The sequence below is a fragment of the Crinia signifera genome, chromosome 2 (assembly GCF_055691185.1).
Source record: "Crinia signifera chromosome 2, ASM5569118v1, whole genome shotgun sequence".
Classification (NCBI taxonomy): domain Eukaryota; kingdom Metazoa; phylum Chordata; class Amphibia; order Anura; family Myobatrachidae; genus Crinia; species Crinia signifera.
In genome coordinates this window covers 387,427,709-387,499,797 of record NC_139218.1, presented here as the reverse complement: position 1 = coordinate 387,499,797, position 72,089 = coordinate 387,427,709, and the positions used below count along the sequence as shown (strand labels likewise).

At 47.8% G+C, this 72,089-nt stretch overlaps 1 protein-coding gene across 1 annotated transcript; it reads left to right on the top strand.

Moving 5' to 3' along the window:
• Window positions 1-25,955: 25,955 nt before the first annotated feature.
• On the top strand, window positions 25,956-55,619 carry PRSS23 (serine protease 23). Its single transcript, XM_083170265.1, has 2 exons — window positions 25,956-26,211; window positions 51,917-55,619. Exon 2 carries the CDS (start codon window positions 51,925-51,927, stop codon window positions 53,053-53,055), a length of 1,131 nt encoding a protein of 376 aa, XP_083026391.1. The 5' UTR covers window positions 25,956-26,211; window positions 51,917-51,924; the 3' UTR covers window positions 53,056-55,619.
• Window positions 55,620-72,089: the final 16,470 nt, after the last annotated feature.

Sequence of the window (72,089 nt, the reverse complement as noted above, 5' to 3'; positions counted from 1 at the left end):
TGTACAGAAAAAAAGTCTGTTCTGACAACCTCTTTAATATTAGGCTCTCATTGACGCTTGCTCATATAATAAATGAGTGGGGTTAGTACACCTATAGCCTGGGGGTGGCGTTGGATATGGATCGGCACACACTGCAATAATTGGACAGTGTGTGTGTGACAGATCACGGTTAACTCCAATAAAGGAGGATCCTTTGAATGCCGAAACCCCCTTAGGATTAGTGTGCTGGGCCGGTGCAGCTTGCCCACAGCCGTCTGGTATGGGATGCCTTTGGTGCAGGGGTACACTATCAGGCGTGGAAACGCTCTGTAATTTGATAGTGCAGACTCCCAGTGGCAGAAATTGTATCGCTGCACCACCTAAGTGTCTGGTAGCACAAGTCCAGTGGAGCCGCCTCCGATTGGACTGACACATTCAAACGTGAGCGCCTTAAAAAAGGCTGTAGCGTCAGTTCACTGTCTAAGTACAGAATCAAAATACATCAATATGAAAAATAAAAAAGACTACAGACATCTCCCCACGCACCGCTAGCCGGCACGCGCTTCGCAGATACAGCTTCCTCAGGGCCCTGGTGCACCTACAAAGGACATCTCTTTTCTTCTTTTTGATTCTGCAAATCCCATATGTCTAATGGTAGCAAACCCCCATAAAAGTTATTCAGTATACTGAAATACAATAACCTACTCTAGGGGGTCCACCCAATTGTGTCTTGTGCGACCAACAAAACCTCTCTTGCCTCCTTTAAGTGCCTAACGTTCCAACCAAGGAGTGATTCTTGTTGGTTTGCAAAAGCAAACTCCTTCTTTAATGGACAATACCATGCTGCACTGAAGGTGGGGCAGATGTAACGGGTGCAGAGAGAGAGAGAGTTACATCTGGGTGTGGGTGTGTTCAAACTGAAATCTAAATTGCAGTGTAAGCTTGAAGCAGCCAGTATTTACCCGGCACAGAAACAAAATACCACCCAAATGTAACTCTCTCTGCACATGTTACATCAGCCCCACCTCCATTAAAGAAGGAGTTTGCTTTAAAAAAAAACAACCTGAATCACCCCCCTAGTGCTATGAGGCCTGGTAAAATGAACGGCTAGCTAAAAAATGTAGCTAAAAAATGATGTAACAAATTGTATTTCTATTTTGAGTCAGTTTTGATTTCTTATGCTCCCTGCATCTCTGTGCCTCTCCCTCCCAGCCCTGTAATGTTTATGTATGACTTGTACTCTATCAGTTCATACGCGCAGGAAAACATATTTAACATTTATTTTGACAGCAAGAAACACATCTCTATTAGGTTTGATGTAAATACAGAATCTGCTTGAGAACATCAATTTCAGCTTTCCGTCTTGTGCATGCAGGAAATAACAAGACCTTCTTTATAGAGTGCACCTACAAACCCTGATCAATCAGGAGCCTAATTATTATTTATTGCAGTATTTACCATTATTAAAGATTTCTTATCCCTGCAATTTGCTGTAATAAGGAATCTTTGATTGCCCGAATGTATAATTATTACAGAGATGCTGTATTTCTGAGACCCTGTCCCATCAATCAGTAAGAAGTAAGGTTACCGCACATGCAATCCCTTCACCCCCACCCCTCTGTGTCTGAATTTAGGACCGATTCAGACCTGTCTGCCCAGCGAGCAGATAAATGCGCCCTGCCGAACGCACAAATCCCCGCAGTAGCATGCAAGGGGATGTGTACGCTAGGAGGAAAATCATTCGATGGTCTCTCTCCTTCTAATTATGGAGAGCGACCAGGTGTGAATTGCCCCCTACCTGTACTGTACTGTGCCAATGGAGTGCATGCTGTACATTAATCGGTACCCTAAAAACCTAAAAACTCTTGACACTTCCATGTTTCCATCTTCATGTCGACCTTTTGCCTTTGTTGACATTTTCTCCATGATGACGTTTAGATATTATTTACTAAGATGGGATATTGCTATTATCTTCTAGAAGATGCTAAATAGATAAGAAATAGATTCTGATTGGTTGCTATCGGCAACATCACATCAATAGAACTCCCATCTTAGTAAATGAAGCCCCATTTATCTAAATGAGTATGTATATATAAAGAACCAAAAAGTACGGACGGTGTAATGGTTAGCATTACTGCCTCACAGCACTGAGGTCATGGGTTCTATCCCCACCATGTGTTATATATACAGGGCAGTACGGATGGTGTAATGGTTACATTACTGCCTCACAGCACTGAGGTCATGGGTTCTATCCCCACCATGTGTTATATATACGGGGCAGTACGGATGGTGTAATGGTTACATTACTGCCTCACAGCGCTGAGGTCATGGGTTCTATCCCCACCATGTGTTATATATACAGGGCAGTACGGATGGTGTAACGGTTACATTACTGTCTCACAGCACTGAGGTCATGGGTTCTATCCCCACCATGTGTTATATATACGGGACAGTACGGATGGTGTAATGGTTAGCATTACTGCCTCACAGCACTGAGGTCATGAGTTCTATCCCCACCATGTGTTATATAAACGGGGCAGTACAGATGGTGTAATGGTTAGCATTACTGCCTCACAGCACTGAGGTCATGGGTTCTATCCCCACCATGTGTTATATATACGGGGCAGTACGGACGGTGTAATGGTTACTTTACTGCCTCACAGCACTGAGGTCATGGGTTCTATCCCCACCATGTGTTATATATACAGGGCAGTACGGACGGTGTAATGGTTAGCATTACTGCCTCGCAGCGCTGAGGTCATGGGTTCTATCCCCACCATGTGTTATATATACAGGGCAGTACGGACGGTGTAATGGTTAGCATTACTGCCTCACAGCACTGAGGTCATGAGTTCTATCCCCACCATGTGTTATATATACGGGGCAGTACGGACGGTGTAATGGTTAGCATTACTGCCTCACAGCACTGAGGTCATGGGTTCTATCCCCACCATGTGTTATATATACAGGGCAGTACGGACGGTGTAATGGTTACATTACTGCCTCACAGCGCTGAGGTCATGGGTTCTATCCCCACCATGTGTTATAAATACACGGGGCAGTACGGACGGTGTAATGGTTAGCATTACTGCCTCACAGCACTGAGGTCATGGGTTCTATCCCCACCATGTGTTATATATACGGGGCAGTACGGATGGTGTAATGGTTACATTACTGCCTCACAGCACTGAGGTCATGGGTTCTATCCCCACCATGTGTTATATATACGGGGCAGTACGGATGGTGTAATGGTTAGCATTACTGCCTCACAGCACTGAGGTCATGGGTTCTATCCCCACCATGTGTTATATATACGGGGCAGCACGGACGGTGTAATGGTTACATTACTGCCTCACAGCGCTGAGTTCATGGGTTCTATCCCCACCATGTGTTATATATACGGGGCAGTACGGATGGTGTAATGGTTACATTACTGCCTCACAGCGCTGAGGTCATGGGTTCTATCCCCACCATGTGTTATATATACTGGGCAGTACGGATGGTGTAATGGTTAGCATTACTGCCTCACAGCACTGAGGTCATGGGTTCTATCCCAACCATGTGTTATATATACAGGGCAGTACGGATGGTGTAATGGTCAGCATTACTGCCTCACAGCACTGATGTCATGGGTTCTATCTACTGGGGCAGGGACTGATGTGAATGTTCATATATACTCTGTACAATGATGCGGAATATGTGTGCGCTATATAAGAAACTGTTAATAAATAAATAAATATACTAAAATAGCTCACATACTGTACATGTAGGTTTACGGATAGCAGCTTGTCAGCAAGAGATCAGTGCAGTCACACATCACCCTACCTAACATCCGCTGCTTGGAGCCGTATAGCCTCGCCAGGCCGTCAGCAGGGATGATGAATGGCGCACACCACATTGACGTCAATGCTGTTGCCACACCCAATGCGTTTCGCCACAGGGTTTGGACTTCGTCAGTGGGTGTCAATATATATACAGTACATGTAATTCTGAGATCCCGGGAATTTGCAGGAAAAAACCCTCTTTAACTGATACTGATAATCAGGAATAATCACCTCTATAACATAGGCAATTGCTTTAAGTGAGATGAGAACAGTATATTAACTAAGTATATATAAACTAGGTGATTCATCGCGCCCTACGGGCGCTCTTCACACCGGCGTAAGGGGCTACGCCCCTTAGATTGTGAACATTTGTATTGTGAGAAATATGGTTAGAATTGTATGAAAGATGCCCTGTATTGCAGCTTCTGGCAGTGGGTGAGGGTCCAGCGTGGCAGCACAGGAGTACCGGACGGTGGCCCTGAGTCAGTGTCTCCTCCTACTGGGTGGGAGTTAGGGTGCATGAGAGCAGGAGGCAGGGCTATGAGGCATGATAGGGGTATGTGGGCAACACAGCGTCAGCGACTCCCCAGTGGTGGAAGTTACGGTTCAGGAGAGCAGGAAGCTGGGTAGTGATAGGGGTGTGTGGGCATACGGGGGACTAAAGAGGGTGGTGGACACTGTGCAGCTTCTGCCAGTGGGTGAGGGTCCAGCGTGGCAGCACAGAAATACAGGAGTCAGTGTCTCCTCCGACTGGGTGGGAGTTAGGGTGCATGAGAGCAGGAGGCTGGGCGGTAAAGCATGATAGGGGAATGTGGGCAACACAGGGTGAGCGGGTCTCCACTGGCGGAAGTTACGGGGCAGGAGAACAGGAGGCAGGGCAGTGTCCTCCCACTTTGATGGCAAAAGTATTCAACATCGGCCATAAACCATCGATTATTTGAAAATCATTGATGGTCGATGGGCATCCCTAGAACTGGAGGAGGGTGGGGGACAGTATGCAGCTCCCGGCAGTGGGTGAGCGTCTCCTCCCACTGGGAGGGAGTGAGCGTGCATGAGAGCAGGAGGATGTATAATAGTGGTATGTGGGCAAGACATTGATAAAAGTTGTGGCGCTGGTGCAGAGGGCAGTGGGGAATCCTGCAGTGCGGCAGCCAGGGCCGGATTTCCCACCTAGGGGCGGTACCTGCTTGTGGTGGTACAGGATCCCCCATTGTCACGGGGGTACGTGAAATGCGGGAGCGGGGGCCGCGGTGGTCCGCTGGGGGGTGGAATTGCCGGAAGGGGGTCTGCAAATTGCGGGAGGGGGGGTGGTGTGTGGGGATCGGCGGTTAGCGGGAGGGGGCGGGGGTCCGCAAATCGTGGGCGGGGGCGCGGGGGGGCTTGAATCGTGGGAAGGGGGGTCCGCAAATTGCGGGAGGGGGGTTGTCGGGGTTAGTGAATTGCGGGAGGGGGGGTTGCGGAGGTCCGTGAATTGCGGGAGGGGCGCGTGGGGTGCCGTGAGTCAAGGGGGGGTGGTGCGGGGGGCCGTGAATCACGGGAGGGGTCATGAATCGCAGAAGGCGGGGGTCGTGGGGGGGCTGCAAATCGCAGGAGGGGGGGTGTGGGGGGTTGCCGTGAATTGCATGAGGGGGGCGTGAATCAAGGGAGGGTGGGCGCAGGGGGGTGGTGCGGGGGTCCGTGAATCGCGGGAGGGGGCATGAATCGCGGGAGGGGGGGTCGTGGGGGGTTCCGAATCGCAGGAAGGGGGTATGGGGGGTGCCGTGAATTGCGTGAGGGGGGCATGAATCGCGGGAAGGGGGGTCCCCGAATGTGTGAATTACGGGGCGGTCGCAAATCGCGAGAGGTGCCGAGGGGGCCCGCAAATCGCGGGAGGGGGGCGCTACGGGGGGTTTCGTGAATCGCGGGAGGGGGGGTCGTGGGGGGTTGCGAATCGCAGGAAGGGGGGTGTGGGGGGTGCCGTGAATTGCGTGAGGGGGGCATGAATCGCGGGAGGTGGGGTCCCCGAATGTGTGAATTAGGGGGCGGTCGCAAATCGCGAGAAGTGCCGAGGGGGCCCGCAAATCGCGGGAGGGGGGCGCTACGGGGGGTTCCGTGAATCGCGGGAGGGGGCGGCGCGAATTGCGGGAGGGGGGTCGCAAATCACAGTAGGGGGGGGGTGCCGTGAATCGCGGGAGGGGGGGTCGCGGGGGGCCCTTTTAATGCCGGGAGGGGGGGTCGCAGGGGTCCCGCGAATCGCGGGAGGGGAGGATGCAGGGGTCCTGCGAATCGCGGGAGGGGGCTCGCGGTATGGAGGGGTCGCTGGGGTCCCGCGATTTGCGGGAGGGTCGCGGGGGTCCCGCGTTTCGCGGGAGAGGGTGGTCGCGGAGGTCCAGCGAATCGCGGGAGGGGGTGGTCGGGTCTGGGACGGATATTAGACAGCACTTACATCGACAGCCATTACATCGACACCATTAGTTCGACAGCTCAATAGGTCGACATGGTTTTAGGTCGACATACCATTAGGTCGACATGTCATTATGTCGACAGCTCATTAGGTCGACATGTTTTTAGGTCGACACTGCCGTTAGGTCGACAGAGTCTATGTCGACAGTCAAAAGGTCGACATGGGTTTTTTCACAGTTTTTTGGCCGAAATGTCGACACAGTCGACATGGACACAGTTTGAAGTGTACCGCAGCCGCTCGCTATGCTTCGGGCACGGTGCCTCGCTGCGCTTGGCACACTATTTTATTCTCCCACCACGCCCTAGTGGATAGTAGGGCATGAAATACCGCCTGTCGGCACATGTCGGCTCAATAAACAGTGAAAAAAACCATGTCGACCTTTTGACTGTCGACATAGACACTGTCGACCTAATGGCAGTGTCGACCTAAAAACATGTCGACCTAATGAGCTGTCGACCTAATGAGCAGTCGACCTAATGAGCTGTCGACCTAATGAGCTGTCGACATAATGACATGTCGACCTAATGGTATGTCGACCTAAAACCATGTCGACCTATTGAGGTGTCGAACTAATGGTGTCGATGTAATGGCTGTCGATGTAAGTGCTGTCTAACAATAGTCCGGATACCAGGGTGGTCGCGGGGGTCCCGTGAATCGCGGGAGGGGGGTCGCAGGGGTCCCGCGAATCGCGGGAGGGGGGTCGCGGGGGTCCTGGCAGAGGGTAGGGATGTGCAGGAGTAATGGTGGATGGTGGCTGTGGAGTAATGGTGGATGGTGGGCGTGTACTGTAGCCCTGGCTGGGCGGGGGGAGGTGATGTCAAGGGGGTGGAACGTCAGACACATGAAAGTGAAACTGTTCTACACAGGAACGTTCTCCACAGGGGTTGAGTGACAGATCTGGCTAAATATATAAGAGATGAGACGATGCAACTGGGATTAATACAAGTCTCTATGTCTGGTCAGTGACACCAGAAGGGACACGAAAGCCCCCCCTATACACTAGTGCTTGTGTATTAACAGGGCGCCCAATTTGCATACGTACGGCACCGTAGGTAAATCGCATCGCATGCGATTGTTTGCGTGTGATGCGATTTACCCATGTAATTTATTCACAGCTCTTGGGCTGCGGGTGGTGCGATGCATGCAATTTTATAGGGTGCGATGCCATTGACTTTACTATACACTTCTATGACATGGAATGAAATTTAGGCACCCCCCCACTATCCACACCACCCCAAAGCGTGGCGAGCGCAGCGGAACGCTTCCTCCCGACCTTTTCATACCCCACTATCCACGTCGGCGTGGAGTTGATACTATATAGTGTGGCGAGCGCAGCGAGCCACCGAGACCGAAGCGTGGCGAGCGGACGCGGATTACGTTACATGTATTCTGCGTCCACTCGCCACGCTTCGGGCTCGGTATGAAAAGGTTGGGAGGATGCGTTCCGCTGCGCTCGCTATGCTTCGGGGTGGCTGGATAGTGGGGGGGTGCCACAATTTCATTGCATGTCATAGAACTGTATAGTAAAGTCAATGGCATCGCACCCTATAAAATCACATGCGATTGCATGCGATTTTTGCGTACGATGCGATCGAATTGCACCACCCGCGGCCAGAGAGCAGTGAATAAATTACATAGGAAAATTGTATCGCATCACATGCGATCGCATCGCATGCAATGTTATTTTTTTAAGCAGAATTGCCCACTAAGCAATTTGCTTAGCAGAAGCCGTACCTTTTTTAAAATTAATTCCAGTCATTAATTTGTATTTTAGGCGCCACGGGATTTGGTTGTATTTTTCTATTAATTTGGAGGCTGGCATGGCTCCATCCCGGTGGCTGGTCAACAGTCAAAAGAAGTGGCGTAACTACAAAGTCATCGGCCCCGCCCCCGCCGGAATCTCCCCCCTGGAATTTCGTTCCCCCATCCCTGCCTTACCCCTCCGCTTGCCACCACCGCCGCCGCTGGGACTATAGCCAGGACCCACAGATCTACTTGTCTGCGGTCCCGGCGCTCTTCCTGGACTGGCTCCTAATGAAAAATTATCTTCACAAAATTTTGTGAAGTTAATTTTTCATTAGAGTGCCGGGACCAGCGCAGACACCGGTGCCCTTACTTACTTAGCGCATCCCCACCACCGTGGGGTTTGCTGGGCTATTGTTACACCACTAGTCAATAGGTGGACATGGTCAAAAGGATGACACCCAAAAGGTAGACAGTCAAAAGGTCGACATGAAAAATGGTCGACATGCATTTTTAAGGTCTGCAAAGGTTGACGTGAGTTTTTCATGAATTTTTTTAAAACACCGACTTGTTCATATTGTACCATCCACATGGGCATAGAGTTAGATTATTATAGTGTATGTACACCAGTAGGCGCTCCCTAGGTCGACAATGTCTAGGACCACAGCCACTAGGTAGACCACTAATGGTTTTCAATGTCGACTTTTTGACTCTGACAACTTTCTGACCTATCGACCATGAGTTGTCGACCTTTTGATAGTAGATCTATACACTGTAGACTAACCCAAATAAACATGGGTAGAGGTAATCTAGGCCCCTCAGTGATCACATAACCCTAGTTTGCCTAGTGGATCATGTGGCTTATGTATACTCAGCTGTACGTGATAAGGAAACCTTCATTTGACCTGGCGTGGAGCACTCAAGGATCAGAGTTAAGAAAGCTAATTACTTTAAACCAGTGGTTCCCACACTGGGTCCTGTGGCACCCTGGGATACCACGGGACACTTGCAGGTGTGCCCTGGTTTGGTGGTGCATGACCAATTCAAATTATGGTTAATGAAACTGGCAAAACCAGTGCTTGTTGCCAGCAATCATAACATACAGTATGGGACAAACAGAAGCAAATTCTGTCCCTCACCACATAAATATACCTAAAATATGACATACAGTATAAACACGAGTTCATTATTTTATATATATATTTTGTTATAATTTCTCAATAAGAAACCTTTGGCCTGGGGATGCCGTCGATAAAATTCAGATACTATAGAGAACATTGATTCCAAAAAGTTTGGGAACCGCTGCTTTAAGGGTCTTACACACTAACTTGGAATGAATTATACATTGTGTTGCCTATTAGACTGGTGACAAACTTCATAGTCTATCATGAATTATGCATCTTAGAGATCCCAGATTGTATTGGCTGAGTGTATGAGGTGTGAGGTGCGTGTCTGACTTTCAGCAAAATGTGGTGTTTACATAAGATTCCACGGAAGCAGTTTGGGCAAATATTGACTCTGTGTCTGGAACAAAAACTTTCTATAAGGTGCGGAAATAGCACAATAAGCAGGTATTAGCCCTGAGTACTATTGATAGGTATTCACACTTTCCAGCATTTCTAGCTGTACACGGCCAGACGTCGGTAGGGCTCCTGTGTACCCAGCTGCCAGCCAGTGGGAGGAAATATTTATTATATTAAATATCGGTACTTCTTTACTTTCACGGCGCCAGCATGGCGCCGCGCGTCAGAGTCCCCTTGCGGGGCTTGCTTCGCTCGCCCACGCTGCGGGCTCGGTGGCTCGCTACGCTCGCCATGCTACGCTCGCCACGCTAATTAAAATCAACTCCATGCCAACATGGATAGTGGAGGTATGAACTATCCATGTTGGCATGGCGTTAACTTCGTTTATTTTACTTAGTTTGTGGCGAGCGTAACCCGGGAAGTAGCGCGGCGCCATGCTGGCGCCGTGAAAGTAAAGAAGTACCTAAATATCAAGTACAGCAGAAGAGCCAGTCTAAAGAACGATCATTATTCATAATTACCTCCCCTCCTGCATTCTGCAGGAGACTCCCTGCCATAGCAGCAATCTCCCTCTCTCCCTCATTAGTCTAGCAATCTCCCTCATATCACCTAGCCCACATTACACTGTTACATCATAGTTACCTCCCCTCCTGCATTCTGCATGAGACTCCCTGACATAGCAGCAATCTCCCTCTCTCTCTCTTATTAGTCTAGCAATCTCCCTCATGTCACCTAGCCCACATTACACTGTTACATCATAGTTACCTCCCATCCTGCATTCTGCAGGAGACTCCCTGCCATAGCAGCAATCTCCCTCTCTCTCTTATTAGTCTAGCAATCTCCCTCATGTCACCTAGCCCACATTACACTGTTACATCATAGTTACCTCTCCTCCTGCATTCTGCAGGAGACTCCCTGACATAGCAGCAATCTCCCTCTCTCCCTCATTAGTCTAGCAATCTCCCCCATGTCACCTAGCCCACATTACACTGTTACATCATAGTTACCTCCCCTCCTGTATTCTGCAGGAGACTCCCTGACATAGCAGCAATCTCCCTCTCTCCCTCATTAGTCTAGCAATCTCACTCATGTCACCTAGCCCACATTACACTGTAACATCATAGTTACCTCCCCTCCTGCATTCTGCAGGAGACTCCCTGACATAGCAGCAATCTCCCTCTCTCTGTCATTAGTCTAGCAATCTCCTTCATGCCACCTAGCCCACATTACACTGTTACATCATAGTTACCTCCCTTCCTGCATTCTACAGGAGACTCCCTGACATAGCAGCAATCTCCCTCTCTCCCTCATTAGTCTAGCAATCTCCCTCATGTCAGCTAGCCCACATTACACTGTTACACCATAGTTACCTCCCCTCCTGCATTCTGCAGGAGACTTCCTGACATAGCAGCAGTCTCCCTCTCTCCCTCATTAGTCTAGCAATCTCCCTCATGTCACCTAGCCCACATTACACTGTTACATCATAGTTACCTCCCCTCCTGCATTCTGCAGGAGACTCCCTGACATAGCAGCAGTCTCCCTCTCTCCCTCATTAGTCTACCAATCTCCTTCATGTCACCTAGCCCACATTACACTGTTACATCATAGTTACCTTCCATCCTGCAGGAGACTCCCTGACTTAGGAGCCATCTCCCTCTCTCCCTAATTGGTCTAGCAATCTCCCTCATGTGGTTACGTTTTTGGGGAAAAAAACCCCCGAGATATATACATTCAAATGAAATCATCGATACCATTTCCCTGCATTGGTTATTATAAGGCAAAATAATCCCTGTGGTTTCTCATGGTCACTTACATGTAAGACACAAGACATGAACAAGCCCTGACACATATCAGTGTAATTTATTCAACAAGTACAGTAGATCTTCCTAACTGCTTTGGGGCTCATCTACATGTGGATATAAGTCATTATATGACGCGTCTCTCAGATGTAGTAGTGCATGTCCGCGTTTCTTGGTGCCATCTTCGTGCCCAAGGGTTCACCAATTCTGGTGCCTCCTTTACAATGGGCGGTTTTGACCAGTATCCACAGCGATCAGCTCTGAATTAGGCCCTTATAGCTTAGTGCCCCGTGCCCAATACATAAAAGGTTTTATCTTTCTATTTCACCTCAAGCTGGAAATTGTGTTCACCCGAATCGTCCACCAGTCCTCTTTATCCGCAGGGCCTGCCAGGTCTGACTCCTGCGCTAATTCTGAAGGGTCATTCGAGGATTTACGAAATATTTGAGCTAGGATTATATATTTTTGAAATACTATAGATTTTCTTCAACCTTTTGTATAATTATTTTGCAAAATGTCAGCGTGGAATTAATGGGAACAGAGACGTTCTCGGAACACGGCGGTCGCAGATGCAGCGCAATTAGAATTAATTGTTGACCTTATATGACAGTATTTTGCAATTCCTTTCGTTACAGATGATTAGACAGAGAATAAATAATCGCTTCACACATTATAAACATTGTTCCACTTTCATTACATGTAGGGTACAAGGGTATCAATGACCCGGAATGATACTGTCTTACCTCCATTGTTCCACTTTCATTACATGTAGGGTACAAGGGTATCAATGACCCGGAATGATACTGTCTTACCTCCATTGTTCCACTTTCATTACATGTAGGGTACAAGGGTATCAATGACCCGGAATGATACTGTCTTACCTCCCAACTGTCCCAACTGCAATGAGTCCTGATTCCAAAGGGTATGGGTCATAGGGTCGACAAGGGGATGTTGACATGCATTGGTTCCACCACTGAAGGTCAACATGCATCAAGGTCGACACACCCGAAGGTCGACATGGGGTTAGGTCACCAGGGTCATTAGAACGACATATGCATTAGGACTACATGGGCTAGGTCGACAGTCAAAATGTTGACATGGGTTTTTTTTTGTTTTCTCGACATGGACACTAAAAAAGTGCTCCACGTCCCCTCGCATGGCTCGCTGCACTTGCCATGCTTCCGACACAGTGCCTCTCTATTTTCAGCACACTATTTTATTCTCCCACCTGAAATACCACCTGTTGGCTCAAAAAAAACGTCAACCTAGCCCATGTCGACCTGATGCATGTGTCGACCTAACGACCCTTTCGACGTAACCCCATGTTGACCTTCAGGTGTGTCGACCTTGATGCTTGTCAACCTAGTGATTGTATCCCATTCCCAAAGTGGACCCACCCAGATACAGATTAACAACCCGGCAAGTGGGGCGAGTGCCCATACACTGGTGGGGGGCACATATGGCTACATCGCCAATGTGGTAGCACTGTAGCTTATGTGAACTGGGGTTTATGTATTTTTATATGTTTGATACCTTTGTGGGGCTGGGATTATGGGCACATTATACTTTTAAATAACATTTTCAGAACATCATATTGACAATTTATTTTTAGTGGTCCCCACAAACCTTAATACAACCTTGGACCCACCCACGAGGATTCTTTTGAGGAAAGTTTCCTGAGGAGCGGCTATGCACTGTAGAGTTTTTTTTGTGTGATTGGCTGGTGTGTCACATGGGCTGGGGGCGGAGCTTATTTCAAACCAATTTTGCTTATTTCAATGTAGGAACGTCTGGACTTTTTGTGAACATATCACTGACAATTATATTATGCTGACAATGATTTGTGAGTGTGTACAAAAAAATTAAATTATTGTTCTCACAGATTTCCAGCGTGTGTTCTGGGTTATTTACATAGATCATTGATCAACTAGATTAATGGGGAAATTCACTTTATTCAAGAACTGTCTAATCTAGCATGTGGATGCGGTCTGGATGCTGGAATTCACTATATACCAGAACACCAGCATTGGAACTTCGAAAAGGATCAGTCGCGGTTTTTACCTATGGGCTGCTGGACTGCAGCTCCCTCAGGTAAGATCCACCACTGTCTTCTGCCTTCACTGTGACTGGCAGTGTCTTCCTATTGAAAGTCCAACTTGACAGTCACCTGCAGTAAGGCAGTCCTATTAGGAGGTGTTCCCTCCCTCCGGGACTGCCAGTCCAGGCTGCTATAGGCAGAGTGCTGGCTTCCTGTAGGAAGCCACTCCCTGCCATGCCATTCTTTCCAATTTAGGTTCAATGGGCTGCAGCAAGTGGTATGTACATGCACAGTGCTGTCACCAATACTGAACATGCGCCAGTCCTGGCGTCTGTCATATGCACTGTACAGGGGCCGGGATGAACGTGAGCAGCGGCGGTATGCGGCAGGGACATGATGATGTCGATGCCGATGGTGGAATACCGACAGCTGGCTTCTCGATCTTAAAATATGTGGGGCAGGCTATCGTGCATCTGGAAAAGGGTGGGATTCGGTTTAGGAACTAGTAGAGGGAGTTTAGGGTAAGGCTGCAGGGATAGGACTTAGTTAGGTTTGGACACTTACAAGGCGAGGGTGTGTTAGATTTAGGTGGCGGGGCACAGTGGTTAGACACTAGTGGGGTCATACACAATGGGGGGACTCTTACATCACCTAGGGGTCTATATGGTCTAGGGATTAATCCTTGGGGAGAGATAGTTTACCAACGACCTGCCCCATGCCATTTTTCAAACACAGCCTGTAACATGGCAGTTAGGAGCTGGCTGCTGGGTAATTTTCTCTATTCACTTTATCTCTCCCCAAGGATTAGCACATAGACCCCCTATGTTTGAAAAATGACAGGAGCTGATTGGCTGGCACTTTACCTCTATCCACTTTATATGTCTCTACGGCTTAGTACATAGACCCCAGGGTTTGGAAAGTGGCCGGCAGGGTCTGGTTGGCTGGTACCTTACCTCTGTCTACTTTATCTCTAACCAATGCTTAGTACATAGTATGGAGGCCGAAACACATCTGCAATTCGGATGAAAAATCGAATCAGTATCAATTTAATTGGGAATATTCATGATGGAGAATTCAATCATCTGCAGCCTTTAGTCTATAAAGATCCAGCGGGGCCCATTTATCATTTACTATTTGCATCTAAATGCCGAAAGTTAGCCGCACATATTAAGTATCACCCGAATGTATCAGGTGGGACCGCAGCAGGAATCTCCGATACCTGCTCCGATCCCTCCTGCACCGCTGGCAGCTGCATCGCCCATAGGTTTCTATGCGATGCTGTCTGATGTATCAATATATCAATATTGGGCTGCATCGCCCATTGGGGGGGGGGGGGGGGGAAGGGGGGCGGCAGCGCTAACCACTTGTATTTGGGGATGAGCAGCGAGGGAGCTTATGAGTGGTTGGCCCAGATGCAAAAATATAATTTGAGACCCCGTCATTTGCACCAATGGTAGTTCCATCTCTGGCACGGAGATACATCCCAGCGATCGGAGCGCATATTACTGAAACATTCCACCCAGATTGCATTGTATATGCGATCCTTCTGCGATCCTTCTTAAATGGGCCCCAGAATCTTCCAGCTAGGACTCTCCTTTTAAGATCTCCTCCTCCCACCTTTCCCGATGATACGGCCTTCTTCAGGCTCTTGAGGAATTAACTCCTTCGGACAACGTAACCTCTCCTGTTGACTTTGAACCTTGAAGCATTCCCTGAAAACTCTTCTCTTCGGGAATCTTATAAACTCCCCAAACGATCACCTTAATACCCCTATAGTAGGGTTATTCTACTCAATTACCACTCATAGTCAGCTCACACAGAACAAAAGTATTCCCTTTATTGACGCAACCAGGCGCCTGACCACAAAACAAACATTTGCTAAATGTGAATTGGTCCATATGTGTCATCCTCTTCCCCGAGACCTACAATCACCATAATGCTAAGCTAATACTAAAAACCCCCAGCTCCTCTTTTGTTTTTTTATGGCCATCAGAAGAATGCCAGTGTTCCTCAATACTGTACGAAGGCCTGTAGACACCTTTACTTAGGAGGATGGGTCAATACTGTTTATCTCCTTTATAATACTCCCTTTGGAACAGTTGGCTTTTTATTACATCCACTTGTACCTTGAGCAGCCTGTGGAACTTCTCAACACTGGTGCACATCTATTCTTCCTAGATTTACCTCTCCAAAGTGACTTGCAAACCACCTACCCCTCAGTCATTGGGAACGCATTGATGTATGAAACAGTGATAAGGGAGGAGAAGTGATACAGTGCCTGATACTTTATCACTTCTGTCCCTTTTTAAACCCAGCCTGTAACTTTACAGTCAGGATCTTATTGGCCGGTGATAAAGTATCAGGCACTTTATCACTTTTCCTCCCTTATCACTGCTTCATACATCTACCCCCAATGAGAAACATGTGTGCTATATCCCTCCATTCTGCCATGGCAAATACAGTTCAGCTGAAATAGTGGCATGATCCACAAGTGAACCTGTATGACATGACAGCTCTAGTGGTTGGCTTTAAGTATTTGTGGTGGATTAAGATGATCTACTGTAGGTCCGGGGAAGCCACTGGTGCAGGTTTCGTGTTGAGCTTGTGGAATCAGTCCCTCTTGTATTAGATGTTCCTCTGTTCCTCTTCCTCCTCTTTCTTTCTGCTGGGATGGACAGAGTGAAGGGTTGGGGGTGAGTGGGCCGGCTGAGAGGCACAGAGTGAAGGAGAGTGGGTGAGTGGGCCAGCTGAGAGGCACAGAGTGAAGGGGTGGGGGTGAGTGGGCCGGCTGAGAGGCACAGAGTGAAGGGGTGGGGGTGAGTGGGCCGGCTGAGAGGCACAGAGTGAAGGAGAGTGGGTGAGTGGGCCGGCTGAGAGGCACAGAGTGAAGGAGACTGGGTGAGTGGGCCGGCTGAGAGGCACAAAGTGAAGGGGTGGGGATGAGGGAGCAGGCTGAGAGGCACAGAGTAAAGGGGTGGGAGGGAAGGCGAAGAGGTACAGGGTGAAGGGATGGTGGTGAAGAGGGCAGGCTGAGAGGTACAGAGTGAAGTGGGGGCAGGCTGAGAGGCCCAGAGAGAACGGGAGGCAGGCTGTGAGTCACAGGCTAAAGGGGGCAGGATGAGAGGCACAGAGTGAAGTGGGGGAAGGCTGAGAGGCACAGAGTGAAGGGGGAAGACTGAGGGGAGCAGATTGAAGAGGGCAGGATGAGAGGTGTAAAGTGAAGTGGGGGCAGGCTGAGAGGCGCAGAGTGAAGAAGAGCAGGCTAAGAGGCATAGAGTAAATGGGGGCAGGATGAGAGGTACAGAGTGAAGTGGGGGAAGGCTGAGAGGCACAGAGTGAAGTGGGAAGACTGAGAGGAGCAGAGTGAAGAGGGCAGGATGAGAGGTATAAAGTGAAGTGGGGGCAGGCGGAGAGGCGCAGAGTGAAGAAGAGCAGGCTAAGAGGCATAGAGTAAATGGGGGCAGGATGAGAGGTACAGAGTGAAGTGGGGGAAGGCTGAGAGGCACAGAGTGAAGTGGGAAGACTGAGAGGAGCAGAGTGAAGAGGGCAGGATGAGAGGTATAAAGTGAAGTGGGGGCAGGCTGAGAGGCGCAGAGTGAAGGGGTGGGAGGGAAGGCTAAGAGGTACAGGGTGAAGGGATGGGGGTGAAGAGGGCAGGCTGAGAGGCACAGAGTGAAGGGGGGAAGGATGAGAGGCACAGAGTGAAGTGGGGCAGGCTGAGAGGTACAGAGTGAAGGGGGACAGGCTGAGAGGTACAGAGTGAAGGGGGGAGGCAGAGAGGCACAGAGTGAAGGGGGAAAGCTGAGAGTTACAGAGTGAATGGGGGGGGGGGGGCAGGCTGAGAGGCACAGACTGAAGAGAAGAGCAGGCTAAGAGGCACTGATGGTGGGGGAGATGGCTGAGAGGCACAGACTGAAGAGGAGCAGGCTGAGAGGCACTGATGGTAGGGGAGATGGCTGAGAGGCACTGATGGTTGGGAAGATGGCTGAGAGGCACAGAGTGAAGGGAGCAGGTGATAGGTGCTGTAGCTGCAGCTGGGCAGTAAGACCCTGCAAACATCCCAACATTGGCATGGCCTCCAAACAAGGGGAGTGTCCTACAGTATGTCCGTGGTGCTCCCTTGAGGCCACACCACCCATTGTTGCCGCTGTTGGGGGCATGGCCATTGCTGTGAAAACTTCTAGCTATGCCCCCATCCCCTCTCTGCAGTGAGTAGACAATGTGCGCATACGCACAATGTCTATTCCCCGCTGCTCTGCTAATCAGAGCACTGGGTAGCAGGGGGGACTCAAAACTGCCTCACCCCATTGGGACACGGGAGGTATGATAGCGCAGGTGATGAGTGCTTTAGCTACAGCTGGGCAGTAAGGCACCCTAGTGCAGGTGATGGGTGCTATAGCTGAGCAGTGAGACCTTAGTGCAGGTGATGGGTGCTATAGCAGAGCAGTGTGACCCTAGTGCAGGTGATGGTGCTGTAGCTGAGCAGTGAGATCCTAGTGCAGGTGATGGATGCTGTAGCTGGGCAGTGAGACCAATGTGCAGGTGATAGTGCTGTAGCTGGGCAGTGAGACCCTAGTGCAGGTGACGGGTGCTGTAGCTGAGCAGTGAGACCCTAATGCAGGTGACGGATGCTATATCTGAGCAGTGAGACCCTAGTGCAGGTGATGGTGCTGTAGCTGGCAGTGAGACCCTATTGCAGGTAACGGATGCTGTCGCTGGGCAGTGAGATACTAGTGCAGGTGATGGTGGCTGTAGCTGGGCAGTGAGATCCTAGTGCAGGTGATGGGGGCTGTAGCTGGGCAGTGAGATCCTAGTGCAGGTGATGGGGGCTGTAGCTGGGCAGTGAGATCCTAGTGCAGGTGATGGTGGCTGTAGCTGGGCAGTGAGATCCTAGTGCAGGTGATGGGGGCTGCAGCTGGGCAGTGAGACCCTAGTGCAGGTGATGGTACTGTAGCTGGGCAGTGAGACCCTAGTGCAGGTGATGAATGCTGAAGCTGGGCAGTGAGACCCTAGTGCAGGTGATGGATGATGTAGCTGGGCAGTGAGACCCTAGTGCAGGTGATGGTACTGTAGCTGGGCAGTGAGACCCTAGTGTAGGTGATGGTGGCTGTAGCTGGGCAGTGAGATCCTAGTGCAGGTGACGGGTGCTATATCTGAGCAGTGAGACCCTAGTGCAGGTGATGGTGCTGTAGCTGGCAGTGAGACCCTAGTGCAGGTGACGGATGCTGTTGCTGGGCAGTGAGATACTTGTGCAGGTGATGGGGGCTGCATCAGGGCAGTGAGACCGTAGTGCAGGTGATGGTGGCTGTAGCTGCGCAGTGAGATCCTAGTGCAGTTGATGGGGGCTGTAGCTGAGCAGTGACATCCTAGTGCAGGTGATGGTGCTATAGCTGGGCAGTGAGATCCTAGTGCAGGTGATGGGGGCTGCATCAGGGCAGTGAGACCCTAGTGCAGGTGATGGTGGCTGTAGCTGGGCAGTGAGATCCTAGTGCAGGTGATGGTGGCTGTAGCTGGGCAGTGAGATCCTAGTGCAGGTGATGGGGGCTGTAGCTGGACAGTGAGACCCTAGTGCAGGTGATGGATGCTGTAGCTGGGCAGTGAGACCCTTGTGCAGGTGATGGTGCTGTACAGTAGCTGGGCCGTAAGACTCTAGTGCAGGTGATGAATGCTGAAGCTGGCAGTGAGACCCTAGTGCAGGTGATGGATGCTGTAGCTGGGCAGTGAGACCCTAGTGCAGGTGATGGTACTGTAGCTGGGCAGTGAGATCCTAGTGCAGGTGATGGTGGCTGTAGCTGGGCAGTGAGATCCTAGTGCAGGTGATGGGGGCTGTAGCTGGGCAGTGAGATCCTAGTGCAGGTGATGGATGCTGTAGCTGGGCAGTGAGACCCTAGTTCAGGTGATGGTGCTGTAGCTGGGCAGTGAGACCCTTGTGCAGGTGATGGTGCTGAAGCTGGGCAGTGAGACCCTAGTGCAGGTGATGGATGCTGTAGCTGGGCAGTGAGACCCTAGTGCAGGTGATGGTGCTATAGCTGGGCAGTGATATCCTAGTGCAGGTGATGGTGGCTGTAGCTGGGCAGTGAGACCCTAGTGCAGGTGATGGATGCTGTAGCTGTGCAGTGAGACCCTAGTGCAGGTGATGGTGCGGTATCTGGGCAATGAGACCCTAGTGCAGGTGACGGTGCTGTAGCTGGGCAGTGAGACCCTAGTGCAGCTGATGGTGCTGTAGCTGAGCATTGTGACCCTAGTGCAGGTGATGGTGCTGTAGCTGGGCAGTGAGACCCTAGTGCAGGTGACAGATGCTGAAGCTGAGCAGTGTGACCCTAGTGCAGGTGATGGTGCTATAGCTGGGCAGTGAGACCCTAGTGCAGGTGATGGATGCTGAAGCTGAGCAGTGTGACCCTAGTGCAAGTGATGGATGCTGTAGCTGGGCAGTGAGACCCTAGTGTAGGTGATGGTGCTGTAGCTGGGCAGTGAGACTTTTGTGCAGGTGATGGATGCTGTAGCTGAGCAGTGAGACCCTTGTGCAGGTGATGGTGCTGTAGCTGGCAGTGAGACCCTAGTGCAGGTGACGGTACTGTAGCTGGGCAGTGAGACCCTAGTGTAGGTGATGGTGGCTGTAGCTGAGCAGTGAGATCCTAGTGCAGGTGACGGATGCTGTAGCTGGGCAGTGAGACCCTAGTGCAGGTGATGGTGCTGTAGCAGAGCAGTGTGACCCTAGTGCAGGTGATGGTGCTGTAACTGGGCAGTGAGACCCTAGTGCAGGTGATGGTGCTGTAGCTGGGCAGTGAGACCCTAGTGCAGGTGATGGTGCTGTAGCTGGGCAGTGAGACCCTAGTGCAGGTGAAAGATGCTGAAGCTGAGCAGTGTGACCCTAGTGCAGGTGATGGTGCTGTAGCTGGGCAGTGAGACCCTAGTGCAGGTGATGGATGCTGAAGCTGAGCAGTGTGACCCTAGTGCAGGTGACGGATGCTGTTGCTGGGCAGTGAGATACTTGTGCAGGTGATGGGGGCTGCAGCAGGGCAGTGAGATCGTAGTGCAGGTGATGGTGGCTGTAGCTGCGCAGTGTGACCCTAGTGCAGTTGATGGGGGCTGTAGCTGCGCAGTGAGATCCTAGTGCAGGTGATGATGCTATAGCTGGGCAGTGAGATCCTAGTGCAGGTGATGGGGGCTGCATCAGGGCAGTGAGACCCTAGTGCAGGTGATGGTGGCTGTAGCTGGGCAGTGAGATCCTAGTGCAGGTGATGGTGGCTGTAGCTGGGCAGTGAGATCCTAGTGCAGGTGATGGGGGCTGTAGCTGGACAGTGAGACCCTAGTGCAGGTGATGGATGCTGTAGCTGGGCAGTGAGACCCTTGTGCAGGTGATGGTGCTGTACAGTAGCTGGGCCGTAAGACTCTAGTGCAGGTGATGAATGCTGAAGCTGGCAGTGAGACCCTAGTGCAGGTGATGGATGCTTTAGCTGGGCAGTGAGACCCTAGTGCAGGTGATGGTACTGTAGCTGGGCAGTGAGACCCTAGTGCAGGTGATGGTACTGTAGCTGGGCAGTGAGATCCTAGTGCAGGTGATGGTGGCTGTAGCTGGGCAGTGAGATCCTAGTGCAGGTGATGGGGGCTGTAGCTGGGCAGTGAGATCCTAGTGCAGGTGATGGATGCTGTAGCTGGGCAGTGAGACCCTAGTTCAGGTGATGGTGCTGTAGCTGGGCAGTGAGACCCTTGTGCAGGTGATGGTGCTGAAGCTGGGCAGTGAGACCCTAGTGCAGGTGATGGATGCTGTAGCTGGGCAGTGAGACCCTAGTGCAGGTGATGGTGCTGTAGCTGGGCAGTGAGATCCTAGTGCAGGTGATGGTGGCTGTAGCTGGGCAGTGAGACCCTAGTGCAGGTGATGGATGCTGTAGCTGTGCAGTGAGACCCTAGTGCAGGTGATGGTGCGGTATCTGGGCAATGAGACCCTAGTGCAGGTGACGGTGCTGTAGCTGGGCAGTGAGACCCTAGTGCAGCTGATGGTGCTGTAGCTGAGCATTGTGACCCTAGTGCAGGTGATGGTGCTGTAGCTGGGCAGTGAGACCCTAGTGCAGGTGACAGATGCTGAAGCTGAGCAGTGTGACCCTAGTGCAGGTGATGGTGCTATAGCTGGGCAGTGAGACCCTAGTGCAGGTGATGGATGCTGAAGCTGAGCAGTGTGACCCTAGTGCAAGTGATGGGTGCTGTAGCTGGGCAGTGAGACCCTAGTGTAGGTGATGGTGCTGTAGCTGGGCAGTGAGACTTTTGTGCAGGTGATGGATGCTGTAGCTGAGCAGTGAGACCCTAGTGCAGGTGATGGATGCTGTAGCTGAGCAGTGAGACCCTTGTGCAGGTGATGGTGCTGTAGCTGGCAGTGAGACCCTAGTGCAGGTGACGGTACTGTAGCGGGGCAGTGAGACCCTAGTGTAGGTGATGGTGGCTGTAGCTGAGCAGTGAGATCCTAGTGCAGGTGACGGATGCTGTAGCTGGGCAGTGAGACCCTAGTGCAGGTGATGGTGCTGTAGCAGAGCAGTGTGACCCTAGTGCAGGTGATGGTGCTGTAACTGGGCAGTGAGACCCTAGTGCAGGTGATGGTGCTGTAGCTGGGCAGTGAGACCCTAGTGCAGGTGATGGTGCTGTAGCTGAGCATTGTGACCCTAGTGCAGGTGATGGTGCTGTAGCTGGGCAGTGAGACCCTAGTGCAGGTGAAAGATGCTGAAGCTGAGCAGTGTGACCCTAGTGCAGGTGATGGTGCTGTAGCTGGGCAGTGAGACCCTAGTGCAGGTGATGGATGCTGAAGCTGAGCAGTGTGACCCTAGTGCAGGTGATGGATGCTGTTGCTGGGCAGTGAGATACTTGTGCAGGTGATGGGGGCTGCAGCAGGGCAGTGAGATCGTAGTGCAGGTGATGGTGGCTGTAGCTGCGCAGTGTGACCCTAGTGCAGTTGATGGGGGCTGTAGCTGCGCAGTGAGATCCTAGTGCAGGTGATGGGGGCTGCATCAGGGCAGTGAGACCCTAGTGCAGGTGATGGTGGCTGTAGCTGGGCAGTGAGATCCTAGTGCAGGTGATGGTGGCTGTAGCTGGGCAGTGAGATCCTAGTGCAGGTGATGGGGGCTGTAGCTGGACATTGAGACCCTAGTGCAGGTGATGGATGCTGTAGCTGGGCAGTGAGACCCTTATGCAGGTGATGGTGCTGTACAGTAGCTGGGCCGCAAGACTCTAGTGCAGGTGATGAATGCTGAAGCTGGCAGTGAGACCCTAGTGCAGGTGATGGATGCTTTAGCTGGGCAGTGAGACCCTAGTGCAGGTGATGGTGGCTGTAGCTGGGCAGTGAGATCCTAGTGCAGGTGATGGGGGCTGTAGCTGGGCAGTAAAATCCTAGTGCAGGTGATGGATGCTGTAGCTGGGCAGTGAGACCCTAGTTCAGGTGATGGTGCTGTAGCTGGGCAGTGAGACCCTTGTGCAGGTGATGGTGCTGAAGCTGGGCAGTGAGACCCTAGTGCAGGTGATGGATGCTGTAGCTGGGCAGTGAGACCCTAGTGCAGGTGATGGTGCTGTAGCTGGGCAGTGAGATCCTAGTGCAGGTGATGGGGGCTGTAGCTGGGCAGTGAGACCCTAATTCAGGTGATGGATGCTGTAGCTGTGCAGTGAGACCCTAGTGCAGGTGATGGTGCGGTATCTGGGCAATGAGACCCTAGTGCAGGTGACGGTGCTGTAGCTGGGCAGTGAGACCCTAGTGCAGCTGATGGTGCTGTAGCTGAGCATTGTGACCCTAGTGCAGGTGATGGTGCTGTAGCTGGGCAGTGAGACCCTAGTGCAGGTGACAGATGCTGAAGCTGAGCAGTGTGACCCTAGTGCAGGTGATGGTGCTGTAGCTGGGCAGTGAGACCCTAGTGCAGGTGATGGATGCTGAAGCTGAGCAGTGTGACCCTAGTGCAAGTGATGGATGCTGTAGCTGGGCAGTGAGACCCTAGTGTAGGTGATGGTGCTGTAGCTGGGCAGTGAGACCCTTGTGCAGGTGACGGGTGCTGTAGCTGGCAGTGAGACCCTAGTGCAGGTGACGGGTGCTGTAGCTGGCAGTGAGACCCTAGTGCAGGTGACGGGTACTATAGTTTAGCAGTGAGACCCTAATGCAGGTGACAGATGTTGTATCTGGGCGGTGAGACCCTAGTGCAGGTGACGGGTGCTGTAGCTGAGCAAGAAGACCCTAGTGCAGGTGACTGATGCTATAGCTGAGCGGTGAGACCCTAGTGCAGGTGACGGGTGCTGTAGCTGAGCAATAAGACTAGGGTTACCACCCGTCCGGGATTACTCCGGACAGTCCGGTAATTAGACCGGGTGTCCGGAGTCCGGAGGGGTGGCGTTCCCGGACTATACAATGTCCGGGAACTAAAGACCTGAGGGAGATCCTGCGCAGCGCTGCCGGAGAAAGCCAGCTAGATACCGGCAGCGCTGTGTGTGATGTGCAGGACAGTCCGCGGCTTTTACAAATCTCGTTTTGCCGGGTGAGGAGCAGCCGGAGATGCGGAGTGAGTGACAGGACGTCGGAGATCCGGAGCCAGGTGACGGTGTGTGACCGAGGTCGCGCTCGTGTCTGTGGTGAGAGCGGGGTGATTGCTCCGGGAGGAGGAAGTTAGTGGCGGGAGGGCGGCCCGCGGCGTGGCGGGGAGAGAGTGTCCGGTCAACGCCTGACTCTGCACAGAAACCTGTTTTGAAATAACGCCCGGGCATCCTGACTGAGCAGGGCCGTCCGCGGGTGGGACTGGGAGTCGGCGCTGCTACCTGGGGGGGGGGGGGGGGGGGAAACGGGCAGTTTGTGCACATTTCAGATTTCCAGCACAGGGGACTGCAAGGCAAGCTGCAATGTGTCTCTAGAGTGAGGGACCCTGGGGTGAGCCATGGAGAGGAGCCACCCACGGGCACCCAGGCTGCCCTCGTCCCTACCTGGCTGGAGACTCCCAGTGCAGCTGTTGCTTCAACTCCACAACTGCCAGCAGGAGGGCTTTAACAAGGTCACGCAGGAGCTGATCCTAAAAGGTAATGGTGATGGGGTGGGGGGGTGGGGAATCATGTGACAGTATTGGGGTACCTATCATCTGCCCCCTCCCTGGCAATAGTGGGGTACATAGAGTGTGTGGCATAGCGTGTAATGGGCATAATGGTGTGTGGCATATGTTTAATGGGCATAACTGTGTGTGGCATATGTTTAATGGGCATCACAGTGTTTGCTATAACATGTAATGGGCGGTACAATGTTTGATATAACGTGTAATGGGCAATATTACATGTGGTATACTGTATACAATGTAATGGGTATACGACCTTTAATCGGCATTATGGTGATTTTTTTTGCTGCGCACAGTTTATGTTATCCCTACTTTAAAAAAATGTCAGTCCTGGCATAACGAGTAATGGGCATAACGTGTAATGGGCATCAGTGTGTGGCATAACATGTAATGGGCATTATGGCATGTGGTATACTATGGCATTTTGTATACTATGTAATGGGTGTGTGACATGTAATCGGCATTATGTTGAAAATTTTTGATGCGCGCCTGCGGCGCGCACTGTCTATTTTTCTTCCTTTACGAAAACCTTTTTCAGTCCTGGCATATCGTGTAATGGGCATTGCAGTGTATAGCGTAACATGTAATGGGCATTATGGCATGTGGTATACTATGTAATAGGTGTATGATGTGTAATCAGCATTACTGTGCCTGTGTTGTCCCTATCTCAGAATTATTTTTTAGTCCTGGCATAACAAATAATAAGCATAATGTATAATGGGCATCATGGTGTGTGGCATAACATGTAATGGGCATTATGGCATGTGGTATACTATGGCATTTTGTATACCATGTAATGGGTGTGTGACGTGTAATCAGTTTTTGCGCGCGCCTACGGCGCGCACTGTCTATATTGTTCCTCTTTACAAAAGAACGTTTTTAGTCCTGGCATATCATGTAATGGGCATTGCAGTGTATGGCGTAACATGTAATGGGCATCGCGGTGTGTGGCATAACGTGTAATGGGCATTACTGTGTATGATGTATCATGTAACTGGCATTATGGTATGCAAAATCAAGAATGAAATTGAAGCAAAGGTTAAAAAAAAAAAATCAACATTAGGCGGGTCAAAGGGCGGAGCTGGGGGCGTGGTGGGGGCGGGGCTGTGGGTGTGTCAAGGGGCGGGCCACTGTCCGGGAATCTCTCAACAAAAAGGTGGTAACCCTAAATAAGACCCTAGTGCAGGTGACTGATGCTATAGCTGAGCGGTGAGACCCTAGTGCAGGTGACGGGTGCGGTGTCTGGGCAGTGAGACCCTAGTGCATCTGATGGGTGCTGTGATTGCACTTAGGCTGAGAGATCTGCATTGCATTACACATAAGTGTCTGAGAGATCATGGTGCTCTCCGCTCCCATAGAGCTGTGCTTTGTCTCCAGCCAGGGAAAAGGCAGGATTGAAGTGGCAGAGGCAGATTATAGACAGAAAACAAGGCACATTCTATAAGTGGAAGTGTCAGGAGAACAGTCTCTCTAGCAGGGACACACAGACTGAACTCCCACTGGAACTGGTTGTACTGGGCCAGGAGCTGGTGGGTGGGAGGGGTCACGTGACGCGTGGAGCTCTGCTGTGGAAGAAGCAGAGAGAGGAGAGTTTCCCTGCACAGCAGAAAAGTTTTCAGAGAGAGCTGCAGAGAGTGTCAGAGACAGACACCTGCCCCACACACACACAGGCTCCAGCCCTGAGGTGACTGTCAAGCTGATGGGGACAGGAGACCTGTGATACCATCACCCTGGCAGAGGAGCAGTGTGGGAGAGATGATACAAAGTTCCCTGCACTGAGATTACTGGGAGCACATCTGGTGAGTAATTACATATTGTAGATCTCTGCACCGATGTATCGCACAAGCCAGAGCCATGTGTCCTGGTAACGTATGGATCTGGATAACAGAGAGGACTCTGCACCCTTTACATACCGCGCAGACCTTCGCCCAGATCTCCCAGTACCCAGCATGGGTGCTGCCAAAGGGTTAGCTGCTGCATGTACAGATGTGCTATATACCATAGGATGTATGTATCAAATACAGAGCCATATCGTCCGGATAAATTACTATTACATCATATAGGGCAGAGTTATACATGAATGGGTAATGCTTGTGTAAGAACAGACTTATGCTTCCAGTATACAGGTCAGAATCGTATATAGGACAAAGGAGCTTGTATGAGGCACTCTTGGAAATATATAGGTTAGGAACATATATAATGAGTGTAGAGTGGATTATTGGGGGCATACAGGAAATATACCTCTGTCTAGTGCTATTAGTAGTATTGTACTAGATATACTGTACTGTAGGCGGGATAGGTGACACTACAGACCGTAACGGAACATTAGGGTATGGAGTAGATGGATAAGATGTTTCCGTGTGCGGGAATGCTGGAAGGAGACAGATAAGTGGGAGAATACACTATATTCTGGAACGCTGGGACGGCCGAAGAATTTAGACATTTTTATAATAAGGCATTTTGGCAGCAAATTATCAGGATTATATAGCGTCTATATGTCGGCTGAACTCGGTGGGTAGTGTATGTGACGGGCACGAGGTGCTAGGTTATGTATAACGGTACAGGAATTACATGGATGGACGCGGTATATGGAGTTCAATTGGCCAGTGAGTGTGCGATACTGGCAGTAGATGGGTGGGCAGTGTACGTGGTGATACTGGCAGTAGATGGGTGGGCAGTGTACATGAAGATACTGGCAGTAGATGGGTGGGCAGTGAGTGTGGAGATACTGGCAGTAGATGGATGGGCAGTGTACGTGGAGATACTGGCAGTAGATGGATGGACAGTGTACGTGGACATACTGGCAGTAGATTGGTGGGCAGTGAGTGTGGAGATACTGACAGTAGATGGGTGGGCAGTGAGTGTGGAGATACTGGCAGTAGATGGGTAAGTAGTGTACGTGAAGATACTGGCAGCAGATGGGTGGGCAGTGTACGTGGAGATACTGGCAGTAGATGGGCAGTAGATTGGTGGGCAGTGAGTGTGGAGATACTGGCAGTAGATAGGTGGACAGTGTACGTTGAGATACTGGCAGTAGATGGGTGGGCAGTGTACGTGGAGATGCTGGCAGTAGATGGATGGGCAGTGAGTGTGGAGATACTGGCAGTAGATGGGTGGGCAGTGTACGTGGAGATACTGGCAGTAGATGGGTGGGCAGTGAGTGTGGAGATACTGGCAGTAGATGGGTGGACAGTGTACGTGGAGTTACTGGCAGTAGATAGGTGGGCAGTTTACATGGAGAGACTGGCAGTAGATGGATGGACTTTGTACGTGTAGACACTGGCAGTAGATGGCTGAGCAGTGAGTGTGGAGATACCGGCAGTAGATGGGTGGGCAGTGTACGTGGAGATACTGGCAGTAGATGGGAGGACAGTGTACGTGGAGTTACTGGCAGTAGATGGGTGGGTAGTGAGTGTGGAGATACTGGCAGTAGATGGGTGGGCAGTGTACGTGGTGATACTGGCAGTAGATGGGTGGGCAGTGAGTGTGGAGATACTGGCAGTAGATGGGTGGGCAGTGTACGTGGAGATACTGGCAGTAGATGGGTGGGCAGTGAGTGTGGAGATACTGGCAGTAGATGGGTGGACAGTGAGTGTGGAGATACTGGCAGTAGATGGGTGGGCAGTGTACGTGGAGATACTGGCAGTAGATGGGTGGGCAGTGAGTGTGGAGATACTGGCAGTAGATGGGTGGACAGTGAGTGTGGAGATACTGGCAGTAGATGGGTGGGCAGTGTACGTGGAGATACTGGCAGTAGATGGGTGGGCAGTGAGTGTGGAGATACTGGCAGTAGATGGGTGGGCAGTGTATGTGGAGATACTGGCAGTAGATGGGTGGGCAGTGAGTGTGGAGATACTGGCAGTAGATGGGTGGACAGTGTACATGGAGCTACTGGCAGTAGATGGGTGGGCAGTGAGTGTGGAGATACTGGCAGTAGATGGGTGAGCAGTGTACGTGGAGATACTGGCAGTAGATGGGTGGGCAGTGAGTGCGGAGATATTGGCAGTAGATGGGTGGGCAGAGTATGTGGAGATACTGGCAGTAGATGGGTGGGCAGTGAGTGTGGAGATACTGGCAGTAGATGGGTGATCAGTGAATGCAGAGATATTGGCAGTAGATGGGTGGGCAGAGTATGTGGAGATACTGGCAGTAGATGGGTGGGCAGCGAGTGTGGAGATACTGGCAGTAGATAGGTGGACAGTGTACGTGGAGATACTGGCAGTAGATGGGTGGGCAGTGTATGTGGAGATACTGGCAGTAGATGGGTGAGCAGTGTACGTGGTGATACTGGCAGTAGATGGGTGAGCAGTGTACGTGGAGATACTGGCAATAGATGGGTGATCAGTGATTGTGGAGATACTGGCAGTAGATGGGTGAGCAGGGTATGTTGTGATATTGGCAGTAGATGGGTGGGCAGTGAGTGTGGAGATACTGGCAGTAGATAGGTGGACAGTGTACGTGGAGATACTGGCAGTAGATGGGTGAGCAGTGTACGTGGTGATACTGGCAGTAGATGGGTGATCAGTGATTGTGGAGATACTGGCAGTAGATGGGTGAGCAGTGAGTGTGGAGATACTGGCAGTAGATGGGTGAGCAGTGTACGTGGAGATACTGGCAGTAGATGGGTGAACAGTGTACGTGGTGATATTGGCAGTAGATGGGTGGGCAGTGTGCGTGGTGATACTGGCAGTAGATGGGTGATCAGTGATTGTGGAGATACTGGCAGTAGATGGGTGGGCAGTGAGTGTGGAGATACTGGCAGTAGATGGGTGAGCAGTGTACGTGGAGATACTGGCAGTAGATGGGTGGGCAGTGTACGTGGTGATATTGGCAGTAGATGGGTGGGCAGTGTGCGTGGTGATACTGGCAGTAGATGGGTGATCAGTGATTGTGGAGATACTGGCAGTAGATGGGTGGGCAGTGAGTGTGGAGATACTGGCAGTAGATGGGTGAGCAGTGTACGTGGAGATACTGGCAGTAGATGGGTGGGCAGTGTACGTGGTGATATTGGCAGTAGATGGGTGGGCAGTGAGTGTGGAGATACTGGCAGTAGATGGGTGGGCAGTGTACGTGGTGATACTGGCAGTAGATGGGTGGGCAGTGTATGTGGTGATACTGGCAGTAGATGCATGGGCAGTGAGTGTGGAGATACTGGCAGTAGATGGGTGGGCAGTGTACGTGGTGATACTGGCAGTAGATGGGTGGGCAGTGTATGTGGTGATACTGGCAGTAGATGCGTGGGCAGTGAGTGTGGAGATACTGGCAGTAGATGGGTGGGCAGTGTACGTGGTGATACTGGCAGTAGATGGGTGGGCAGTGAGTGTGGAGATACTGGCAGTAGATGGGTGGGCAGTGTATGTGGTGATACTGGCAGTAGATGCGTGGGCAGTGAGTGTGGAGATACTGGCAGTAGATGGGTGGGCAGTGTACGTGCTGATACTGGCAGTAGATGGCTGGGCAGTGATTGTGGAGATACTGGCAGTAGATGGGTGGACAGTGAGTGTGGAGATACTGGCAGTAGATGGGTGGGCAGTGTACGTGGTGATACTGGCAGTAGATGGGTGGGCAGTGTACGTGGTGATACTGGCAGTAGATGGGTGGGCAGTGTATGTGGAGATACTGGCAGTAGATGGGTGGGCAGTGTGCGTGGTGATACTGGCAGTAGATGGGTGGGTAGTGTATGTGGTGATACTGGCAGTAGATGGGTGGGCAGTGTACGTGGTGATACTGGCAGTAGATGGGTGGGCAGTGTACGTTGTGATACTGGCAGTAGATGGGTGGGCAGTGTAGGTGGAGATACTGGCAGTAGATTGGTGGGCAGTGTACGTGGTGATACTGGCAGTAGATGGGTGGGCAGTGTACGTGGTGATACTGGCAGTAGATGGGTGGGCAGTGAGTGTGGAGATACTGGTGTTGATACTTTATCTCTCTCTGATTCCTGTCCCCCTTTGTGTATACGACACATTCCTTGGTGCTCTGCTCCTGGTACTGACCTGGAATAAGTGCAGCTTTGGATATACATACTGTATAATGTCATTATAGTTTTTAGTCAGCGTAATCTGCATTATGGGGCACATTTGCGCCCTCTTTGTGTTAGACCCAGAAGGACTAATCTCTTGTCACGTTATCATGAAGGAGACATCTGCCTAATATTCCACGTCAAAAGCAGGTTTTTTTTTCCAACATTTTTCTTTGAAGTTTCCGGACACCTGGGTCTTTGTGACATGTATCCATGTCACCAAGGGTGCCGGCTGATGACGGCTCAGTAAAGATGACACACACTGTACAATGCCGACTGGCAGGTGCATGAACTTCAAGTGTTTTTTGCTTTGATGCTTCCTTTACCACCCGAGTGCTGCAGGGCTCAATGCCTCGTGGCACACTGACAGTAAACACAGACAATATGGAGGTCACCATGTACATATATGACATATTACGGACAACAATTACCCCATTCATTCACTTAGCCTTAGATGTAAATGATCTCGCAGCGTAGCGCTGGCATTCAGGCATCAGTGGGGAGGGGGTGTGTGTGCGATATTTGCAGCCTAGCGAGCAGTTCTGAATTACCTCCAAACTAAACTTCGTTGTTTCTCTTACTGCTTCTAGGATCTGTTATATTTTTATGTTTTTTTATTGAAAAAACTTTGATTATTGACTTGAATGAGATATATTTCTGTCTTCCGTTATAATAGCGGCCGTCAGGAATACTTCATACAGCACTTATTTGTTATAAAGCCTGGTGTGTTCCTTATTAGATATACTACAAAGTGGTTTAATTACTAAGAGTTCTATTGAAGATAGGATGTTGCTACGGGCAACCAATCAGATTCAATATATCATCTATTAGAAGGTGCTAAATAAATTAGAAATAGATTCTAATCGGTTGCTATGGGAACATCCCATCTTCCATAGGACCCCCATCTTAGTAAATAAACCCCAAAGTGCAGCCACCAGGACAAGGACTTTGATTAAAGTCCATCCTGGATTGGATTACAGGGATCACTTAAGCCAGTGGTTATCAACTACAGTTCTCAAGTACCCTCAACAGGTCGTGTTTTCCGCATTTTCTATATTTGGGGAAAAAGGTGGGATATTTACTAACCCAGCAGAATAGATTTGTTTGTGTGCATGATTAAAGACATCCAAGAATATGACCGGTGTAGGGGTAATTGAGGATTGGAGTTGGGGATCACTAGCTTATTGGATCAGACAGTTTACCTGTATGTCCACATTCCCGCACAGTTACTGTACACGCATACCTTGGTGCATATGCGATTATTATCGATGCGGTAACCAGCGATGTGCGGCGAAGTGGGGAGGCGAATGTCAGTGCACCTCTCCCTTAGGCCTGATAAAGTCATCATTTTCAACCGCTGAAGAATGGAATCAGTTTCCGGAGACTTCGGATGAGCGTATACAGTGGGGCGAGGGATGAGCACATATATATATATATATATATATATACTGTAGTGTACCACAGGAATCCGGAACGCCGCAGCTGGGCTAGCTGCACATGAGGGGTTTATTGGAAAAATATGTTAGCCGGGAATGGATTGTCCTTGAGGAAACAATAACACAAAGTATTGTAAGGACATGGGATGGGTGTAGCCTCTATTAGTTATATACTAACATGTATTGTGATAGTTCCAGCATCCTCCTCAGCACTTTACAACAGACAGGAGTAATGAGAACAAGGGGTGAGCATTGGCAGACATTGGGCCCGATTCAGAGGTGGCCGCTAACTGAACGCAATACTCATGGTTGCGTCATTGAGCGATTATGTGCTACTTTGCATATGCAAATAATTCTTCAGCCTGTGTGCGTTACCCTGGCAGTGCCTAAGGGACACTGCGGGCAGCTTGTAGAGTTACCTGGATCGTCCTTATTCGCACGCTGGGCGTTGTCATGGTAATGGCCCGATGATGCCGGTGCTGAGGGCGGGCAGCTGACCTCACCGGATGTCAGCTGCCCGCCCACTTCCCTCAGAATGTGCACGCGGATCTAATGTTGCTCTGAGCCACCTTACATACTGCATTCACATTCCACATCATTCAATGTTTAATTCCTAGAGCTGGTGGCCCCACCCCCTGGGCGTGGCATGATATTTAGGAGCAAGGCTGGAACCGGCGCGGCATAGCTTTTGCAGCCAAGCACCTGCTTAATCCATAGATTGCACCCTAGTAGAGAACATGGGACAAATTCACACCTACTCGGACGGTTGCAAATTTCCACAGTGGCCGATTATCGATACACTGCGCATGCGTGCGGCCTGCAGCACACACGCGCGAGGCCATCGTGTGATGCAATCCTGTTAATGTTTCTGATCGCTGGCCGTTCGCAAAGGTGAGTGACAGGATGTAGACGTCCGGGGGGTGTTAACCGGCCGTTTGGTGGGAGTGCTAAGAAAAAGGCAGGCGTGGCCAGGAAACCGCTGGGAGTGTCCGGGAAATTGCAGGCGTGCTTGAGCATTTTAGGGGAGGGTGTGTGATGTCAGCTCCAGGCCGGATATGCCTTATTCCACTGCACCGCAGAGTAAGTCCAGGGCTACGCGGAGCCCGCAATGACTGGTGCCCAGTGTAAAAAATCATTCGATGTTGAGCCTGTTACGATGGATGTTGGACATATTCTCTCCGCTGCAAATGGACGTGCAGCCGTACACCTCTTTTTGCACAGCGATCCCATTAATGCGCAAGGCAGGATTTTACTCTAGCGGGCGGCATAAATGAGCGTTCGATGAGCACTTTTGCCTAGTCAGAAATTGTAATCATTTGAAGCATAAGGTCTTTATAAAATTGGATTTACTTTTTTTTATTCTATATAATCTCTCCATAAAACTTTTCTTTTAATAAGTGCTTTATAAATGCTTTTTAACCCAGGCGGTGTGCAGTATACGGCTTCCCCAGTAATCTTTCCTGCCTAAAGGTGATATATTCCTGGATCCGCCAGCTAATCCTAGTTCAAGGACTTTGTCTATAGGTGTAACCTTAAAGCGATCGGTTCCACCTTGTCAGATTTCAAAGCCGCAGCTGCAATTACTAAGTGACAGGTTGTCAGCAGCGCAGCCAGCCTCTATGTCCCCTGCGGCCGCCGGCTTTTACCTGTACGCTGTTTGCTGTCATGCAGTCTGACTCTCTGCAGGTTGCCCCCCTCGTCCCATCATCAGGCGCACCCACATACATTGTGCGAGTGTGTGCTCACACTCACCCACTCCGGCTAATGCACTAGAACTTTATTTGGACGATGTTGATAACTGTTGATGGTCTGACCGTCGTGAGGCCCATTCTGCTCTGCTTTACCAGCTGCTATACAGAGAATGGCTCCAACAATTCTTCTTTGTCTTTAAAGGACTCTGTTTTTTTCTTTCTTTGATTGACTTGTTTGTGCAGCTTTTTTGTGTCTGTCAATCTCTCGTCGCCTTTGTGCTTCTGGTATTGTTGCGTTGTATATCATTAGCAAGTCTGCTTTGACTGCTTGGCAGTAGTCTTGTCATTTTGTTAATACTCAGATGAATTACTCCATTTTTTACATATTTTTTTTGTAATATATAGTAGAGATGTGCAGGTTCTGATTTCAAAGCAGGATCTTATTGGCTATCCCAAATCACATGAATGACAGTTGTTGACAGTTGATAGCCAATAAGATCCTGTCATTCAACCACAGTCATTCAACCACAGCATTGTGCCGCTTTGCATCACCGTGATGTCTAAACCCTAAAGGTCCATACACACTGTGCAATTTTGAGCTGGCAGCCATGTTCTGCAACCTCCAGAGAGAGTTTGAAACAGAGATAATCATTTCCAGATGAACATTAAAGACAAATGCTTACTTTAAATTTACTTAACCTATATGTGCATAAAAAAGAAAGCTACAAAGTGGCATTGTGACTTTCATACTATTTTTAACAGTTGCTTTTACTCTCTATGGAAATTAGGTGGAAAAATAGCCGCCAGGCACAATGAGGCTGTGCACATTTGCAGGTTAATGTGCATACAAAACGTACACGCATGTGATAATTCTACTGAGCAATGTGCCGCTCTGCCATTCAGCATAAAATACTTCTGTTAATGAACAACATAGAAATGTATGTTATGTTACCATAGAAGTCCCTTTAACCTCTACATTGTAAACTGCTTGGTAGGATTCTTCGCCTCTCCTTCCCCTGGGTGCGACCTTGTGAGGGATTTCATGCTTAGTGGGGAATGCTACCACATCTGAATGTATCAGCGACACTCGTACATACATAATGCAGCTGCAAGATTGCTTAACTGGCAGCATTTCATTGCACCATTGGGGTAATTCAGGCCTGCAATGTGATTTAGCAGTGCCCTGCGATCAGACAGACAAATATACAGTGTAGCAAGAATATTCTTACCTGGCCTGACAATAGCGACGCTGAGGGGCCACACATCGCTCTCGCCGCTATCCCACACTGAGCGAATCAGCCAAAACCTACTAAGCAATTTTGACGATGTATTCAAAATTGCTTACATGAATCGCCCTCTGTGTAGACCCCTTTAGCATTACTGCCTCACAGCACTGGGGTCATGGGTTCGAACCCCACCATGGCCCCAACTATGTAGAGTTTGTATACTCTCCCCGTGCTTGCGTGGGTTTCCTCCGGGTACTCCGGTTTCCTCCCACAATTCAAAAATATACCGGTAGGCTAATTGGCTCCCAACAAAAATTAACCCTAGAATGTCTGCGTGTACATGTGGTAGGGAATATAGATTGTAAGCTCCACTTACAATCTATATCTATGTGTGTCGACCTTCACAGGCAGTAGGTCGCGACATGGAAAAGGTCTACACACATTAGGTGGACATGGTCAAAATGCCGATACGGGCAAAATGTTGATGTGCAAAAGGTCGATGTGGTTAAAAGTCCGACACAAGCAAAAGGCCGACATGAAACCTTTCCTTTCCTTTTTTATTTTTATTTTGGTGTCTGTGTCGATGTTGGTCAACATGAACTCGGTATAAGCATACCTCGCCTCCTCTCGCCATGCGTCTGGCACCCGGCGCACTGGCCACACAATTATATTCCTCCTCCATGGCCACTGGAGGACATGGAGGAGGAATGGAGTTAGTTTAAAAAAAAAAACTAAAAACGTCATGCAGATATATATATTCGGGATGTCGGAGGTGGTGCTCCATGGAAAGGGGGTAGGGTGGTAACCTGTGCGCACTATTTTACTCTAGGAATATTTGCAGCCCTCTGTTACCAATTTTAAGAGTAACACCGACTCTTAGATGGATATGGAAGAAAGGGGTTTGGGTAAACAGGCTAGGCGCAAAATATTTCCAAAGTGGATATGTAAATGATCTGGACCCACAGTTGGGAGTATTTACCAGAACAAAGATTTATTGTACATAAAATTTACAATTTAAAAGTGCAAATGCAGAAGTCAGATATTACAAAGTGCAAGTGCAACAGCAGTACATTTGATGATTTCCAAAGTGACAATGCATAAATATTTCAAAGTGCATTAACAATGGATACGACGGGGAAATCTGATGTCTTATCTCACCATTCCAGGGAAGTGCGGTGGGCTAGGTGCTAAAGATGGTGGGTCCCGGGTAGCAGGAATAAAAGCACCACCGCACAGGCTTTGGATGGGGATACACAGATGTAACAGCAGAGTCCTCCCGTCAGAGCGTTGGCATCCTCATAACATGTTTCGGAATCAGGTTCCTTCTTCAGATGTGGATGCCAACACACTGAAGGACAGGGTTTTTATACCATAGGTAATTGGCTAATCCAAATCACCTGTACAGCACACCTCCGTTTTTCCGGAAGTGACATTTTACAAGGCGTGCACTACAGATTCTTTTCCCTGTATGTGCAAGGGATACAAGTCCTCCGCATTATAGTTCCGCTTTCATGCGGACATAAATGGACAGAATAACATAGGATGTTTGCGCAGCGTCTTTTAGTGTTCAAACCCGGAAGTTACGTCACCGGATGTGACGTTTTGCGTTCCAAGGCGCTTCCTGTTTGCGTTCCACTGCGGCTTATTTCACTCTCAGATAACAATACATGATTTTCACATTAAGAGTTGGCGATTCTTGTTTATATTGACACCGGTGACTTTACATCCTTCAATGTAATTCATACATATGACGGATCTTTCAGCTTCATTAGGATATTTCTTGTGAATCCCAAATCTCCATTTTGGAAGCTGGCAGGACAACATATTAGGGCAAAACGTCCTCTATGGCCACATCTATAATCTAAGCCCTACTTCATTCAGGCTAAGTCCATCCCTGATGTGGCCATATATGATATGCAGATCCGATAGGTTCCATATAAAATGAATAAATAGATAAAACAAATAATTAAAAAGCAGATAGTACATATATATATATAATACTAAACAAAATCAAATTAATCTAAAAACCACTTAAGCTCAAAATCAATATTGAGACCATGTGGTGTGAGGGTATTTAAATTAAAAATCCAGCGCATTTCATTCTGGGCGAGAATTTTCTCCACATTTTTCTCTTTCCAGGAGTTTTTTGCGACTTGGATTCCTAAAAACCTTTTAATATGTTTTTCATTACTGCCGTGTTTTACTTTGAAGTGCTCTGACACTGAATGGCTCATAAGGCCTTTCCGGATATTGTATATGTGTTCGGCAAGCCTCACTTTTAAGTTTCTGGAGGTCTTGCCGACATACACAAGGCCACAAGAGCACTCCAAAAAATAAATCACGTTTCGTGTATGGCAGGTGATGAAATCCTTTATTTTATAAGTTTTTTCATTAATCTTAAATTCAGTATATTTCCTCTCAATGTTGGTTCTTGTGGTGGTTTTGCACATTGTGCACTCCCCACATCTGTGAAAACCAACATTTCTAGTACTGGGGGGGGTTTTCTATAAGAGCACTCCGTACTAATTGATTTTTTAGAGATTTGGCCCTCCTGTAGATAAAAGATGGTCTTTTAGGTATTTTTTCACCAATCACAGGGTCATCTTGAAGAATTCTCCAGTTTCTCTTTATGATATTTTCTAGTTTTTTATGATGACTCCCATACTGACTGATGAAAGACCATTCCGTTTTATTATCTTGGGCTACTTTATTTTTTTCTATTAGCAGAGTGCTTCGGTCAACCTTTTCTAATTCAACCAGGGCTCTGTCTAAATTTTGCTCTTGGTAGCCCTTCTGTTTAAAGCGATCTTTCATATCCCCAATTTCTTTTTGGAGAATAATTGGGTCTGCACAGTTCCTTTTTAGCCTCTTAAATTGACCCAAAGGTATGTTTTCTAACCACCTTTTATGGTGCTCACTTTGTATGTCAATATAAGAGTTGGAATCAGTGGCTTTTTTAAAAATTTTTGTGCATATATGATTGTCTTTAATATAAATCGTAAGATCTAAAAAACAGATTTCATTCTGACTTGTTGTAAAAGTCAGATTGATATTAAAATCATTAGAATTGAGGTTTAAACAAAATTCTTTAAGATCATCTTGGTTACCCCTCCAAATAAAAAAGATGTCATCTATGAACCGCCACCAGCATACCAGGCTCGCCCCTTCTGTTCTATGTGCATCAATGGTACTTAATTCCCAATGAGCCATGAACAAGTTGGCATAACTAGGGGCGAACCTGGTGCCCATGGCGGTTCCCCTGATTTGCAGATAAAAGGTTCCATTAAAATAAAAGTAATTATTAGTTAAAATAAATTTAATACCCTCCAATAAAAAATCTTTTAAGTTCTGGGAGTATTCACTTCTATCAAGAAACCATGAAACTGCTGTTAAACCTTTTTCGTTTTCAATCACAGTATACAATGTACTGACATCAGCAGTTGCTAGAAAACAGTCTGGACTCCATTGACATGTGTTGAGTTTTCTCAGCACATCTCCTGTGTCTTTCAGATGGGACATGGTCTTAACCACTAAAGGTTGAAGATAGGAGTCGATCATTTCTGACAAATTGGAGGTCAAACTGTTGGTCCCCGTGATTATGGGTCGACCGGGGGGGGCAGTAAGGTGCTTGTGCATTTTAGGCAATATGTAAATAGTGGGGGTGGAGGGTGCTTCAATATTAACATATTCCATTTCAGTTTTTGTTATGCAGCCCTTTTCCATGGCCTTTTTTGTAAGTTCATGGAGTCCCTTAGTCATATTTTGTAACGGATCACTCCGCAATTTTTTATATGTCGTTTGATCCTCTAACTGACGATCGATCTCCGCAATATATTTATCTTTACTCAGTAGGACCACCCCCCCGCCTTTGTCGGCGGGCTTGATAATGAGATCAGGATCTTTTTGGAGATTTTCAATAGCTAATTGTTCTTTTTTTGTAACATTTTTCTTTTTGCTACTGGTCAGTTTCTTAATTTCCTTAGTAACAATGGAGTTAAAACTGTCTATATTGTTTCCCTTTATATGTTTCGGGTAGAACTTGGATCTCCTTTTGAATTTGGAGGTAGGAATTTCTTCCACATTGATGGTCTCTGTTTCCTCTGTTTTTTTTAATTCGAAGAATTTTTTTATTGTGACCTTTCTTACGAATTTTTGGAGATCCACATATATTTCAAAGGGATTTACATTTGACGTTGGGGCAAACTTTAAGCCTTTTTGTAGTACTTTTAATTCTGTATCCGTCAAGATGTGATTACTTAAATTAAAAACCTTTCCTGGTTCATTTAAGGTAATGACAAGGGGAGGGGTAACCTTTTTATTCTTTTTCTTTACTTTTTTAATACCACCTCTCTTCCCTCTGTGGGTTTTACCAGAATTTACTACGGTCTCCGTGGGGTGTACGGTCTCTGTTCTAAAAAAGACCTTGTGACCTGATTGGTTTCTTGTAAGGGTTCATAACGATTACTGATTTTCAATGGTTCATTTCTTTCCCATCTGTTATGTCTATAAAAATTTCTTTCCCTTTCATGCCAATCTTTTTGCCGAGTAAATCTGTAATCATTATTCTCTCTATTTCGATATGAATGAGGTGGTATGTATGGGCCATACTTTTTATTCTGACTTTGGGGGGTATTTTGATAATAATTTTTGGATTTATTTGAATTTTTCTGAGCTTTATTTTTTACCCATTGGGGTTTTTTATTGGTGTTTTGTTTTCTCATTGGTGTTAAAGCCGGGATCTCAACTATATTAATAGGGGCATCTTTTACAGCTAGATCAATGGTGGTATTAGGGGAGTCCCTTTTGAACTTTTTTTGCTTTTTTAACCTAAGTACCCTGGATTCTTTTTCCAATTTAGATAGGATGATTTTTTCTTTTTCTTTTACATCCTCTAATTCCATGGCTGGTTCAATGAGTTTTTTAAGGTTTTCTATTTCAATATTTAGCTCAGCAGACTCAATTCCTCTCTCTCTAATAATAAGATCTATCAGGTTGGAGGAGCAATTTTTTAGAATGTTCTCCCATTCAATCTTAAAAACCTCATTAGTTGTTCCAAAGGATGGTGTTTTATTAATCACCAATCCCTTGGGAATGAGTTTGTGTGCCTGATATTGTTCGAGAGTGGCAATTTCCCACCACAGTCTATTTTCTTTTATTAGTTTGTTTTCCAATCTGTTCAGGATGGTTTCCAAATTTTCATCCTGAATAGATGGATCACTTTGCGTATTGAAAGTATCTTTAATCAGATCTTTCCTAATTTCTCTATATTTAAACATATCCTGGCAGCACGGAAACCTCCCTTTGGTGTCAAACAAATATGCACAATGGAAAGGGGGTAGGGTGGTAACCTGTGCGCACTATTTTACTCTAGGAATATTTGCAGCCCTCTGTTACCAATTTTAAGAGTAACACCGACTCTTAGATGGATATGGAAGAAAGGGGTTTGGGTAAACAGGCTAGGCGCAAAATATTTCCAAAGTGGATATGTAAATGATCTGGACCCACAGTTGGGAGTATTTACCAGAACAAAGATTTATTGTACATAAAATTTACAATTTAAAAGTGCAAATGCAGAAGTCAGATATTACAAAGTGCAAGTGCAACAGCAGTACATTTGATGATTTCCAAAGTGACAATGCATAAATATTTCAAAGTGCATTAACAATGGATACGACGGGGAAATCTGATGTCTTATCTCACCATTCCAGGGAAGTGCGGTGGGCTAGGTGCTAAAGATGGTGGGTCCCGGGTAGCAGGAATAAAAGCACCACCGCACAGGCTTTGGATGGGGATACACAGATGTAACAGCAGAGTCCTCCCGTCAGAGCGTTGGCATCCTCATAACATGTTTCGGAATCAGGTTCCTTCTTCAGATGTGGATGCCAACACACTGAAGGACAGGGTTTTTATACCATAGGTAATTGGCTAATCCAAATCACCTGTACAGCACACCTCCGTTTTTCCGGAAGTGACATTTTACAAGGCGTGCACTACAGATTCTTTTCCCTGTATGTGCAAGGGATACAAGTCCTCCGCATTATAGTTCCGCTTTCATGCGGACATAAATGGACAGAATAACATAGGATGTTTGCGCAGCGTCTTTTAGTGTTCAAACCCGGAAGTTACATCACGGGATGTGACGTTTTGCGTTCCAAGGCGCTTCCTGTTTGCGTTCCACTGCGGCTTATTTCACTCTCAGATAACAATACATGATTTTCACATTAAGAGTTGGCGATTCTTGTTTATATTGACACCGGTGACTTTACATCCTTCAATGTAATTCATACATATGACGGATCTTTCAGCTTCATTAGGATATTTCTTGTGAATCCCAAATCTCCATTTTGGAAGCTGGCAGGACAACATATTAGGGCAAAACGTCCTCTATGGCCACATCTATAATCTAAGCCCTACTTCATTCAGGCTAAGTCCATCCCTGATGTGGCCATATATGATATGCAGATCCGATAGGTTCCATATAAAATGAATAAATAGATAAAACAAATAATTAAAAAGCAGATAGTACATATATATATATAATACTAAACAAAATCAAATTAATCTAAAAACCACTTAAGCTCAAAATCAATATTGAGACCATGTGGTGTGAGGGTATTTAAATTAAAAATCCAGCGCATTTCATTCTGGGCGAGAATTTTCTCCACATTTTTCTCTTTCCAGGAGTTTTTTGCGACTTGGATTCCTAAAAACCTTTTAATATGTTTTTCATTACTGCCGTGTTTTACTTTGAAGTGCTCTGACACTGAATGGCTCATAAGGCCTTTCCGGATATTGTATATGTGTTCGGCAAGCCTCACTTTTAAGTTTCTGGAGGTCTTGCCGACATACACAAGGCCACAAGAGCACTCCAAAAAATAAATCACGTTTCGTGTATGGCAGGTGATGAAATCCTTTATTTTATAAGTTTTTTCATTAATCTTAAATTCAGTATATTTCCTCTCAATGTTGGTTCTTGTGGTGGTTTTGCACATTGTGCACTCCCCACATCTGTGAAAACCAACATTTCTAGTACTGGGGGGTTTTTCTATAAGAGCACTCCGTACTAATTGATTTTTTAGAGATTTGGCCCTCCTGTAGATAAAAGATGGTCTTTTAGGTATTTTTTCACCAATCACAGGGTCATCTTGAAGAATTCTCCAGTTTCTCTTTATGATATTTTCTAGTTTTTTATGATGACTCCCATACTGACTGATGAAAGACCATTCCGTTTTATTATCTTGGGCTACTTTATTTTTTTCTATTAGCAGAGTGCTTCGGTCAACCTTTTCTAATTCAACCAGGGCTCTGTCTAAATTTTGCTCTTGGTAGCCCTTCTGTTTAAAGCGATCTTTCATATCCCCAATTTCTTTTTGGAGAATAATTGGGTCTGCACAGTTCCTTTTTAGCCTCTTAAATTGACCCAAAGGTATGTTTTCTAACCACCTTTTATGGTGCTCACTTTGTATGTCAATATAAGAGTTGGAATCAGTGGCTTTTTTAAAAAATTTTGTGCATATATGATTGTCTTTAATATAAATCGTAAGATCTAAAAAACAGATTTCATTCTGACTTGTTGTAAAAGTCAGATTGATATTAAAATCATTAGAATGAGGTGGTGCTCCTGCAGCTGTGCAGCGTTATGTGATATGCACCAACCTGCAGGGGTTGGGATCATTTGGTCTACAGCATTATGGCCGACAGTCATTAGGTCGACATGGGAAAAGGTTGACATGGGCCTAGGTCGAAAAGTCATTCGTTCGACAGGTCGTTAGTTTGTCAGGTTATTAGTTCGACATTGTCTGGGTCGACAGTCAAAAGGTCGACATCCGGTTTTTCACTGTTTTTTTACCTGCATGTCAACACAGTCGTCATGGACGCAGTTTAAATTGGATCGCTGCGCTCGCAATGCGTCGGGCACGGTGTTGGCTACGCTCGGCACACTATTTTATTCTCCCACCACACCCTAGTGGATGGTAGGGCATGAAATACCGCCTGTTGGCTCAAAAAACAGTAAAAAAAAACCATGTCGACCTTGTCGACCTTTTGACTGTCAACCTAGACAATGTCGAACTAATATCCTGTCGAACTAACGACCTGTCGAACTAATGACCTTTTGACCTAGAACTATGTCAACCTTTTCCCATGTCAACCTAGACCCATGTCGACATTTTCCCATGTGGACCTAATGGTGTTGACCTAATGACTGTCGACCATAATGCTGTAGACCAAATGACCGCATCCCACCTGCAGTATCCTTGTCTGGCTGATGCCTGTACTGTAGGCTTATTCCATATTCCGGCGCGTCTCCCCATGTAACACCGTCACACTGTGCTCTGTTGTTATAAGGTAATGAGCTGGGGCGTGGCCAGGGAGTCACTGGACGGGACAGGAATGCATTACCTCAGAGCACACACATCGTGCCGCATTCTTACCTCAAGTATGTAATTCCACCTCTAGGTAACAGCTCAACCTGTCTTCCCCAAATCCTTTGTTCCCTATTAAAGTATTCTTCTGGTTCTTGGCTACTGATTCCATCCTCCGGAAAGTCTGCCAGGAATATAATATTACCGCATTGTTCTGCAAAGCCATCAGAGGGTTTCGTTCATGTTTAGATCTTTTTGTATTGTTTTTTTTTTTTCTATAGTGGATGCCCTCGGGTCCACGGTGGGGCCCTCATAGCACACCCTGGCCTGTACCCATATAATTATACTTACCCCTTTCCTAGTCTTGTGGCAGCCATTTTCTCACGACATCTCTTCTGCGCTCGCCACACTTTCTATTCTCAACTCCACGCCGACGTGGATAGTGGGGGTATGAAAAGGTCGTAGGACGCGTATCGCCGCCCTTCGCGGGATCGCTGCGCTCGCTACGCTTCGGGTTGGCGTTGATAGTGGGGGTGGTACAGTGTGAAAAATTACATTTGGGGGTCATTTCACATGTTTACTACTAATTTAAAGGCATTTGGATGCATCTGTGAACAAAATCGCATGCCATCGCATCGCATGGCATGTAATGGCATGCAATTTTTCTCACAAATGCATTAAAAACCCGGTAAAATCGCATCGCATCGCATGCCATTACATATGGCATGCGATGGCATGCGATGGGAGCCGTGATAGTATACAAGTACCGAGAATTCTAACTATTTAAACTCATTCATTCCGTCGGGAGTGAAAAGGGGTTGGATGGGAGCAGAGCCACATGAGTGCCTACTTGTTTGGGGGCATGGAAAGAGCGATCACGTCATTTTAGCCCGCCCCTTGATGTGCAATGCTGTTTTTAAGGCATTGCACTGCGGTGGGCGGGTCTAAAACGGCGCGATTCGCGTCATTTCACCCACAGGGGGGGGGGGGGGGGGAGGTCGTGGGAGCCAGGCGGCTTTATGGGAGGATTGTCCCTCTCTCCGGGGGAGCTGGGAGTGGGACCCAATTTCCGGGACCCTCCCGACCATTCCGGGAGGGTAGGCAACCCTGTGGTGGGGGTTGTAGTAAGCCAATCATCAGGGCTAACTGGCCCTATCGGTAGTAACTATCCGCAGTAAATCACCACGATGACAGTATACCGCAATAAATCCATTATTTTATAACGGAAATACGCTTGATTCTGCAATTGCTGCTGATAACATAACTGTAGGAAATAACCTTGACACATTTGTGTGAAAACATTTAATCTATAACCATACAGTAAATACCTCCCGCTGCTGCGCTGCCTGTTTCCAACATTGTAAAGTGTTTAAACAGATCATAGAATGCAGCCGCTGATTGCAACTTGTTAACGTTTTACAGTCCGCGCTGCCACTTCAAGTTGCTGCTGTCGCGCACCAAGTTGTGTTCCTTTAGTATGAATTTTGCACGATATCCAGTAAGTTCATGTAATAGTTATTATGTTGACATCACAATACTGACACTATGCACAGACCAGAGTGGAGGGGTTAGGGCTAGGCCCTATGGGGAAGGCCTAGAGCAGGTATGTCCAACCTTGGCCCTCCAGCAGTTTTGAAACTACACATCCCAGCATGCCTTGCAATAGATTTAGCATCCACTAATAGCAAAACGGTGGCAAGGCATGATGGGACTTGTAGTTTTACAGCAGCTGGAGGGCCAAGGTTGGACATACCTGGCCTAGAAGTTAGGTTTAGTCATGATTACTTCAGGAGTTGCCGCAGGGACTGCCGGATAGCGACATCACAGCTGGACCTGGAAGACACCGCAGTGAGTGATTCACCAAGCCTCTGGTCACCTCCAGACCACTGGAGACATTTTGTAAACATTTGATCAGTGTCAACATGATAAATGTTGACGTGGTCAATGTCGACATTATGCTGACATGTTGACATTATGGGGTAAATATACCTCAGCTTCTAAAAATATGAAGAGGTGATGTAGCATATAGCAACAAGATTAATTCTGTGGGGTTTATTTACTAAGATGGGATGTTGCCCATAGCAACCAATCATATTTTACTTATTTATTGAGCACTGCCTAGAATATAATAGAATCTGATTGGTTTCCTATAGCAACGTCTCGTCTTCAATAGAACTCCCCTCTTAGTAAATAAACCCCTGTCCATCATTTCTCCATTGCATCCCAGAAAATGATAGATTGGTTGCTATGGGCAGCAACACTTCTTTTCATTTTCGAAAATTTAGTAGACCCCCATCTAGGCCCATCCACCAATCAGCATGCCAACAGCCATTAGCTGTCTGGCTGCAGATTGGGAAGCAGGAAGAGAATGCTGCACTCTGATTGGTAGATAGCTCCAGCTATCCTCCAATCAGCATGCCGACTGCTATTCACTGTTTGGTTGCAGGCTTGAAAGCAGTAAGAAAATGTTGCCCTCTGATTGGTGGATGACTCCAGCCATCCACCAAGCAGCATTCTGACAGCCATTCCCTGTCTGGATGTAGGTTGGAAAGCAGGAGGATGATGTTGCACTCTGATTGGTGGATAGCTCCAGCTATCCTCCAATCAGTATGCATTCACTGTCTGGCTGCAGGCTGGGAAGCAGGAAGAGAATGCTGACTGGCCGCTCTGATATTCTCGACTGCATCCCAAGACGCTTACGGGGCAGATGCTCAAAGCCCAATCTGCCCCAGCTCAAAGGCCCCTAGAATTGTGGGGCCCTTGGGCAGCTGCCCATTAAGCTCATACGTTAAGATGGGCCTAATGGGCAATCTGTGTCATCAATAAATAATAAGAGATAACAGGTAAAGGTGGTAAAGGAGCCAGGTTTGCAGCCTGCTGGGTCCCAGCCCTCTCCCCGTTGTCAGATGATTGTGCAGGCCATCTGCCGAGCCAGGAACTGGCTTTGTATAACACCGCACAACTCTGCAGAAAGCACAAAGCCATTGTGTACACCAGAATGGGGAGAAGGAGCGAGATGATTCCTTATACTCGGAGTCCTCTGAGATCCTCGCGGACCGGCAGGTTCCTGACAGCGAGATGTTGGTTTATTGGCTCTGGTGAAAGACGAAATCATTCGGGTATAACTAATTGCATGTAATAGTTGTGCAGCTTATTCATCCATATTCTGGAGAATACAGTATACACAATAGGAGAACTATAGCAGCTGACAGCCCGAGATATACACTGCAGCGTCTGGTCTCACAGAGAGATTCATTAAGTGCAATCATTCCTCTACAAAGTGTTATAATCACAGAACACATTGCTACCGGGTGTAGCTAGTCAGTGACGTGCGGTGAGGTTAGTGGATGGTAAGTCACTAGCTTGGTGGAGCCAGCGCTGACAAGCTCTGTGGGGAGTGCTGGGTCCACGTTGCTTCTGCGCTGACATACAGTACAAGTGCAGGAGCAGCAGCCTACATAAGCAAGTCTGGCAGAGCAGCTCCTACCCGGACCCAGCACTCCCCGCAGACCCCGTCGGTACTGGCTCCACAAAGCCGTCACGGAGTCTGCCCATTGTTCTACCACCCCTGCTGATGGGGGGCACTGGGCTGTTGGTTGGGGATGGTTAAATGGGGGGCACTGGGCTGGGTACGGGGATGGCTGGTTAGATAGATGGGAACTGGGTTAGGTAAGGGGATGGCTGGTTAGATAGGGGGGTCACTGGGCTGGGGGTGGCTGGTTAGGTGGGCACTGGGCTAGGGAAGGGGGGTGGCTGGTTAGATAGGGGGCACTGGGCTAGGGACGGGAGATGGCTGGTTAGGGGGTACTGGGCTGGGGACAGGAGATGGCTGGTTAGGGGGCACTGGGTTAGGGAAAGGGGGTGGCTGGTTAGATAGGGGGCACTGGGCTGGGGATGGGGGTGACTGGTTAGGTGGGCACTAGGCTACGGAAGGAGGGTGGCTGGTTAGATGGGGGCACTGGGCTGGGGACAGGGGTGGCTAGTTAGGGGGGCACAGGGCTAGGGAAGGGGGATGGCTGTTAGATAGGGGTCACTTGGCTGGGGACAGGGGTGGCTAGTTAGGGGGCACTGGGCTACGGAAGGGGGATGGCTGGCTAGTTAGGGGGCACTGGGCTGGGGACAGGGGTGGCTGATTATGGTGGCAATGGGCTAGGAATAGGGGTTGGGGGATAAAAGCACTGACCTGGGGATTGCAGTTCCTCAGCTCCGGCTGTGCTGCAGAGCAGGGCTTGCATCAGGCGAGGGGGGGGGGGGCGTCAAGTCCCGCTGATTTCTTCATCACCTGCGGCCACCAAGACACTTCTCCCGCTGGTCTCAGCTGGAGCCATAGGAGCTGGGTCCGCGCCGGGGGAGAGGGGGAGCCGCTGATCAGTGCGGCGGTAGGAAACAAGGTATTTCCCCCCCCCCCCCCCGCGCTGGTCTTACATTCAGCGACGGAGCTGGGGCCAGCATTGGGGGAGACAGGGAGCCGCTGGTGTCACGCCCGGGACGGCGCTGGGCGGTAGGAAACAAGCTATCCCCCCCCCCCCCGCTGGTCTTACATTCAGCGCTGGAGCTGGGGCCAGTGCCGGGGGTGAGGGGGGTCTGTTAAGTCATTCTCCTACGTATCGCTGGAGCCGAGGCTGGGGCTTTAGGGAGGGGGGGGGGGGGGGGGGGCAAATAACAACACCTGCAGTGCCTTAGTGAAAGTCAGAGACACGCTTTCTGTTTCTGCCTATATGAAAGCACGCCCTTGTCACTGAGGCAGCGCCACTGTGCCCAATCACATCTGCCTCAGTGACAGGGGCGTGCTTTCATATAGCCAGAAACAGAAACCATGTCCCTGACTGTCACTGAGGTACCGCTATAGGTGCCGCCTGTAGTACATTTTCTAATGGGCATTAACAGCATCCTATTTAGCCCGCCCTGTGCCCGCCCCATAGTTCAGAAACTTTTACATTGACACCCGGAGGCACCGCACTTGGTGCCTCCATAACCAATTAGAAGCAAAAAAAGGGGAAAAATTATTATTATTATAATATAAAGCATATACTTATAGCACATAATATGTGTCATAAGTATTTACTTTGTATTATTTTATTAATCATTAATGACAGGGGAGGCACTGCCTCCCCTGCCTCCCCTGACTGCACGTCCCTGTAGCTAGTATATCTTTCACATTGCAAATGCCGGGTCGCACGGCATATGGGAGGTGAAGCTCCCCTCAGCGATAAGCCAGGTCGCCAACATCACACGGGGGGCGGGACAAAGCTGCGGTGAGTCATCGGGGGCGGAGCTGAGGCTGCCTCCTCCCTATAGTGTAAACGGGACCCAGGTCGTTCGACACACCACCAACCCGAGTCCAACCCGGGTTAAACACACTTAACCTGGGTTGGAATGACGGGTTGCTGGAACTAGGTTTTCCTTCTGGGGCTTTCACACCTCTTAGAGACCCGGTATGAGATTTTCAATGTTTGATTAAAGGGTGCATCCAATTCCAAACACAGAGGTACAGTAGATCTGTAGGACAAAACTTGGCAGCTGAATATAAAGATAGAGGGTGGTGTGAAAAATATCTATTAAATACAATGGGAGAGATTCATCAAATCGGCTCCGGTCGGCTCCTAACTGTAACTTGACACGGTAGAAGCTGTCGTTTCTCAACTTTATCTCTCTCTGCTTTATCTCTCCCTCTCTAAACTTTGATAAATCTCCCCCTTTTACACCGAGGCAAAAACCCAGATTTTTGCCTCGTGGACCCGGGTCAGCGTTGTTGTAAAAGAGGTACTGAAAAAAAATTTGGTCCATTTCCCCGTGAATCCTACCCTAGTTCTGACCAGGGTAGAACATGGGGAGGACCCGGCTCCCGTTTATACCAATAGGGGAAGCCCAACCTCCGGACCGCAGTGTCCTGTGTACTGAACAGACAGGAGTGGAGGCAGGAAGGAGGTGAATGGATGTCTGTGTGCAGGCCACACCCTCATGCAAAAAGAGGGTGTGGCCAAGAATCGGTATGACCGGTTTCACCGGCCTCCCGGTGGTCTAGTCTGAGCCTGAATGTAATCATGGACGAGAGATGCAATACAGTAATTCATCCACATAGTCCTCTGGCAAAGGGATAAGAAGCATCGTCTACCGTGACAATAGGTGAGGAGGTCCCGCAAGTCGGAACATTCGCTCCACTAATCTGTTCTCTTTTCTTTTTGGAAAGAGGGGAATTTCCATTCATTACATTTTTTAAAGCCCATTGTGATTTCCCCTTGGAACCATATAAGGGGTGATTCATACCGGGCTCCAGGATGAACCTTTTCCAGCTACATGTCAATGTACAAAGCCACCTGGTCGGGAAATGATTGTCACGTTTAATGTGTTTTCCAGAACTAAAGTTCCTTGGCAAAAACACATCTGTGATCTGACCCTGGCAGTGGGGGCCGCGGTTTATCTAACCCGCAAACGGCAGCATAGAAATATGTCACTCATAAAAGTCGTCCTTCTGATATTAATATATAGATATTGTAGAGTGATATTAACCCTTTGAGCGCCAAGTGAATTTGGCAAAATAGGTGTCAAAAATTGACAAGCAAACATTTACATTCATCAGATTGACCTGTAATGTTACCTTATATAGGAAATATAATCTTTTTTTAGACATTTTTTATTTGAATCTATATAACAAATGTGAGAGACGCTGACAGTTTAGTGGATATTTGGCACATAGATGTTGACACTCAAAGGGTTAAAAAAAAAACATTGATGTTAACTTGTATAAGGTCTAGAATCCTATAATCATTCAGCCACTCGCTCCGATGAGTCTTGGCCAAGTTTGAGATGAAAACCAAATGTCTGAATCGGAGCTTAGTGAATATCCCCTCAGGTGTCTTTATTTGAAACGGTTACGTTGCCAGCTTATGTGAGTCATCAATCCCGACCCTGAGCTCCGTGTGTCAGCATTTTTGAAGTTTTCAGGATCCCAGTGACCACGCAAGTCCCCCAAGCAGGAATAGTGTAGTCATGCAACTAAAACGTCTTTTCTAGCATATTACATACAGTATTATTACGCCATGGGATAATGCCCTCTGCTGGCTGACTTTATGTCTGCAGTGTTTCCCAAGAGGAATTCCGATTGGAGACAATGGGGGGGAAAGTTGCTAAGATGGGAGTTCTATTTCACATGGGATGTTGCTACGGTTGCTACGGGCAACCTATCAAAATCTACTTCTTATTTATATAACACCTTCTAGAAGATAATAGATATCACAAATAGATCTCTCATAATTTGCCCCCAATGGGGTAAGTTTCCGAAGCATCGGTTTCATATATAGAGTCTGTCGGTTTTCCATCGGGTTTATCGATGGAATTTTACCCTTCAAATTGACGGAAAACTGCTGAAATTCCGAACTTCCAAAAACCAAAAAATGTTCCGGGTCTCCATTGATGTTTTTACCACTAGATCCCCTTTATTTACTAAGTGGCGGCTTTGAAATCCGCCTACAAATCCACCCGAATAACTGTGCTGTGGCAGGGGAGACGGCTCGAGGACGATGCTGTTGTCACGATCTGGCCAATCAGGAGGGGAGAAATCCCAGCACCCTAATATTTTGAATATGGTGGCAGATACTTTGACATTAATCGTTCGCTTACGCAGGTAATACTATTCTATATTAATGGGAGAATTATACTTTTCATATTATTAAGAGCAGTGTTATATATTAAATATATTTAAGGAACAATATTAATTAATTGGTGCTTAAAAATTACTAAGCATTTATTTTTCACTAGTTACCAGTCTAAATGACCAATATAACAGTAATGTCACCGCCAGTGCGTTCCCCAGCGGAGCAATACGTGAATTGCCCCATTTGGTGACATACAGTGGCCACCGGTGCTCAAACGCTTGAATTCTCCCCATAGAGGTGAGGAGCAGCATCATATTTAATTATTATTAGATTATGGCTGTAAAAATGGGTCACATACGGATGACGGGCAGTCAGAATACCGACAGCAGCATTCCGTAGAAGGGAATCCCGTAGGGTCAGGTCAGTATGCCCCCCCCCCCCTCCTTTAACCCTAACCCTCCTTCCCTGCAGCCTAAGCCTAACCTTTCCCTACCCACAGCCTGACCATAAGCCTCCCAGGTAGTGCCTAAATATAACCCCGGTACCCCGACACCTTAACCTCCCCCCCTGCACTACAGCTGACCCTAACCCCTCCTTCTAGAGTAACCCTAACCTTCCACCCCTCGGCCTAACCCTAAGTCCCCCACTAGTGCCTAAACCTGCCCCTCCCTGTCCGCACACTTCCTCTACCCGCATACTTACCAGATGGTAACCCGGATGTCGAGATACCGGCACCAGCATCAGATGTCAGGATTCCGCCACCTGCCTCCCGGTAGTAGTTGGGATGCTGGTGGCCTCCAGTATAATGTAGTATAATAATAGTTTTTTATGTGGGCACCAATGTGATATTTGTTTATATCTGAGGCACATGTATTTTATTTTTGATACCTTTGGAGACCAGTGTGATTGTTTTTTCAATGGGTTTGTTTTTTTTCCTGTGGGGGCCAATGTGTTTTTCCCTGTGGGGGTCCGCGGTAAACCACTGCTTTACATTGACATGGGTTTACGTGAAGGAATGCTCAGCTAGAACCCTATAATGAACCAGCAGCCATGTTCTTCACGGATCTACATGGGGATGTTCATGGCTGTTCATAGTTGTCCATTTCATAACCCAACTTTGTCTTACTTGCTTAAACTTATTCCTGGTAATTAATCTCTCTCTCTCTATCGGCAGATGCAATAATGATGGCGGAAAAATTATCGAAAGTTTGTGCCTTCCTGTTTCTGGTATCATGCGTGGAACCTCATGGATATAAATCCAAGCCAACATGGCCCGCTTATAAGGTTCCGGTCATTCTTCCCCAGTATACATCTGGTCTGGACAAAGCTCATTTTGATGCTGCAACCAGGCTGGATGTGCCTAGCTCCTGTGGCCTAGAATGCCACAAGCATCACCCAATGCCTACATATGAAGAACTAAAGGATAACATGGCTTATGAAACCTTGTATTCCAACGGGAGCCGGACCTTGACCGAAGTTGGGATTTATGTGTTTGCCAACAAGGCCGGATCTGAAAAAAGTGGCGGCAAGTCCCGTCATAAAAGGCAGATCTACGGATTTGACAATCGCTTTAGTATACACGGAAAGAACTTCTTAAACCATTATCCTTTCTCAACATCGGTAAAGTTGTCCACAGGCTGCACGGGCACGTTGGTTGCAGAGAAACACGTCCTCACCGCGGCTCACTGCATCCATGATGGTAAGAGCTACGTGAAAGGGGCGCAGAAGCTGAGAGTAGGGTTCTTAAAACCCAAGAACAAAGACGGTGGTAAAGGCCTCAACCAGACACATTCCGGGAACAAAGATAAAATGAAATTCCAGTGGATCCGGGTGAAAAGGACACATGTGCCAAAGGGTTGGATAAAAGGTAACGCGAATGATATTGGCATGGATTACGACTATGCCTTGTTAGAATTAAAAAAGACCCACAAAAGAAAATTCATGATGATCGGCGTCAGCCCCACTGGCCACCAGCTGCCCGGTGGAAAAATTCATTTCTCCGGCTTCGACAACGATAGACCCGATAACCTAGTTTACCGCTTCTGTGATGTTAAGGATGAAACGTATGACCTTATGTACCAACAGTGCGATGCCCAGCCCGGCGCCAGCGGCTCTGGGGTTTACATCAGGATGTGGAGGAGAGATAAACAGAAATGGGAGCGGAAGATCATTGGAATATTTTCGGGTCATCAGTGGGTGGACAAAAATGGCGACAAGCAGGATTTTAATGTAGCGGTGCGCATAACGCCCCTTAAATATGCACAGATCTGCTTTTGGATAAAAGGAAACTATATCGATTGCAGGGATGGATAATATCCCCATACTGACCCACGTAACAAAATAAAAACCAAACACTTGACAGTCTTATCGCTTCATTAACTAAGCCAAAAAGTGTGGATTGCAACTTCGAAACCGATGCACCAACGTATTCCAAACGCCGTTATCACAGGGGAATCAGTTGACGAAAGTTAATGAAACCCGTCAACTTTTTTTATACTTCTCAACTGATTACAAAGGACGAAGGTCGATGGAAAGTGTTAATAGATTTTGCCGCTATTTTTGGTATTTGGGTTCTCCTCATCCTGGTGGATTATAAGTATCATCACTGCACACTTGCCACGTAAAGTCAGATATTGATTTGTGTCTCTAAGAGAATCAGGCCTTGCGCGAATGAATAGCGCGTTGACAGTTCCTGACTGCTATGTAATATATAATCAGCACTTTCCTGCTCGGTAACGGGACTGTAAATGTGTCTCTGAAATGACTGATTTTTTTTTTTTATTACTGCTGTAAAATTCTTTTTACAATCCGTTTCTTCTGAGGTGACAAAGTAGCGTTTAATTAAGTAGAGTCTGAAGCCTAAATTCTTTGCATGCCGCATTAGATATCTCTTTGTTGAATTCATTTGGCGAAGAGTATTTATTTTTATTCCCCACCCATTCTAATGTGTGTGTTCAGGATTGTGAAGGGATAAAGTTATGTTTGCAGCATCTTCAAAACTCATTTCCAGACCGTCCCATCCCTCAGGCCTTCTGATCGAGTCTAAGAAGGATTTTTATTAGATAACTTATTTACCAAATCTCAAGTTGCACCCCGCTCACTATCCTAGTCTGCACTAACATATAGCCAGGACCCATGTCACACACAGCTTATACCCCCTTTTCCACCGGCCTAAAAACCCAGGTTTTTGCCGAGTTGACCCGGGACTCGTTTCTGTGGCTAAAATCCTGGGTCTAGTGATTTTTACCCAGGAATTGATCAGGGTTTTTAGTGGGTAAAACATGGGGGATGAGAAGTGGAAACGGCTATGTTTTGAACATGGGTACACCACTGATTGGTCCTCCCGGGGCACTGGCTGATGATGTCATCAGCCAGGGACTCTTGTGGAGAAGAGTGGGGAGAGGCTGTGTTTATGAGAGCTGGCAGAGAGAGTGTGGAGGAGGGCAGAGAGGAGAGACCTGGACGGATACAGCAGCTATACAAGAGAGCAGAGAGAGGTGAGAGGCACTGTCTGGACGGAGTCAGTGTTCAGCAGAGGAGGGCACAGTGGACAGAGGAGGGCTCACAATGGTCGATAAATCCAGAGCTCTCCTCCTGCACATATACTGATGACTTGGCCCATGCATTATTTTTAAATACTTTATAAAATGTTTGGTTGAGTATATGCATTATATACACAATGAATGTATAGTAAAATACCATCTTACGTACAGTATACATTATTCCATAGTATAAACTACAAACTTAATGGTACATTAAGTAATATGGCTTGTTTTCAGGTTCTGCAACAACACCTGGTGGTCATAAGCGGAACTGCAGCTTAATTTTGTTCTTGTGTCAAGTTGTCTGTGGCACACTGGGTATGGGTAATTGAGTCAACCTTTATTAGGTTGACATGCATTGCGTCGACCACTGAAGGTCATCATGGCTTCAGTCGACACAAAATAGGTTGACGTGGCTAAGGTCGACCGGGTTGGATGGTCAACACAAGCATTGGGACGACAATGGGAAGGTTGACAGTCAAATGGTGGAAATTAGTTTTTCACATTTTCTTTGTCCCGGATGTTAACATAGTCGACACGGGCACCGTCTAAATGTACCCCGTCCACTTGCATGTCGGTACATGTCGGCTCAAAAAAACGTGAAAAAAATCTTGTCGACTGTTGACCTTTCCATTGAGGACATAATGCTCATGTCGACTTTCCAACCCTATCAACAGTAGACGTGTCGACCTTCAGTCATCAACCTAATGCATGTCAGCCTTTATGCAGTATTCCATGTCAAGTTGTCCGTGGCACTGCTGAACCTCACGTCCCAGCATGCCCTGATGCAGTTTGCTATTAAGGCATGCCAAAACTGCATCAGGGCATGCTGGGATGTGTAGTTCTACAGCAGGTAGTGGGCTTTATTCTAGTTCACTCTTAGAGGCAAATTCCTTCTTAGCTGGACAAAACCATGTGCACTGCAGGGGGGCAGATGTAACATGTGCAGAGAGAATTAGATTTGGGTGAGTTATTTTGTTTCTGTGCAGGGTAAATACTGACTGCTTTATTTTTACACTGCAATCTAGATCTCACTTTGAAGAAAAACCCCACCCAAATCTAACTCTCTCTGCACATGTTAAATCTGCCCCACCTGCAGTGCACATGGTTGTGTCCAGTTAAGAAGGAATTGGCCTCTAAGAGTGAACTAGAATAAGGCCCAGTGTGCCACAGGTTGCCTACAAGCCTACCCCTGTTGTACACTATCACCAGCGCCAATAAACTATTCATTGTAAGGTGACAGATTGGAAGATACTCTTTACTGCACTGTTTTGTTATTTGCATCATGTTCCGAAACAACTTAAATTTTTGCAATTAAAAGTTTGGCCTTCAGGATCAGGATGCTTTTTATTTCAATGTGCGATTGTCAGTCTCCAACAAATGGGCATAACATCATTTGTGTTGGCTAATTAAGCTGCATGCACCTTCCTCTGCTGCCAAATTCTCCACGTATTCATTTTACAGTGTGAGCGTGACCCCAAAGTACTAATAATGTTCATTTCAGTCATGGTGATTAAACTGTGTGTCTTTAAATAAGGCAAGCCTCCATGTAGCCTAATTGCAGGATTTTGGATGCTACTTTGGTCTGCAGTTCTAATAACGGGTCTAAATAAACATTAAATAATTAGCAATGTCACATTAACATTCCGCACATATTTCCGTGATGGAGGGTGAAGAGATGGTGGACGTTTCTTCCAGTTGTGGTCTGAACTTGTAGGGGAGAAGGAGAGACATTCCCTGACTCTCTGGGATTGGTTCAGAACTTATATCAAGGTTGCGAACTCGCAGTCCGGATGATTATCGAATGACCCCACATGCACACAGTACACTTTGCACAGGCACGGGTTCGCCCTGCGAACAAAGATCGCTGGTTGTTCGCAACTTGATTGACAGCCGGGGGTGTTTGTAGGAGGCACCCTAAATGGGACCCGCCGTGGGGAGGGAGGCCCACATAAAGTCATCATCTCCCTATGGCCATCAAACTGCACCCTAATGGAATGACCCTGAGGTCCCCCTTCCGTCCCCCAGAAGGGTGGGCAAGCCTCCAGCATTCATGGCCAGCTGCCCCCACTTTCCCCGGCACCCCCTCCTCTGCCAGTATAATACCGGCATTCACGGCTCTTCTGGGAAGGGTGGGTCTAAAATGACACAAATGGAGCAATTTTGGCCCCTCCCCAAAGAGCTGCGAATCACGGCATTTCCTTAATGGGGGTGGGGCTTAAAGATGTCAAGCTCCACCCCCTACCCCCGGAGCTCTCCCAGATAGGCGACTCAAAAAGTAGGCAAGTATGGGCATAACTATATATAGGTCCGTGAATATCCTTGAGTGGCCCAGCCAGAGCCGTGACTTGAGTCCGATTGAACATCTCTGGAGAGATCTGAAAATGGCCGTGCACCGGCGCTTCCCATCCAAACTGATGGAGCAAAGAGGAATGGGCGAAACTGCGCAAAGATAGGTGTACCAAGCTTTTGGCATCGGATTCAAAAAGACTTGAGGCTGTAATTGCTGCCGAAGGTGCATCAACAAAGTACTGTATTGAACAAAGGCTGTGAATACTTGAATGTATGTGATTTCTTAGTTTTTTAAATTTTTAATACATTTTCAAAAATCTCCCAAAAACTTTTTCCACATTGTCATTATTGGTTATTGTGTGTAGGATCGTGAGGGAAAAAAAATAGTTTATTCCATTTTGGAATAAGGCTGTAAAATGTGGAAAAATGTAAGCGCTGTGAATACTTTCCGGATGCACCGTAAATAGTCAGCAGTGATGCTCATTCCATCCTCATATGATTCAGGACCATAGACCAGATTTCAAGTGATTGGTGTTCATTTTTCTGAGGATGCCGTATTAAGTACAAATGATATTGCTATAGTAAAGATACTAGTGGGGAATGTGTGACAGCGGATACACCAAAGGGCTAATCATTCTTAGAAAATCTGTATTAATTAGTAGTGTACTGAACAAATCAGGGAAATGGCACAGGGCCATGCTAAGAACAATCTCCGTGCAGGGTGTATTTTTCAAGTGCTAAAAATGTTTCAACTTAGGGCCTTATTCTGGTCGGTGCGGCCGGAGCCGAATATGCGGGCAGGACCGTGCGTCCTAAACCCCGCCTTTCGTACGGATCGCTCACTCCGTCCGAATGCGGCAATCCGCTGACCGCACGGAGCACGAGTGAATTTCTTACGGATACACCTCCTCCATCTCTTGGAACCTCCCCCATCATTCGATGGTCGCAGAACATTGAATGCAGGACCGAGTGCTCCGCCAGCTCCCGCAACCTCAGACCACACGGGCATTTCTCCATGCAAAAGCAGGGATCTGGGCGGGCAGCTGACATCCGGCAATGTCATATGTCCGCCCCCTACACGTGCGTCACGGCCACATTACCATACGTACGCCCAGCGTTTGCATGGGAACGCCCATGAAACGCGGGGTGTAAACATATGGTAATGAGCCCAAACAGCCCTTCACGCCCCTCTCCACCCCCTGTTCGTAGTGTACACATTTCATGCGGAATTTGGCCGTGCGTCCTGTTCGTACATGCGCAGAGACGCCTCTGCACATGCGCAGACACAAAACATCGGCGGCACGAACGCACGCGTACATTACCGCACCAACCAGAATAAGGGCCTCAGTTCTTTGATTAAATGCCATTTTTCTTCCATGTGATAACAAACATCTGTATTCACCAATTGCAGGGGTGCCTCAGCTCTGCTTGATGGTTTTGGGAAGGGGAAATGGCTTTCCTTGTCTATTCTACCGCTCTCACAGAATTGTCTCCTAGTGTCGGTCACATATGTACCTGAGACCATGCTATCTATGAGTTTCTGCACATTAACATTTCCACGATGACCTAGTCTTCTGTGCCAGAGTTCCATACACTGTAAGTTAGAGACCATCATCACATAGCAATACTCTGTGTCAAGGGCATACAATTGTTAACAGTGTCTGTTGTTATTACAGTTTCTCTATTGTTCTGCACAACACATTTCCATTCTGCAAACTGTGTTCTCTCTGCTCCAGAATGCTAATGGCTATGAGGTTTGATCAATAGAATGTCTGATGGCACCTGAATCAATATACCAGCAATCTGTTCTGTAACTTAAAGTTGACCCATTGTTGCTGTGACATTTCTTTCACTGTGCAGTATCCCCATTTTTCGGTTGTCTTTCAAGTGCTTTGTGTGCTGCCTTTATGACATATGTACTTTAATTTTGGGGGGCTTTTAATCTTTAGTATGTAATTCTGTAGTCTCGGCACCTAATTTATTTAACTGGCACATGTGACAAAGTTGTTCTAATGATCTCTATAGATTGCTTGGCAGCATTAACTTCTAAGGCTACCTTTAGGAAATCGAACTCCAATGTTGAGTTTTGCAGCGTCAACTTGGCAATCTCCTTGTCATCAACTTAGATTCCTACATACTTCAATTGCAGTTGTATGAAGGTATAGTCACTCATGCATTCATTCAATTTAGTGTTTTTTGAAGGCATCTCTTCAAAGGTATCCCTTGCCCCTTAGGAATCTTAAAAGACCACTTTGTGTCCCTCTTGCCTGTGCCGTGCTGTAGGGCCGGCTCTACCATTAGGCAGCTTTAGGCAACTGCCTAGGGTGCCAGGATCAAGGATGTCTATGATGATCTTTGCTGTACTTAATGCAGGTGGTTGCTGTGGAAGACCTCACCTCCATAGAATACTCACTTAAGACACCTTGCGAAGGTCCGGGTGCGGGGTTGCCGTGGGTGCATTGGTACCATGGGTGGGGGAATGGAAGGTGCAGGGTTGCCGCAGGTGGAGGAGGGTGTCTGGTAGTGCTGTGGCTGTGGGAGGGTCAGGTGTGGGGGTTGGAGTTGTAGGTGCAGGGGTGCCGCATGTGGGTGGTGTGGGTGGGGGAGGGGTGGGTGCGGGAGGTTCCGCCGGTGTTGGAGTGCTGATGTTGGGTGGGGAATGGTCGGGGGTTCCGCGGGTGTTGGAGGGGCGGGCAGGGGGTTGGTGTGGGTGCGGGATGGGGTTTGGATGTGGTGTGGATGGGGGAGAGGCTGGTGTGGGGGAGGGGCAAGCTGGTGCACAATGATACAGAGATCCTGACCCTCCAGCAGCAGGGGGACTACAAGTACCAGCAGGCTGCAGCAGGAAATAAGCTGCATGCTGGGTCTTGTAGTACCCCAACAACTACTGGATGCTAGTAAATACCAGGGTGGGTTATGGAGGCAAAAAAGAAGTAAATATAGATAGACTATATTAAAAAAAGGCGCTTGATATGGGTGTGCTTGGCCAGAAGCAGCAATCCAGGAAAAAGGAGGAGTCACCTCCGATACAGTATGCACAAGAGAAAGGGGATGGTAGGATGCGCTAAATAGATGATATAACAGTAATTATGTAAAAAAAGAGAATTCTGGTCAGGTGTGAGAAAAGGGAATACACAATTTATTAAACAACACAATAAAAAAAACACAATAAAAAAACCACAGTGTGGTACATAATATTAAAAATGGTTTAGGACAGAAGGTTAATAGTCACCCATTCGGATATCCTTGTGCCAGTCCTTGCGAGGAAAAACCCCAGAGGGTATCACTTGTGTATTTATCCTCGGAAACAAAATTTGTAATCCAATTGATAGATACTCCTGGGAGTAAAGAGGATATTTGGGAGATTCCACACCAAAATGCCGGGCCTTTTAGGAGGTGGTGTACCTCCAGAAGATTTTCGTATGCCTCGGATGGTGATGGTATGACAAGTGGGAGTATTCCGGTGTCTTCCACAACAAAGGATATCCGAATGGGTGACTATTAACCTTCTGTCCTAAACCATTTTTAATATTATGTACCACACTGTGGTTTTTTTATTGTGTTTTTTTTATTGTGTTGTTTAATAAATTGTGTATTCCCTTTTCTCACACCTGACCAGAATTCTCTTTTTTTACATAATTACTGTTATATCATCTATTTAGCGCATCCTACCATCCCCTTTCTCTTGGGTTATGGAGGCACCCTGCTGCCCATTGGCATAGCTGCCAGGCATGAATTGCCTCCCTGATATGGTAAGTGCCCCTCCTGCCCTGATCTCACTATTGCTGACACCGGCGTGGAGGTGCTGGGCTGCGGACTGGGAGAGGAATATGGTGGCGGTGGCCCCGGGATTTTGGGGATCAGGAGGAGTTTGAAGTTCCTCTGTCCCCGCCCCCCACTTGCAGGTGTATAAGGCACGGGGCGCCAGACACATTAACACACTCCAGCGGTTGTGGCCTGTGTGGCGGCAGCAAGTCCCTGCTGGGGGGGGGGGGGGGGGGGGGGGGGTGGCGGGGGGTGCAGGCAGCAGGAGACCCGGCAGGGCAGGTACAAGTGTCCCCATAGCAACCCCAATGGCGGCCCTAGTTTGGCTATTAGCCTGATCTGTCACTCTGTGACTCCGCCAAGCATTATACACACAGTCACAGAGTGACAGATATGGTCATTCACAGCATGGGTGGTGGCGGCGCTGGGGGAAATGCAGTCAAACATCCGCAAACTGCCATTTTCAATGGGTTACCGCAATCCCCATATGCGTAAAAGTGGAATGCAATTGGGCTGCAATGTCCTAGGCATCAATGGATCGACAATGTCTAAGTTGACAGTCACTAGGTCGACTACAATTAGGTCGACACTTGAAAAGGGTCAACATACAACAGGTCGACAGTGACACAAGAACAAGACGACGTGGGTTTTCATAATTTTTCAGAAACGATGTCCTGGCATGCATCAAGTTCCAGAAACGTCCATTTTCTAGGGGTGTGGGGGGCGGGCACCGCAAGCGGACGGACCAAGTAGGACCCAATGATGTTATTTATGCTGAGTTGCGTCATCGTAGCCCTGCCCACTGCTGTACAATGCCAGTTTTATGGCACTGTGTAGTGGGGGGCGGAGCCATAATGATACAATCGCATCACCATGCCCCCGCGCAGGGCATCTTCCTGCTTGGCCACACCCCAAAGTGCTGACCAGGCTCATGAGATAAAGGTCATCAACTATACATTTATGGAAGGACCGACAGGTGGATTGAACAAGTGCAATGCAAACAAAGGGCCTGATTCACTACCGTACAGAACGGGGCGAATTCAACCCTGTTCTGATGGTCGGGGATCTGTCCATGTGCACGCGTGTATTTGTGCAACGAATGGCTTCATTGCGGGGAGAGAGGGCCGGGGGGCGGAAACAGGCCTTGCCAATGGGAATGCCAAGCATTTTATGGGCGTCCCCATGACATGCTGGGCGTTCCCATTGGATGCCTGCCGGGGACGGGAGGCTGACATCACAGGACATCAGTGCCCACCCCCTCTTCGGCGGACACCAAAGGAGATACAGTAAAAGTCAGTTTCAACTGACTTTGATTTCCGAAGGCAGGAGACATGATTCCATGGTCCATAGGAGGGGATGTATTAGCAAATACATCCCTTTGGATGGTACTGAGGGGATTGTTCGGCGGGTGGCATTTCAGCCCTCGGTAAGCAGCGATTTCCGCTGCTTACCGAATTACCCCCAAAAATAAAAATTTTGCTTTTGAACCAACCAGAACCTAGATTACTAATAATTAGGGTCGCTTGGAGACGGAGTTGGCCGTGCCTTATCATGAAGGAGTTGGGTACTGATTAGGGACGCTTATGACAGTTCTATGTCAGAGATCAGCATGCTTGGTATGCGCTGAGATATTCGGAGCAATCAAAATAGAATTTCACCCTGAATGGAGGGGAGGTTGTATTCTTTTTGTCATCACCCCATGAAGTGTCCTGCATGCCTGGGATTCCTGACCCATTCTCCACCTAATCTGTCCTTTCTTAGAGCTCCTGCAGAAATTCCAGGCCATCTGCATGGCGTCTTTGTCAGGAAGTCCGAAACCATGAGAAACGTCCCAAGTCGTACGGACACGGACCCTTGGCTCTTGTCTTTGTTCAATTCACTATGGTCTCCAGCTCTGGTGGCTTAAATGTACCATGAATTGTGCAAAATAAATAACCTTTTGAGTAAGAATAGAGAATGTGTGCGCATCTTTGTTATGTACAAAGATGGTGATAATATAGGAGTTAAATGCACCCATTTCTTTTAAAGAAACCCCTTCAGGAATTCAAAACATGCAAAGCTCTAGGTGGACCCAAACTGGCTGCATTCGTTTGGCCAAGTGGTCTTGGATATTTTTGCTGTGTTGATGTGACGGCAGTTACGCATTTATCCCTTCAATGTTAGCCTATTTTAGTTGCGTATATTTTGAGTATTACAGCAAACTACTGTATAGTTTTATCCCGTTGAGCGCCAAGCAAATATGTCAAAATAGGTGTGAAAATTGCCAAGCAAACTCTTTTATTCCTTATAATGACCTGTAATGTTTACCTTGTATAGGAAATATAGGGTGATGTGTAATAGGGTGCGATTTTTAGTCATGTTTTAAATTCGCACTAAATCGCATGCGAAAAAATTGCACATTTTTTTGAAAAACTTGCAAATGTAATTGGGTGAGATTTTTTTTAGACAAAGTCGGAATTCGTATGCGATTTTTAGTAAGGAAAAGTGAGATATTTAGTAAAGAAAATGTGCGTTTTTTAGTAATGATAATGTGCGATTGTTTTAGACATGAAAGTGTGCGGTATTTAGTAAAAAAAATATGACGTGGGGTCCCCCCTGCTGAGCATAACCGGCTGCAGACTCATTGAGCCTGACCTGGTTCCAAAAATATGGGGGGATAAAAAGTATAAGGGTCCCCCATATTTATGAAACCAGCCCAGGAGCCTTGGACCGGTTCTGGTTCCAAAAAGTGGGGGTCCCCCGTGTTTTGGAAACAGCACCGGGCTTCAACAGCCTGCGGTGTCATGCCACAGCCGGGGGACACTTTTTACGTCCCCCGGCCGTACCATGCACACGTGGCTGGTCAGCCCTGGATGGGGGTCCCCTCAGACTTCACCCATCCAGGACTGAAGCCCGGGGCTATCCCAGCATCCCAAGGCGGTGGATGCTGGGCTGATATGTGTAAAATTACATTAAAAAAACATTGCTTTTTACGGTTGAACTGCAAGTCTCAGCAGGCCTCCCCTGCATGCTGGGACTTGGTGAACCACAAGTCCCAGCATGTGGGGCATTAATGGGTCCCCTTGGACTTGTAGTTCACCTGTAAAAAGAATGTTCAAATAAAAACAGACACATAGAATTGTACAGCTTATCTACACACCAGTATACATTACTATCCCTGGCTCCAGCAGTGATTCTCCCCTGCTCCTCACTCGCACTGACAGTGGGGGTGAGCCGGCTCCCCTCGCACTGTCTGCGGGGTGAGGAGGCTTCCCTCGCACTACTGACTAGGGATGGCCATCGATCATTGATGATTTGAAATCATCAATGATTTATGGTCGATGTTGAATACTTTTACCATCGATGGGGAGAACCAGATGGTTTCCCTCCATTGATGGCACAGCAAGTGCCGGGACACGGAGCATACAGTAGCTCTGCGCCCCCCCAGCACCCGCAAAGCCCCGGCCCCTTGTTTTAATTGGCCCACAGGACAGTCAGTGAACCAAAATGGATGACCACCGATAGATAAAAATATTGATGGTCATCCATAGCATATTTTAACACCATCGATGGCCAGTTGCACTATTGCCATCGATGGCAACCATCAATAGCAATGACAATGATGGCCATCCCTACTACTGACACCGGGGAATGCCGCTGTCATAGTGCTGTAGATGGCCTCAGCCCTGATTGGCTGTTGATATCTCAATGGAGACACTTTCAGCCAGTCAGAGGAAGCTACTCAGCCCTGACTGGCTGAAAGTGTCTCTGGCCATGTGAGGCAGACCCTGAACAAAAAGGGGAAGTTTTGTAGATAGACTCCTAAAATTGGGCAAGTATGGGAAAAGGCTATAGCATATAGGTCCTATACTTAGACAAGTAGGGGTTATGTGAGTAGATGGAGGTCCTGAAGTTGGACAAGTAGGGGAAAGGTGATTAGGTGGAGGTCCTGGAATTAGACAAGCAGGGGGTAGGTGAGTAGATGGAGGTTCTGAAAATGGACCGGTAGGGGGAAGGTGAGTAGATGGAGGTCCTGAAATGAGATAAGTAGGGTATGGTGAGTAGATGGAGGTCCTGAAATTAAATAAGTAGGGTATGGTGAGTAGATGGAGGTCCTGACATTAGACAAATAGGGGATGTGGAGTAAATGGAGGTCCTGACATTGGACCAGTAGGGGAACGGTGAGTAGATGGAGGTCCTGAAATTGGACCGGTAGGGGGAAGGTGAGTAGATGGAGGTCCTGACATTAGATAAGTAGGTCGATGGAGACGGAGGTCCTGATATTGGACTGGTGGGTGGTGGTGAGTAGATGGAGGTCCTGACATTGAACCGGTAGGGGGAAGGTGAGTAGATGGAGGTCCTGACATTAGATAAGTAGGTAGATGGAGATGGAGGCCCTGATATTGGATGGGTGGGGGGTGGTGAGTAGATGGAGGTCCTGACATTGAACCGGTAGGGGGAAGGTGAGTAGATTGAGGTCCTGATATTGGAAAAGTAGGGGATGGTGAGTAGATGGAGGTCCTGACATTGGACCAGTAGGGGGAACAAAGACAGAACTCTGGGAGGCAATGGAGTCATCTGCTGCCGGGCTCCTGCTCCCAAGGGGGCACCTCTTCTACCCTGCATGTTTGAATCACTTAATTGAAAGCTGTCAATAATTATTCTGTGGGTGACTCCCCCTCCTAACAGGACTAGAAGTCACAGTCTCGTTATTTTCAACATCATATACATAACATATTTTTATATAAAGTGTGGGGGGAGGGCACCAATTTTTATCTTGCCTCCAGGCAACTGTAACAAACTTACGCCACTGAGGGGGAAGGTGAGTAGATTGAGGTGCAGATATTGGACAAGGAGGGGATGGTGAGTAGATGGAGGTCCTGGCATTGGACGGGTAGAGGGAAGGTGAGTAGATGGAGGTCCTGACATTGGACAAATAGGAGACGGTGAGTACATGGAGGTCCTGATATTGGACAAGTAGGGGATGGTGAGTAGATGGAGGTCCTGACATTGGACCGGTAGGGGGAAGGTGAGTAGACGGAGGTCCTGACATTGGAACGGTAGGGGGAAGGTGAGTAGATTGAGGTCCTGATATTGGACCAGTAGGGGGAAGGTGAGTAGCTTGAGGTCCTGATATTGGACAAGTAGGGGATGGTGAGTAGATTGCGGTTCTGACATTGGACAAGTAGGGGATGGGGAGTAGATGGAGGTCCCTGAATTGAACAAATGGGGAAAGTTGTGTAGCTAGACTCCTGAAATTGGGCAAGTATGGGAAAAGGTGATAAGGTATAGGTCCTATAATTAGACAAGTAGGGGTTATGTGAGTAGATTGAGGTCCTGAAATTGGACAAGTAGGGGAAAGGTGATTAGGTGGAGGTCCTCGAATTAGGCAAGCAGGGGGTAGGTGAGTAGATGGAGGTCCTGAAATTGGGCAAGTAGGGGTTAGGTGAGTAGATGAAGGTCATGAAATTGGGCAATTGTCTATAGTTGTGTAGTTTGCTAAGTACACAGGGAAGTGAGGCATTACTATTAATTTTAAACATTTCAAGTTGCCTCTTTCAGTGCCATGTTGTCCTGGAGAAAACTCGGAAAACATCCATTTCTGTTGACCCTTCAAAACCAATGGAGCATTCATTTCTCTGTGACTTCACCAACGTTGTACTCGGAAAACACCATTGTGGTGGGAGGTAAATGTCACCGTTAACGAATACAATATTGTTGACTCACAAAATTCCAGAAGTCACATGCATACATTTTTGTCCGGGACGTTTGCCATCCCTGAGAAAAGATCATTGTTCTAGACTAATGCGACTGTAAGGGCAGTGTTATTTCCAGCAAGCCAAGAATGAGAGAAAGTCTCAAAAGCGATACTCGGAAAAATGCAAAAGACACAAAATCTTTGTTGGTAAATAGCTGCAGTATGACGGAAGCCCAGCTGGGACTATCTCATTGTGGTCACTAGGAAAATGATGCGCCTGATTCACATGCCCTCGCATGCGAACGGGTCATTATTGGCCCCTACTGTATGTCTCCTAAGGTGAGTGTTCTCCAGCGTAATACTAAAATAAAAGAAAGAAAAGTGCTTTTACTTACTCTGACTTATTGTTTTAAAATTTAAAGTAGTGGTGGGCAGCGATTAAAATTTTTAATCGTGATTAATCGTATTAAATTTTTGCGATTAACTGCGATTAATCGCACTGATAGGCACATAAGTGCCGCTTACCTAAAATCTTGTTGCCAGGGGTTCCATGCTCGTTGCCAGGTGGGATTACATGCTTGTTGCCAAGGGAGATTGCATGCTTGTTGCTATAGCGGGTTTCATGCTTGTTGCCAGGAGTTTACTTGCTTGTAACCAGTGGGGGTTTTGTGCTCCATGCCAGGAGGGGTTACTTGCTCCATGCCAGGGGGGTGGGGTTACTTGCTCCATTCCAGGGGGGAGGTGGGTTACTTGCTCCATGCCAGGGGGAAGGTGGGTTCCTTGCTCGTTGCCAGGGGGGTGGTGGGTTACTTGCTCCATGCCAGTGGGGTTGTGGGTTACTTGCTTCCTTCCAGGGGGGTGGTGGTTTCCTTGCTTGTTGCCAGGGGGGGGGGGGGGTTTCCTTGCTAGTTGCCAGGGGGGTGGTGGGTTACTTGCTCCATGCCAGGGGGTGGTGGGTTACTTGCTTCCTTCCAGGGGTGTGGTGGGTTCCTTGCTCGTTGCCAGGGGGGGGGGGGGGGTTTCCTTGCTAGTTGCCAGGGGGGTGGTGGGTTACTTGCTCCATGCCAGGGGGTGGTGGGTTACTTGCTTCCTTCCAGGGGTGTGGTGGGTTCCTTGCTCGTTGCCAGGGGGGGGGGGGGGTTCCTTGCTCGTTGCCAGGGGTTGCAGGGTCCACAGTGCTCCCGGAATCCGGCATTCTGGGTAGCGCTGGTCACTCTGCACATCCCTGACAGACGCTAGAGGTAAAGGTGCACCTCTAGCGTCTGTCTCCTTCACAGCGGCGGCAATATTTGGAGGGGCGCAGGGTCTCCGTCAGCATGTGGACAGAGACTCTGCACCCCTGCGGTGCAGACCCGTCCGTTCCCCCGTGCCGGCAGCCCCCGTCTCCCAATCCCTGCCACCGCAGCACCCCCATCCCGCCACGCCCCCCCCCCCCTGTTAACGGCGATAATTAATTTAATCGCTGTTAATGTGCTGGCGCGTTAACGCAATATTAATGTGTTAACGTGCCCAGCACTAATTTAAAGACATGAATCTAATGCCCAGAGAGAAATATAAGGATATGTATGCATCCATTAAGCCCCGCCCCCCTCTCTGCAGGCCTGCGAATAACGGAGCTTTATGGCATGGGGCGGGGCCTAGTGATGCCGGCCTTGTCTCTGCCTCCCCTGACATATTGCCTTTCTGGCCTTCTCCTGGAGAGGTGACAATAAAAGTAGGCAAGTATGCATAGATTTCATGTATTAGTATTTGCACTATGGCCAAGGAGGGAAGGCTTACGAGCTGGCTGATTTGGATAAGCTGATAAACAGCTCAGCAGCAGCTGCAGAGGCACCAGGGCTGATGACGTCAGAGATAATAGCTCAGTTATATTCCATTAATGAGAATAGTAGGTAACTTTTCTTACATATCCCCCCCCAAAGCCTGCAGACTGCAGCGCTGACCAGGAATAACAGTGCTATAATAACAACTGATCACAGAGGATTATGTGAAGATAAACTACAAGCTTTGGGGTAAATCCCTGCTCTTACGCAACGACGTGTCAAAAGTAGAGGCTGCGCGGGTTCGGATTTACTTGTTGTTTTCCTTGATCTTAAAAATGTAATCTTATTGGTTATTGGCTCGTACTTGTTATGGTTAGCCATAAAGACACTATAAATCCAAACATACGCTGCTGCGGTGAAAAGAAGGAACTGCGGACCGGCTCATCTCATACAAAGGTAAAACACAATAAACACGGAAATGCTAATAGAAAAATAACATGGAAGTGTGTGAATACAACAAAATGCAAAGTTCATCTAGATTCTAGAACAACATTTGGAGAAATGCTATTCCAGGGCTCCTTATAAGGAGAGAAAAGCAAAAAAAAGTAACTACAGTATATATCTGGAACAAACCATGCTGCAATACATGAAGTGTAAAATACATGTATTTTTGCATGCAGGGTAACGCCCCCCACCCGGTGGCAACACCCCCTCTATTTTACTGGGGCCTGGCCGACCTGTCACCACCCCTGTCCATACCAGTGACATTTTGTCCTCTCCGCGCTGCACTGCCTGCAAATTTGCAGCCTTGCTATCAGGTGTGAATTATGCCCAATGTGTGTGCCAGCAGATGCGCTGCGTGCGACGCTCCACCGGCACAGTTACAGCCTTGGTTGTTAATAGATCATGCACTTTCAGCTAAATAAGAAGTTTCTAATTTTAAAAGTGCTCTCAGTGCAGCTGCGAGAGGCTGATTGCTGAAAATTGCATGTTCCATCTATCAGTCCTCAATGTAATTTCATGTTTTGAAATTAATCTCTTTTAAATGCGCGGATCTGAAATCTCTTATTTTTCTGTGCGTTCTGAGAAGACTTTCTTCTTCTCATTGCTTCAGCAGCACTCATGAAACTTGAAATAAAACTCTGCAGCCCATTTCTTCCTTAGGAGATGTGTTCTCTCTAATTATAACCAAGTTCTGGAACATCATTTACCGCGGCAATTCAGTTCTATTTATACATCCCGCTTCTTTGCCATTAGCACAATTTTGTTGGCTGTTTTATTATACAACTCCACGACACTTGCAAAATACTTCCCAAAGATTCTAAAATCTGTATCTGCTCGGTCAATCTCAGTAATATATACATACACAGTATATGGGCCAGATTCTCTAAGCTTCAAAAGTGATAAAATGGAGAGTAATAAACAGCCAGCCAATCAGCTCCTGCCTGACATATTTCAAACACAGTCTGTGACATGGCAAGCAGGATCTGATTGGCTGGCTGTTTATCACTCTCCATTGTATCACTTTTGAAGCTTAGAGAATCTGGACCTATGTTTGTTGAGAAGATTTTTTTTTCACCAACTGTATCTAGACACAGAGAACCCAGTTTAGTTTATGACAAAAGTGCCCCACCTCCCCATGCTGGAGATGATGCTATTTATAAAGGCCCCCATTGTGTATGTCATGACCTCTCCATTCCCAACTGCAAAAGCAGTCCATTAAAAGGTCAGATTAACCAAATTCCGTAATGGCCCAAACAGCTAAGGCCACCTTTAGATGGTGTAATCTCATAGTGTCCTGTGGGCTATTCTGTTGGTGTGGTGGTGCATAGGCAAGTATGACGTGGTGGTGCATCATCTAGGTGAGTATAATGTGGTGATGCATAGGTGAGTATGATGTGGTGGTGCATAGGTGAGTATGATGTGAGGATGTACAGTTGAGTATGATGCTGTGGTGTACGGTTGAGTATGATGTAGTGGTGTAAAGTTGAGTATGATGTGGTGGTGCACAGTTGAGTATGATGTGAGAATGCACAGTTGAGTATGATGTGGTGGTGCACAGTTGAGTATGATGTGGTGGTGCACAGTTGAGTATTATGTGAGGATGTACAGTTGAGTATGATGTGGTGGTGCACAGTTGAGTATGATGTGGTGGTGCACAGTTGAGTATGATGTGGTGGTGCACAGTTGAGTATGATGTGGTGGTGCACAGTTGAGTATGATGTGAGGATGTACAGTTGAGTATGATGTGAGAATGTACAGTTGAGTATGATGTGGTGGTGTACAGTTGAGTATGATGTGGTGGTGCACAGTTGAGTATGATGTGGTGGTGCACAGTTGAGTATGATGTGGTGGTGCACAGTTGAGTATGATGTGGTGGTGCACAGTTGAGTATGATGTGGTGGTGCACAGGTGAGTATGATGTGGTGGTGCATACTCTAGGTGAGTATGATGTGGTGATGCATAGGTGAGTATGATGTGATGGTGCATACTCTAGGTGAGTATGATGTGGTGGTGCACAGTTGAGTATGATGTGAGAATGTACAGTTGAGTATGATGTGAGAATGTACAGTTGAGTATGATGTGGTGGTGCACAGTTGAGTATGATGTGGTGGTGCACAGTTGAGTATGATGTTGTGGTGCACAGTTGAGTATGATGTGGTGGTAAGTATATATGTGTGAATGTTGTGTGGATTAAACGTTTGTTTAAATCAGTGTGTGTGTCTTTTATTGGGACATTGGTGTGGTTGTAGAACTACAAGACCCAGCAGGCATAATAATGCCCCGCATGCTGGGACTTGTGGTTTGCCAAGTCCCTGCATGTGGGGGAGGCTTGCTGGGACTTTTAGTTTCACAACAAATTCCAATTGTTATGGTTCTATTTTTTTACACTTTATAATAATGATAATAATAATAATAATAATAATAATAATAATATTTATATAGCGCTTTTCTACCAATTTGACTCAAAGTACTTCACCATTGTCTTTACAGCTCAAAATACAAAACAAGTTAAACAGTAGATATAAGTAAAATTATTTAGTAAATAGGTACGTCGTTAGTCTATTTTTAAAGGATTCTACAGTGGGGGCTTCTCGCACTGTGCGAGGAAGTGAGTTCCATAGAGTTGGAGCAACAAAGTGGAAAGCTCGACCCCCAGATGAATTCAGGGAGATTCTATGTAATTAAGCCAATCTTGAAAATGATTTGCCACTTTACATGCCATCAACTTGGTGCCCACCAGCCCCGGGCTTTAGCCAAGGTTGGGGTTCCCATGGAGAGGTGCCCCTTTATTGGGGGTGCCCCCCACTCTCCCAGGGACCCAGCCTGGGTTGACCAGCCAGGGTGATCATATTTTGGCCGGAGTAGTTTATGTAAAAAAGTTGACCCTGGGCTGTGGCATGACACAGTTGGCTATTTGAGCCCGTTGCTGGGTGCCGAAATACAGAGGACCCCTACTCCTTTTGTCCCCCATATTTTGGGAACCAGGACTGGGCCATGTGCCCCCCCCCCCCCAGCCTTTAGCTCTGGAGCAGCAGAGCTAAAGGCTGGAAACCCAGGTGAACTACGGGAGATTTGAGGTACCACTAGTAGTCCTTCATCTACATATCGCAGTAATCCAGCTGGGCCGGGTCATGTAGGGCTTTGTAAGTCAGCAAGCCAATCTTGGAGATGATTTGCCATCTTACAGGTAGCCAATGTAGGGAGTATGTAATGTGGCTGTTGGTTGGCGATTTGTATCAGCTGTAATCGGTGCAATTATTTTACTGGGAGATCCAGGTAAAGGGAATTGCAGTATTCTAATCGAGATGATACAATGCTTGTATGACTCAAGGCAGATATCAAGTCATCATCGATGATAACCCCAAAATGATCAGTGTTTGATACTTCTGAACCCCCTGAACCTTTGATGTTGGGGTCCTATAATAAAGTCCTCTGTCTTATCAGAATTCAGTCGCAGCCAACTGGTCTCAAAGACAACGTAAGACGAAGTTCATGAGAACTTTTGCATTTCTTGATTCAATACGGCCTATAATTCTTAATGATTTCACGTACTTCTGTGTGCTGGGTGTCCCTACTTGCCCTGGTGTAAATCAATACTCTTAGCAGGATACTTGCAATATTGTGGACCCAATAGATTTGTTGTTTTGACACATTTTCTGTCCCGTAGTGTTGCAGGTGGGAAGAGAGCGCTTGCAGATAAACTGACAAGATAGAATACAGTATGGAACTGTAAATGTGAGTACTCCCTCAGAGATGACTTGCTGCCCTCTAGCGGTGGTTCAGAAGATGACATTCTGCGAGAAA

What these genes read in the sequence shown, in the direction of transcription:
- PRSS23 (XM_083170265.1), top strand. Translation starts at nt 51,925, where the DNA reads ATGATGGCGGAAAAATTATCGAAAGTTTGTGCCTTCCTGTTTCTGGTA.